The sequence below is a fragment of the Gopherus flavomarginatus genome, chromosome 1, assembly GCF_025201925.1.
Source record: "Gopherus flavomarginatus isolate rGopFla2 chromosome 1, rGopFla2.mat.asm, whole genome shotgun sequence".
In the NCBI taxonomy this organism is placed as follows: Eukaryota; Metazoa; Chordata; order Testudines; family Testudinidae; genus Gopherus; species Gopherus flavomarginatus.
Genome location: NC_066617.1, coordinates 369,569,742 through 369,641,830, shown reverse-complemented (window position 1 = coordinate 369,641,830; position 72,089 = coordinate 369,569,742). Strand labels below are relative to the sequence as shown.

The following is a 72,089-nucleotide window of genomic DNA, read 5'->3' as shown; positions in this document are numbered from 1 at the left end:
TCCCCTCCCTCCTTTGATCTCCGCTTGCAGAGGCAATAAAGTCATTGTTGTTTCAAATTCATGCATTCTTTATTACTTCATCACACAAATGGAGGGATAACTGCCAAGGTAGCCCAGGAAGGGTGGGGGACAAGGGAAGCTCCAGGTGGCGTGGTGGAGGAGGGGTGGAGGGAAGGAAAAGGCTACACTGCACTTCAAAACTTATTGAATGCCAGACTTTTCTTGTGTGGGCAGTCCTCTGTGGTGGAGTGAGGTGGCCAGAGGCTCCCCGCCCCCACATTCTTGGGTGTCTGGGTGAGGAGGCTATGGAACTTGGGGAGGAGGGTGGTTGGTTACACAGGGGCTGCAGCCGGAGTCTGTGCTCCTGCTGCCTTTCCTGCACCTCAACAATATGCTGGAGAATGTCAGTTTGATCTTCTAGTAGCCTCAGCATTGCATCCTGCCTCCTCTCCTCATGCTGCTGCCACATATCATCTTGAACCCGACACATGTCGTCACATTCATTTTGTGCTTTCCTGCACTCTGACAGTGTCTGCCTCCATGCATTCCGTTGGGCTGTTTCAGGGTGGGAGGACTGCATGAGCTCAGAGAACATTTCATTGTGAATGCCTTTTTTTTGCCTTCTAGTCTTCACTAGCCTCTGGGACACAGATGATACAGGAGTGTTGAAACGTTTGCAGCTGTGCGAGGAAAAAAAAGGGAGAGTAGTATTTAAAAAAACACATTTTAGAGAACAATAAGTAGACTCTTTCATGGTGAACCAAGCTGTTAACATTACATGGTTCCAAACAGCAGCGCCCTCATTTCACATACCAAGCACCTGTTGGGTTGGCCATTTAAAAGGAGAGGCTGTAGTTTTCAGGTTAACATGCAGCACAAACCCAACTAACCCATCCACACACACACACATACACCCTATTCTCTGGGATGATTGCGTCACCCTTTCTCCCACCACATGGCGCACAGCAGGGATGATTTCTGTTCAGCCACAGGTCAGCAGCCCAGAAGGAATGTCCACCTCTGAATGTCCTCTTAATAAAATTTCCCTATTTCCACCAGGTGACCATGAACAATATCACTCTCCTGAGGATAACACAGAGAGATAAAGAACAGATGTTGCTTCAATGCCAGCAAACACTGGGACCATACGCTGCCAGGCTTAGTTATGCAATGATTCCACATTACGTCGGGCAGGCTCTGAGGGAGCCCAGACTGTTAGATACATTTTATTTTAAAAAAAGAAAGAAAAAACATCTGGATAATCAGGCTGTTGCTAGATCTTAAAAGAGCATCTGGCAAGGATTAATCGCCAAGAATGGCTTTCCTAGGGTCCAGCTTAAATGTTACAAAAGAAAACAGTGATATCTGTGTTAACACATTGAATCCACAAGCCCAAAATAAAGAGATAAACCTACCTGTGTCAAGCAAAACATTTTCTGTCCTATTTATATATATCTGTAGTTCCAAATGAGCAATTCTAGAGATAAATGATGAATTTTTAAACCTGGCCCAAAATTCTTACAGCATATCTGCTGCTCTGTCTCTCCAGCTGGGAGAACAACCACACAGACACAGAGGGGAAGGTTCCCACCACCCAATTTTTAAAAGATTCTAGTCTTCCCATTGGCTCTTTTGGCCAAGTGCCAACTCACTTCCACTCACCTAAACATTTCAGTGAGACTTCTTAACCCTTTACAGGTAAGGCAAGTAGAATACCACTACTAAAGAGGATTTCTATAGCTAACTGACTGGCTGGGTGGCCATAAAAGGGTGCTCCACCACACACACGCACACACACTTCATTTATCACAAACACTGAATTTCATCTGCCATTTTTTGGCCAACTTGCAAAGTTTTGTGAGATCCCTTTGTAATTCTTTGCAGTCTGCTTTGGACTTCACTATCTTGAGTAATTTTGCATCATCTGCAAATTTTGCCACCTCACTGTACAAGTCGTTTTCCAGATCATTTATGAGTATGTTGAATAGAACTGTTGCCACTACTGACCCCTGGGGGACGCCACTATTTACCTCTCTCCCTTCGGAAAATTGACCATTTAGTCCTACCCACTGTTTCCTATCTTTTAACCAGTTACTGATCCAGGACAGATTCTTCCTTCTTACCCCATGACTGCTTACTTTTCTTAAGAGCCTTTGGTGATGGAACTTGTCAAAGGCTTTCTGAAATCCAAGTACACTATGTGCCATGGATCACCTTTGACCACGTTTGTTCCACCCTCAAAGAATTCTAACAGAATTCTAATTAATTTTATAACGCTATGAATTATTTTCTTGAATGGATCTTTATCTTGGCTGCAACTTGAACAAGTTGCTATTGTGAATATTGGAAGGAACTCAAGGATAGTTGCTCATCAGGAAGAATTTGTATTGTCACAGTAAAACAAGGACATATGGTCCCTTTACCCTCCTATCTCTGGGGGAATCTCATAATTGTTCCACTCTTTGAACTGGGAACAATATCCCATCTATGCTAAATGCTTTTCACCATGCAGGTTTGACTGGACACCTCAGTCTGTTCCCTTCCGGTACTTGTGACCAGCGCTATACAGTCACCCCAGCCTCCTTAAAACAAATGGTTTATTAACAAGCAGAAAAAGGCATTAGGAAAAGTGGTTAAAAATAACAGGGAACTGTCCTTTGTCTACACTCATCTGTCTCTTGTATCACTGCAAGCTAAGTTACACAGGCTTTGCTCTGGAGATAGAAGAACAGAACTGGCTCAATTCACATTCTTTTGAGATGACAAGGAGCTCCTGGTACCCAGCCTCATTTCACTGTGTCCCTGAGAGCATCTTCCCATTTGTTTGCCCATTTCTTGTGGAAGAAGTCTTTGCTGAAACCTCTGTGTGCCTGGGTCGAGTCACTATGGTTCTGAGCCATGGCCATGCTATGGGGCCAAATTGTGAAGCTGACCTTTGTGCTCAGACAGCTTTCTCCCAGACAGATATCTACGGTGAGACCCCCATGTCTGTTTGTCCATTGTTTGACAGTTAGACCCCATGACACTCCAAATCTCACCTCAGACACAAGTCTGGTAACTGTGCTGAACTTCCCAAACATCCCGTGATGTTCCAACACTCCCACATAAATCTGCAATCTATCCCTCACTGTTACTCCTGAGTACCCCGGTATCTGCCACACACACCAAGGGGCTGGATTCATGGGGCTTCCCAGAAGGCAGCTGTCACAGGGGCTGTGATAAGAAGCCTTTTATAGACCAATGTCAGAGGTGTTGCTCTGTGGAACCCTGACATAGCCCTGATCTTTGGATCTCAGACTATCTGAGCACCTGGAATGTATTTATCCTCCTGCCACGGCTGTGAGGCACCATCTGCTGCCTCATCTTTTCAAATCAAGCCCTTCCCCCTACTCCACCACGTCCACCAAGACTCCTACCATTGGCTAGGGAGGAGCCAGGCAATGGTAAGAGATGCCCTGGGAGCCCAGACTGCTATAGGGAGCCCGGACTCTCCAACTTCCTTAGGGGGTGCATCCTGGGGCCAGGGGACACAGGCTGGGGACATATTTTGTGCCCTTCAGCCTAATGCCAAGAAGAGGTGGAGGGTCTGGGGCTCCTTGCAGTGGCTCTGGATCCCTGAGCAGCCCTTACCATGGCCCAGCTCTGGCTTCTCTCCTGAAGAGAGGATGGAGTCTCAGGTAAAGAGGAGGAGCAGGCGTGGGGTATTGTGGGAAGGGATAGGGCAGAGAGAGCGACTCAAATGAGAGGAAGAGGAGCATAAATGCGGGTCACAGAGGGGATGGGGCTTCTGCTTGTGTCCCGCTTTTTCCTTTAAAAAGATGGTTACCTTATAGTGAACGGGCTGGACTGGGCTTGGAGCTAGCTGTGCTTCTGTGAGGGAGCTGAGTTCCATTACTGCCCCTTTCCATTGCTAGGGCAGCACAAACAGAGGGGACAGGGTGGGAATCTGGGTCTGTGTCTCTTGACAGGACTCCTGTGTGTCTGACCCTCATTCACACATCACTTTTGCAATGTATTTATCTTCTCACCACCTCTGTGAGGCAGGGCAGGGCTATTATCCACCTCTACAGAGGCCATACTGGGTCAGACCAAAGGTCCATCTAGCCCAGTATCCTCCTTCAGATAGTGGGCAGTGCCAGGTGCCACAGAGGGAATGAACAGAACAGAGAATCATCAAGTGATCTATCCCTTCTCGCTCATTCCCAGCTTCTAGCAAACAAAGGCCAAGAACACCATCCCTGCCCATCCTGGCTAATAGCCATTGAGGGATATATCCTCTGTGAATTTATCTAGCTCTTTTTTGGACCCTGTTATAGACTTGGCCTTCACAACATCTTGTGGGTTCCAGGACTAGCTGCTCCAAGAAGCAGTCATTTAAGGTGTCAAGAGACTTAATCTGTGCATCCCATCCTGAAGTGATATATACCCAATTCATATGGAGACAATTGAAATCCCCCATTTTTATTATTGATTTTTTAAATTTTAATAACCTTCTAATCTCCATAAATATTTCACAATCGCTACCAACATCCTGGGTAGGTAGTCTGTAACATATCCCTACTGCTATATTCTTATTATTAGAATATGGAATTTCCACCCATAATAATTCTAAGTTTGGTTCATTTACGATTATTACTTCAATTGCCTCTTCCTCACCAGCATGACCTGTTCTGTTCTTTCAATATATTTTGTACCCTGTGATCACTGTGTCCCATTGATTATCCTCATTCCACCAAGTTTCTGTGATGGCTATTATATCAATACCCTCATTTAATATGAGGCACTCTAGTTTATCCATCTAATTATTTAGCTTTCTGCATTACATGATGTTCATGAATGGGATTTTTTTTATTTGATTGTTTCTCAACAGGTCCTACCTGTATTTTATCACCTTCCATCCTCTCCTCCTTACTAAGACATAGAGAATCTCCATTAGTCTATCCTCTCTAAAGGTTGTCACTCTCCAAACGATGTGCTTGTCTGCACCTGTCAGCTTTCCCAAAACCCTTAGTTTAAAAATTCCTCTATGACCTTCTCACTCTTAAGTGCCAGGGATCTGGTTCCATTTTGGCTTAGGTGGAGCCCATCCTTCCTGTATAGGTTCCCTCATTCACAAAAGTTTCCACATTTCCTAATAACACATGCAGCACTACTCTGCCTCTGTGACATTACACTCAGATGGGGGTGGACTCATCAGGTCTGCAGTGCACAGTCATCAGTGGAAGAGCAGTTGCCTAAATGACTGTGCCTGGGCTCCTGTTTTAATCATGTCTCTGACTCGATTCAGTCACATGCCCCTGGTTGAGGGCAGAGGAAAAGGGGGGTGACTGTGTCCCTTAAATAGCTCTTAAACACAGCTGTTGCTGTGCTCATGGATCACGTAGTATCCCGAGTGCTCAGGAAGGGTGAGGACTGGAACTTCAGAACACCTCTCAGCTATTTCCCTGGCTCATGCATGTTTAACCAGAGACGGAATGGTGACAGGTGAGGTATAATGGGAAACAACATTCACGTCCCTTCTCTTTATTGACTCTATCAAGAGGAATTCTAAGGTCAGAGCAGGCACCAATACAGCTCTTTATAAGCAAACATCACACTGGTCCACTGGCTCTCTATGAACACAGACACATTGTAAAAGCTGCTACCTGCAGTGGTCTCCTTCCCCAATGTGCTAGCCTCCCTCACCAGCCCCTCTCCCATTCTTCCAGGCCTTATACCATGTCTGAACCTCTCTTTATAGAGTGGAGTTCACTAGATCTCATCTTCTCGGATGTAATGTCCTGAATAGAATTGGTGCTCGTGGCCCATGTTTTTCATCTCCCATGTCACTGGAGCTGGAGCTAAGTGATGTACTGACCCTTCACTTGAAGAACATCCTGATTATCCTCGCAGAAAGTTGTTGGCTTTTCACAGTGTACACAATTGGGTTCATAAGTGGTGGGACAAAAAGAGAGATGTAGCCCAGGAAAAGGTTGAGCAAAGGAGGAGATGTCTTCCAATATCCATGTATCAGACCCAAGCCAAGCTGTGGTGTGTAAAAGAGCAGGACAGCACAGAGGTGAGAGACACATGTGTTCAGGGCCCTAAGGCACTCCATATGGGACGTAATTTTCAGCACTGTTTTGAGGATCATCACATACGAAAGGAAGATGAACAGTGAATCCAACCCCAACACTGTGACTGTAAGAAAGAAGCCATAGATGTAGTTGATTGTGATGTCCGTACAAGCCATCTTAACAAGATCCTGGTGCAGGCAGTAGCAATGTGAGAGGACATTGACTCGACAATATTGGAACCGTTTAAGGAGAAAGGGCAGTGGGAATATTAAAGACACCCCTCTTAGCACAAACACCAGTCCCATCTTTTGAATTCTTGGCAGGGTTAAGATAGAAGCGTATCTCAGTGGGTTACAGATAGCAACGAATCGATCAAAGGCCATCAACAGGAGTACTGATGATTCAATGAATGCAAGTGAGTGGATGAAGAACAGCTGGGCAAAACAAGCATCCAGACTGATCTCCCTAGAGTTAAACAAGAATATACCCAGTGTTGTCGGCATGGTGGATATCAACAAGGCAAGGTCTGTGATGGCCAACATGGAAAGGAAAATGTACATGGGCTCATGAAAGCTCGGATCTGTTTTTACAATGAACAGAATGACTGAATTTCCTACTGTCGAAATAACATACATTAAGCAGAAGGGGATAGAGATCCAGAGATGGACGTCTTGCTTCCCAGGTATCCCAGTGAGAAGAAATACTGCTGAGTTCAATTTGGTATCATTGACAGCTGACATAATGTACTGGGCAGGTCCGAGGAGTTTTGAAATATCCTTCCTGAAAGGAAAAAAAACAAACAAACCACTAGACTAGATGATATTTAATGAGACATCTTTCTGATCTCACTGCAAGAGATTCCCAGGAGGTCAAGGAAGATAATCTAAAGCATGGTCCTTGATATGCACCATCGATAGGAACATAGGCAGTGCCAAACTAGATCAGATCTGTAGTCCATCAAGCCTCGTATCCTATGCCCAGTACCAGATGGTTCAGAAGAAGGTGAAAGAAGCCCTGAAATAGACATCTATGAGATAACCTGCTCCCAAGGAAAGTTTCTCCCCAAGACTCACTAATTAGACATATATTGTAGTATAAATTAGGCAGTTTTAAAGCCCTTCTACTGTTTTTTCTGTTAAGTCCTCACAACTGGAATTGGATTTTTTGCTTACTCATATAAACATCCAGTCCCTGTTTCAGCTCTTGGGCCCACTGATATCTTGTGGTTGGGAATTCGGCAGCCTACTTGAGTGCTGTGCAATTTTACAATTGTGACCTTTCCACTGACAAGCTTTCTGGCCCTCCATTTTGGAGTGTGGTCCATTGTACCCGTGACACGTGTATAAACACATGGCAAGTGCATAGTGAAAAAGGTCATTGTATTTATCTGTCCTGCATTGAAGCCATTTGTTAATGTATTTCCTTCACAGGTGGAGGGTAAGGAAGGCAAGGGAAGGCAGGCTGCTCTTTGTCTGATGCTGATGCTGGCAGCTTGGTCCACATGGCTGCCTGGCCCCCGTGCTCCAGGTCCGGAAAGGCTGGGGTTGGGCCACATCCTGGGAGCAGGGAGGCTTGGGAACTTGGGTGCTCCAGGCCTGGGGCACTGGTCTGGGGCACAGCCTCTTGCTGCGGTGTGGGGCTGGCTTGGCTCCATGGGGGCTTGGGGGGTCATGGAAGGGGTTTGGGCCTTCGTTGGAAGGGGCGAGATTTGGGGTTTGCCTGCCCAGGTGAGGATTCACCACCATCCATGGTTTCCTTGCCTAATTTTTATATATATTATTTTCTCCACTCCTCAGGTCCTATGTTATGCAACTGTCTCTTTGCAGTACAGGGATAAATTCTTAAGCCCAGTTTCTTAATTCAGTAATAATGACTTCAAGTGCATCACTCCAGATAAACCTGTATAAATTCGACCAGAACCAGGCCCTATTACATTTCTCTACCAAATACTCCCAGTGATCCACTCTGACCTAGAGGAATCCCTCCAAGAGAAGCTGAAATTCTTTGCTTCGCCAATGTTGACTGACTCCAGGGAATTCAATCATCCTACAGGTCTCATTTTATCCTCACAGAACCTGCATCTTCTTCCCATGCAAGTGTCTGTCATCGGGATTTCTTCAGAACTTGAAAAGATCGCAGCGTCTCAGCCCTCCTTCACTCACTTGTCAGCAAAGAAAAGTCTAGTAGCTCCTCTGTCCCTGGGTTAACAGCTGAGTGGTTCTCCTCAGGTTCTGTTCTGTCAGCCTGTAGCCTGTACCCAGAGCGGTAACAGGCATTGGGGTCAATATAGAAAATATTCATTCCCTGAGCTCTCACTCACTAGTACATACCCCAGATGTGTTAGTCAGGCATGGTGAGGGTTTACGGGAAGTGGAATTCAAAGATAAATGAAGGAGTATTCATGGAAATGGAACTTCATTTCCTACAGGAAAGTAATCCATTGCACTCTCTCTCTCTCTCTCTCCCCCTCCCTCTCTCCTGTATTCATAAAATCCATAGCACCCGGGAATGGCACTGGGACAGACATGTAACTGAGCTGCCATAATGAAGGTACATGTTAAACCCACTTCATGGGATGTTTGCTGTAGAGCTATAGTGAGTTAATTATTGGGATGTTGATGTTATGGCTATATTGCGAGAAACCAGTAGGGTTCATAGCAGGCTGCTAGAAAACAAGCAGATAGGGAAGGAACAGCTCAAGAAAACCTGTCGCTCAGTCAGCCCTTCAGGGAGGTTGAAAGACAGAACGGGAGCTGCAAGCTGGGAGGAGCCTATTTCTGGGCTCCAGCTTGATTTGCCAGAGCTGGGAGTCTGTCCAGAGGTGGGTCAGCTGCTGTGAGTAGCTCTTCAGACTGACAGGCACAGACACTTCTGGGGATGTCTGAAGGCCTTGCCCTGCCTGGGTCCTTGTCAGAGTGGGAGAGTTTGGGGTCAAAGATGTGTACAGAGTAGTTTGGTTTAAGAAGCCTGGCTGGTCATGCATCTCACCACCAGTCACTCACAAGTTCCCAAAGGGAAGAACCACAGGACAGAGCCTGAGTGTAGGAGGATTGCGAGATTCTACCCCATGAGAGGGAAGGTTACCTTCCCTGACATCTGGCACTCAGAGACCAGAGAGGGGGATGAGATGCAGTTAGTCCTGTAACTTTTAGTGGTGTCTACAGAGCAGAGATGCTAGAGCCCTGAGCCATTCAGGAAACAGAAATATCCCCTGTCTGACCTGTTACCAAAGAGCAATGCAGCTCTGAATACCAGAGTTCATAACTGATCCACCCAAATAATAAAACCTTTGAAAATACATTTGCTAATTAAATTTCCAGGAGCAAATAAACCATTAACTGATATTCCAAATAAACCATTAACTGTGGTCTCTTGTCATTAAGCCTCTGGCAGGATCGGGCCCAGAGCACACTGCACCTCCAGAAATGGGACCCACGGAGAAAGCCTCAGTCAGGAAAGTGCAGTTTTTTAACACTCCAAGCTCGCTTGGGATGTCAGATTTCTGTGCAGCTTCACTGAACCCCTGAGGAGCATGGGCAGGTGTAGGGGAGGGGTTCCCAAGCTCTTCAGTGCTACCAGCCCTTCACTGAGTCACCCCGACAGCCCAGCTCAGTCCTCTGCCGCTGCACAGAACATCTGCAAATGGAAAAAAACCTTGTAGCCTTTTCCCTTCATTTGCATTGTAAAGATAGTGAAACCTGCCAACGTACCCAATTCCTGCTAGAAGGGGAGCCGCTGACACCAGAGGTCTTCAACCAAAAGGACAAGGAGTCAGTGTAGAAGTAGCACAGGCAGCAGGCAGTATCTGTTCAGACAGGGAGGCAACTGCCTTTATGAAGCATGTTTGAACGTTCCCTTGGGGGCCACTTGGCCATCAGGGAACCTCAGCTGCTTAGCTTAGTGTGCACCAGCTTTAATCCCCTCATGGCAAATGGTAAACTGCAGAAGGCAAAATCACAGAGGACATGTGGTGATCCTACCCAACATGACTGCAGTGCAAGCCCTGCTGCAGGCTCTATTCCTGGAATCTGGGCTTCTCATCATGATTAGTCACCTGGCTACCTTGGGGCTGCTGAGCAGTAACTATGATGCTGTCACAGCTGTGATCTTGTTGAAATAAATAATAATAATCAATAATAGAGGATCAGATTTCTCCCAGACAGCCTCCTGTCCTGCATAGCACACTCAGAGTGCAAGCTACGAAAGGGAGATTCTACAAGGCTGCTTACTTGGAAATTTTCTTGGATCATTCCAGTATGATATAAACTTCCTCTCTGTTATGGTGCTTAAGTGCTGGAATAAATTGCCCAGGGAGGTTGCAGAATCTCTATCCTTGTAATTTTAAGAGCAGGTTAGACAGACACCTGCCAGGAATGGTCTAGATAATAATTAGCTCTTCCATGATCACAGGAGTCTGGACTTGATGACCTTGAAGTCATGCAATTCTCCCTAAACCATAACAGGAGGCCTCAGGATCCAGGAATCCCCAAAGTTAGGTACACATCTCAGCGATCCACTGGTAGCTACACTCTCCCACACACCCATAATCTCTGGATCTCCACAGCTGCTCTAGGACCCTCTCCAGCTCCTGGCTAGCACAGATTCATCAGAGATGTGCTACCTTTTCCTGTCACAGTAGCCACTGCCCACGGGATCTGTTGAAGGGGTCTTGTACAGCGTGGAGGGGGCTGCACAGAGGTGGGAAGGTTGGTTAGAGTAGCTGATGGGCACAATACCCCAGCCATAGACTGGTTGGGAAGTTTTAACCTTTCCATACCCATAGTGCAGCCAGACACTCAGTCTATGCAACCTTCATTTATGTTATGAGGAAGAAGCAGATGAAAAGCCTCCAATTTATCTTGGGGATCCATAATCTCAGTTTTGTAAACAAAGTCCATTGCCCATCTATCCCATGTTGAGTGGATAGTGACCTATATCAATGAGTTTGCATGGAACAGATCCCTGTGCAGTGCAAGATGGTATAAATCTGGGTTTATTCTCCACCAAGGGTGGAAGGCTGGGAAACTGGGAAACTGGCTGTTGTCTCGTGTTTGTCCTTGAATGTCTTCGGAATAAAACACTCAGGTAGCTTAGTTGGGTGTGTGGTGTTACCTGCTCCTGTGTTGGGTAACAATGCTGCCTGGAGAGGCCAGCAGTCGAGTCTGAGAGAGGCCAGCCCAGCTGACTGGTTACGGGGCTCAGTGGTTCCCCAGACTGCACCCCGGAGGGACAACCTGTCACAGAGTTTGTAGAAGAAATTAACAAATTAAACAGAAAAAAGTCACTAGGACCAGATGATATTCACCCAAGAGTTCTGAAGGAACTCAAATATGAAAACTGCAGAACAACTAACTATCACTTAAATCAGCTTCTGATGACTGGCAAATAGCTAATATGATACTGATATTTAAAAAAGGCTCCAGAGATGATTCCAGCAATTACAGGCATGTCATCCTAGCTTCAGTACAAGGCAAACTGATTGAAACTATAGTAAAGAATAGAATTATCAGACATATGAATGGACATGATTTGTTGTGGAAGAATCAGCATGGCTTTTGCAAAGGGAAATTATGTCTCATCAGTCTATTAGAATTAATTGAGCTGGTCAACAAATGTGCACAAGGATGATCTAGGGCATATAGTGTACTTGGACTTTCAGAAAAGCAGTAGACAAGATCCCACAACAAAGGCTCTTAAGAAATGTGAGCAGTCATGGGGTAAGAAGGAAGGTTCTCTCCTGGCTCAGTAACTGGTTAAAAGAGAGGAAGCAAAGAGTAGGAATAAATGGCCACTTTTAGAATTGAGAGAGGTAGCTAAGGATGTCATAGAATATTAGGGTTGGAAGGGACCTGAGGAGGTCATTTAGCCCAACCTGCTGCTCAAAGCAAGACCAATCCCCAGACAGATTTTTGTCCCAGATCCCTAAACGATCTCCTCAAGTAGGGAACTCACAGCCCTGCATTTAGCAGGCTAATGGTCAAACCACTAAGCTATCCCTCCCCCACAGAGGGCTGTATTGAGAGTGCTCTGATTCCACATATTCATAAATGATCTGGAAAATGGAGTAAACAATGAGGTGGCAAAATTTGCAGATGAGATTAAACTATTCAATATACATAACTCCAAAGTAGACTGTGATGAGTTACAAAGGGATCTCAGAAAACTTAGTGACTGGGAGAACACATTTTTTTGTTGACAAAAGCAAATTAATGCATATTGGAAAAATATAATTCCAACTATCACAATGTTTTCAAACTCTGTCTGTGTGATAATTTCCAAGAGTCCTTCTGAATTCTTGTTGCCGTTGCCTCAATCCCTATACCTCTGCAATACTGACTGGCAGACAAGTAGTTGAGGCCATGAATTAAGGAAGAATCAGAAAGAATTTGGACATAGTGAGACTATTCAGTATCAATTCAGTTACAGTTTTACAGCTAAATAAATATTTTGAAAATCTATATGCCCATGTGGATCAGGGCACAAGCCAATCTCTTAGTGTCAGGCTTTAGGGTGACAGTATCATTGCGGTCAAATCACACACACCCCATCAGTCTACTGCTGTTTTCTTACACCTTCTTCTGCAGCACCTGGGGCTGTCACTGTCAGAGAGAGGACACTGGACTAGATGGACTACAGGTCTGATCCACTAGGCCACTCCTACATTGGAAATGAGCGAAGTTTCCCCCATGGAAACAGACATTGTCATGCTGGGTTATAATGTTCATCTTTAATTAATCTCATGGTGATCTGGGGCTCCCACATGAAGCTCAGAGGTTGACTGACACAGCCTTGGCTGAGCTGGAGGCTCTGTGTGTGTGGGGGTTATAATGTTGTGCTCCACAGAATGGGCATGAAGGGCACAAGGGTCCTGGTATTTAAGGATACAGGTTTGAACCTCTGTTACTTCCTGTTTCATTTGGTGAGGCACTTTATGTAACAAGAGAAGCCATACAGGTGCCTGTCTTAGCATTTGCCCCTTGTGTGTGAGATTTCTCACTGGTGAGACACATTCACTGATTACTCCTCAGCCAAGGGAGCAGGTGTGACAGAAGGCACCTCACCCCCTGCAGAGGAAGAACTGTGGGGAACGTGGGGTGTCTCTGAGATTGCAGGATCCAGGTGCAACAGTGCTGCCTCTGGCAGGACATAACTGAAAGTATCAATTCGGGACAAAATGCTTAGAGCGGGGCAGTCAGAGCCAGTTTCCCATTATTGCCACCAGCATCACTCCTTATGGAGATGACTGGTTGTCATGGAGTGTTTGGGAGTTAGGGCCCTGCACCAGCCACTTCCTGCCATTCACCGTGACTCTCAGTCAGCCAGTAAAACAGAAGGTTTATTAGATGACAGGAACAGAGTTTAATATAGAGCTCTTAGGTAAGACAACAGGACTCCCTCAGTCAGGTCCATCTTGGGCCTCTCTCCATTTCCCCAGCCAGCTCCAAACTGAAACTCCCTCCAGCAGTCTACCCCAGACACACAGCAGCTCCTCCTCCAGCCTTTGTCTAGTTTCCCGGGGTGATGTTATTGACATAATCTGTAACTGTGTAGATCTCTGTTGTGACATCTGTTATTTATTTTAAGCAAATATTGTATAAAGGTTGTCGTGTAAGGGGTGTTATATCCCTGGGGGCAGCTGGTTTAGGAAGAAATCACTTGAGGCCAGACAGCAGACAGCTAATAAAACTACCATTTATTTACAGACACAGAGCTTGCCTAACTAGCCGAAGCTGGCTGGGCTATCCCCTAATAATCTAACTCAGTTGCCATGAGAACAAAAACCATGACAACCAAATACACAACATATTCCTCCCCCTCAATAAGAACATCCCCTAAATAAAACACACACTAGACTAGAGAAGGTGGGTAGACTGCCTCCATTCCCGGATAAACCCTGGGGATTATTTTGCCCCATAACCATGGGTTCGTCCTAGCTAAAGATCCAGCCAATGAAGAGGCCTTCTGTCTCTAGGTGGATTACGGCAAACTTCTGGTGTTGTTGCACCCGTAAGCACCATGGGCTCAGGGTCCACAGCATAAACAGGTGAGGAGGTGGTATCAGCTCGTGCTGGGCAAAGGAGTATCTCAGCTGCCGGCAGTAATGGAGGAGAACAGTCAGGAACAGGTGATTGGTGATTCGGTGTCTCACCGGAAGAGATGAAGTCAGACCACTCAACTGCAGATGTGTCCTGAGGACTGGCATGACCTGGCAACAGCTGATCTACATGTCGCCGCCAGGTAAGATTCTCTGCAGTCCGGACTGTGTAGGAAACAGGTCCTGTTTGAGTGATGATAGTAGCAGGGACCCATTTAGCTCTGGAAGTATACTTCGGAGCCAAAACTGGCTGTCCCGGGCTAAAGGTTCAGTCTTTTGCACTGGGTGCCAGTCTGAGGACTTGATATTGCTTCTGATGTTGCACAATTTGTCAGGGTTCAGAAGGTTTCAGCAGATCAAAGCAAGTGCACAGCTGTCGTCCCATCATTAGAAAGGCCGGGGATGCCTGGGTCGTAGCATGAGGTGTGTTTCTGTAGGAAAGTAACAAGGTATCGAGATGCTTTTGAATGGAGTGTTGTCCCCTTGCTGATTTCAAAGCGTGTTGCATTTTCTGCACAATCTTTCAGCTAATCCGTTGGTGGATGGATGATATGGTGCTGACGTGATGTGGTGTATCCCATTTGCCTTCATGAAATTTTGAAACTCCTGAGAGACGAACTGCGGTCCATTGTCTCTCACAAGTTGTTCTGGCAGACTGAAATGACTAAAAAGTCCCCGTAGTTTTTGGATAGTACTCTGCAGTAGTGGACTGTATTATAGAGAGTTCTGGCCATTTAGAATGGGCATCTACTGCCACCAAGAACATGTTGCCTTCAAGGGGGCCAGCGAAGTCAATGTGAATACGTTGCAACGGGTTTTCAGGCCAGTCTCATTGGTGTAGGGGTGCCCACTGGGGTGCATTCCTCACACCCTGACATGACATACAAGCTTTTGCCTTCTTTTCAATAGCACTGTCCAATCCAGGCCACCAAAAATAGCTTTGTTCAATTTCCTTCATGCGCACTATTCCACAGTGACCGGAATGTAGCTGTTCTAACATCTGTGATCTCAGTGGTGATGGAATAATGACACGTCTCCTCCACAACAAACAGAGAGGTTTGTCGAGATTTTCCATGCATCACCAGGTCCATAACTTGGGACAATACTGGGTCAATGCGAGTTGCCTTCTTTATCGGAGTAGCAGTGATGGGTATATTCTCTACCTGTTCAAAGTAGAAGATTTCCTTTTGGGCACTATCTTGATGTTTGACCGGCAAAGGCAACCTTGAGAGGCCATCTGCATTGCCGTGCACAGAGGATTTCCGATATTTGATTTCATATGTGTGTGCTGAAAGTAACAATGCCCAACATTGCATACGACTAGCAGCTAATGGGGCAATGCCTGTGTAGGGTCCGAAAATTGACGTCGCAGGTCGATGGTCTGTGAGAAGAGTAAACTTTCGCCTAAACAAGTACTGATGAAACTTCCGAATTAAAAAAACAATTCCTAATGCCTCATGTTCGATTTGGGCATAGTTAGTTTCTGCTTTGCTTAGAGTGTGTCAAGCAAAAGCAATAGGTCTTTCTTCTCCCAAAGGCATAATGTGTGACACGACTGCTCCCACTCCAAAAGGGGAGGCATCGCAGGCCAATTGTAGGAGTAAGGATGGATCAAAGTGCGTTAGAACTTTAGAATTTAGCAGTGCATCCTTAGCTTTGTTAAATGTAACATCACAGGCTTCAGTCCACTTCCAGGCCTTGTTCTGCCCCAGGAGCTCATGAAGTGGTTTTAGCAGTGTGGCTAACTGTGAGATGAACTTTCCATAATAGTTCAGTAGTCCTAGAAACGAGGGCAGCTGGCTTACATGTCAAGGTGGGGGAGCCTCCACAATAGCTTTAACTTTTGCAGGGGCCTTATGAAGACCCGCAGCATCAATGATGTGTCCCAAATATTCAACAGAGGGCTGGAAGAATTCACATTTGTCTTTGTGAACTCGTAGACCATACTCTTCCAGTCTTTGTAGGGTAGCCTCTAAATTCTTTAAGTGATCCTCTTCATTCCTTCCAGTGACCAGGATATCATCCAGATAGCACTGAACTCCTGACAAGCCACACAAGATCTGGTCCATAGCCCTCTGGAACAGGGCAGGAGCAGACATTATTCCGAAGGGTAGGCAACAGTATCGATAAAACCCCTTATGAGTCACAATAGTCAACAGCTCTTGGGACTTTTCATCGATGTGCATCTGTAAATATGCTTGACTCAGATCAATCTTACTGAACTTTTGTCCCCCAGCCAGGCCTGCGAAGAGGTCATCGAATCGGGGAAGCAGGTATTGCTCTGCACACAACACGGGGCTGACAGTGACTTTAAAATCACCGCAAATCCGGAAAGAGTTATATTTTTTCACTGTTGGAACGATAGGAGTGGTCCATGAGCTATGGGCAACTGGTATTCGGACTCCATTGGTGACCAGGCGTTCCAGGTCTGCTTCAACTTTTGGCCTGATGGCATATGGCACAGTTCGGGCTTTCAGATATTTTGGTGGACTGTCAGGTTTAATGTTCAATGTCACAGTGATTCCCTTCATACTTCCCAAATCATCTCCAAAAACAGCAGCATGTTTCCTTAGTATAGGGGTTAGACTAGTTTCTTCTTTAGTCATCCGGTGCACTTCTGCCCAGTTCAGCTGAATATTCCCAAGCCAAGACCTACCCATTAAGGCTGGGTAGTTACTTCTCACCACAAACAATGGCAATTTAGCAGCCTGTCCATTCAGCTCCACCTTGACATCATGGGCACAGCTTCTCCCGTATACGTCTTCAGAACAGTTTTTGTTGCCTTAAGCGGAAGATGCTGTAGCTTTTCTTTATACCCAGTCTCAGAGACCAGCGAGACGGCTGCACCGGTGTCCAGTTCCATGTGTATATGTTTGCCGTCCAACAACGAGGTTACCCAGTATTCATGTGAGCCCACCGCCAAGGACAAAACATGCAGTGGCACTTCCTCTTGCGATGAGGTGTCACCTTGATCATCCTAGGTCTGCTCTAGGGTATGCAGGGTTCCTCTTTTTGTCATCCAGACCACAGGCCTCTTTTTCTTTTGTTTACAGGCACACTCAATATGTCCTTTTTTGCCACAGTGTCAACACACCCAGTCCTTACATCTGCATTCTGATGTCTGGTGACCCGGCTTACCACAGCGGTAACATTCTTGACTCTGCACAGTTTTGTGGATAGGTTCTTGTGACACTTTTTGCACCCTAGGGGATGCACCGATATATTTCACCTCCCTTGTAGCCAGTTCCATGGAGTCAGCAATATCCACAGCCTTCTGTAATGTAAGCTGATCCTCTGTCAGTAGGCGCTTCCGTATAGCTTCACTGCACAGGCCACACACTAACCTGTTATGCAGGGCATCATTTAACATCTCTTTAAATTCACAGTGTTCTGCTAGCTTTTTTAAAATTGCTACAAATTATACAACTGTTTCATCTTCTTTTTGGTCTCTTTTGTGGAACCGAAATCTTTCAGCAATTACCAGTGGGGTTTTGGGGAAAAATGGGAGCCCAGGATTTCCACGATGTCACTGTAAGATTTAGTCTCAGGCTTACCAGGGTGTAGTAAGCTGCGTAGCAGGGAGTACGTTTTAGCTCCTACAATGCTTAAGAATATTGGCACCTTCTTCTCTTCTGTAATGTCATTTGCAATAACAAAATGCTCAAAACACTCAGTATACACATGCCACTGCTCTATATTCTCATCAAAAGGTTCCAGTGGCCCGGTCAGAGTAGCCATGATTTTTAGTTTCACTTTCACAGTCAGTGCAAACAAGCAGTTTTTGTTTGTTTGTTCTTTACCTTGACTTCTACTTCCTTCTGTTACTGGAGCAGCACCGGAATCCCACCCTCGTCGCCACTTGTTATATCCTCGGGGACAGCCGGTTTAGGAAGAAATCATTTGAGGCCAGACAGCAGACAGCTAACAAAACTACCATTTATTTACAGACACAAAACTCCCTAACCGGCCGAAGCTGGCTGGGCTATCCCCTAATAATCTAACTCATTTGCCATAGGAACAAAAACCATGACAACCAAATACACAACAAGGGCTCTATGGAGAGGTTATGGTTTGCTGGTTATGATTATCCTGTCTATAGGTGTGTATCATTTGTATAGTTGAAGTTATGAAGTTATACTGGCTCTATACTGTCTGTATTTCAATCTTATGCTGTGCTTCTGGGAGACATCCCAGACAAGTTGGTGTCAGCTCTGCCTAGCCTGCTTGATGGCCCATTAAGGACCATCAGCTACACAACTGACCCATTGAGAGAAGGCAGATACACCTTGTGACTCAGCAAAGTATGCAGGGACTTGCCCATGTGACTGCAGGCTCCATTTTGCTGTAATTTTCCACAGTAAGAACAGAGAGGTGTTCTTACACCTGGAAAAGCCTATAAAAGGCTGAAGCCTCATCTCCATCTTGTCTTCAGTCCTGCTTCTTACCTCTGGAGGAACTTTGCTACACTGAAGCTTTGAACCAAGGACTGAAAGACTCATCCCAGCTGCGAAGGTTACTCCAGACACTTGATTTTAACCTGTAGTTTGTTCCATCACTGCTACAAGCCTGAACTAAGAACTTTGCCATTACTGTATGTAACTGATTCCATTTAACCAATTTGAGCTCTCAGCTCTATCTTTTTTCCTCTTATGAATAAACCTTTAGATTTTAGATTCTAAAGGATTGGCAACAGCGTGATTTGTGGGTAAGATCTGATATGTATATTGACATGGGTCTGGGGATTAGTCCTTTGGGATCAAGAGAACTTTTTTTTGTTTTACTGGGTTATTGGTTTTCATAACCATTTATCCCCATAATGAGTGGCACTGGTGGTGATACTAGGAAACTGGAGTGTCTTAGGGAATTGCTTATGTGACTTGTGGTTAGCCAGTGGGGTATGTAGTAAGAGGAGGCCCTGAAACAAACTTTTATGTCAGAGGCCCAGTCTGAGGCCTGAAGCCTGAACCAAAGTACTTCCAGGCATTGCTAAGCAAAAGCTGGCCTGTGAGCCAGAGGCAGGCCCAGCTCACAGAAGTTGGCGAGAAGAGGGTTGTTAGAAGCAGGTGCATCGACATATAAGTGCTAATAAGAGGACCTTGCGCCAAGATGACATCAGGATACTCCACAGATATAACAAGGAACAGGCAAGTGCATCTTAAAGACAGGATCAAAAGGACAGCATGATGGATAGCTCTATCTGTTTGAAACAACATGATCAAAGGGGGAGACAGCACTCTAATGAGCAAAGAGGCTGGACCTCAATACGTCAGGAGGGGTGAGTAATCTGTCCTGTAACTGTATAAAAGTAAGTCCCGGAGTGCGCATCTTTGTCTGGCCTAGGGGGCAGTGGAAAGTCCCGCCACTGACTGAGCCGGTCCATTGTCGGGGACACAAATTCTTAGAATGCCTTGTAGAGTCTACGGGAAACTATTACTGTGCTTCGTTTGACAATAAACCTGGCTCGGGTTCCATTGTACCTTACTACAGTCAGTGATCTTTGGGGGTTCTCTCTGGGTTTGCTGTATCAGCTCTCTGCACAGAGCCGGGATAGCACACAGAGGGAACATGCATGCAGCCAACTGTTATCATCATTGAATAAGAGCAGAGCACCACTTCAGTAGCTATTGACAACAAGGCAAAACCAAAGTCATCTCTGTCTGGCTGGTTTGGTTTCCCTTAGAGGTGGAAAAAAACCAGCCTTGGGCTGTAACTTCCCTGCTTTAAGCACTTTGTCCTGAACTGGCACTCTCAGTTGGGTCCCGCCACAACCAGCATCGTTGCACTCCAACCAGTATGAATTTCTTTCCTGGTTTGCCTCTCCTTCAATGTGGGGAGCACAGTCCTCACTTTTGTAATCAAACCGATGTTCCCCCCTCCCCAGACGCTTCACTTAACGGCATCCTGAGTTTAGATTAAAACTCCAAACGAGTTTATGAATTAAACTGGGGTTTCTCAGGTTTCCACACACAGGTTAGAAATCCCTTTGGCCGGGGTGCAGCACTTCCCCTCAGTCCGGCTTATTTCCTCAGGTGTTTCCCGTCCTCTTGTGTGGAGAGTGAAGAGCCAACGATGATGTCACTCCCTGATTTTAGCTATAGCACAGAGCGGGAACCCTTTCTTTCAAAGCTCTGTACCTTTCTCACAAACTGCTCTGGGAGCCAACTCCCCAAAATGTGACCTCTAAGGAAGGGTGAGCTACGTGGCCTAATCACAAGCCCTTGTGGAGTCACAGCATCTATAACTTATAGGCTGTCAAGAGCATTCCCAGAAACCTTCCTAAGGCCTCTTGTTTTCCCTACTGGCACATTTCCCTGAATAGCCCCTTCCCAACCAGCTGCCTAGACTGAAGGCATCTTGCCTAGTATTCGTTACCAAGGTGTGACTGCAACTGAAAACAGATACGTAGCCAATATTCATGACTTCAGGTACACAAATGATACATGCATGCAAATAGGATAATCATATTCAGAACATCATAGCTTTTCCAATTACAACTTACACATCTTACATGAAATGTGGCATAAATATGCTAGAATCACATCATAATAATATCACTATGAGACATGGGGGGTGCAGTGTCATACAAAGATCGATAGTTCTTTCTGCCGGTGAAATACCTGAAGTTACATAACAACAACAACAGTTGGAAATAAAGCTGAGTAAACATTGTGACACCCAGGCTGCAGCTCTGTGGCTTGCCAGGCAAGGAGACCCTGAGACCAGCACAAATGCACTCAGGGCCAGGAACGTTCCCAGCGCTGGCCTTGGACCAACAATTACAAAGAAAAATTTAATGTCAGCAGTGCTGCACACCTGGTATGTACATCCCGCTCCCTGTCCCCAACACACTCAGCTCTGCATGTCTGTCCTGTATTCCCGCTGCCTGTCCCCATAACCCTCAGTGCTTCCGGATTCTCTGTGCACACACTCTGCTTGCCTCCACTACCCTCAGCACTGCCCACCTGCCCACGTGCACCCCGCTTCCTTCCTCTGTAACTCCCAATGCTGGCTACTTGTCCATTTAGGTCTCCAACCCCCCACAACTTCCAGCCCTGCCACACAGAGCTGCCTCTCACCCAAAACCAAAAACAGGAGCAAGACCTCACAGGGGCAGCTCACAGAAACATCTCCTCAGACTAAGTTAAACTCAGTCTGCCTGCACCCGGGAAAAAGGGAAGATTGCCTGTCCCTGTAGACTCCCTGTGTATCTCCACAACCCTCAGCTCTGCCTCCTTCTCTTTGTACAACTCCCTCCTTACCTCCACAACCTCCAGCACGGCCTGCTTCTCTGTGTACACTTGCCTACCTGCCCCACAACCCCCAGCGCTGATTTCCTGTCCGTGTACGTGCTACTCTGCCACCAAAACCCCAAGTGTTTATCCTCCAGTCCATGTACACCCCATGCCTGTCCCCAGAAATCCCTGCACTCCCTGCTTATCAAAGTACACTGCCTGCCTGCTCCACAACGCCAAGTGATGCCCACCTGTCCATGTACACCCCACTCCCTGCCTCCATAACCCCCAGTACTGGCTCTTTGGCCATGTAGGCCCCCCATCCAAAGAACTTCCAGCTCTGCCACACAGTGATACCCCTCACACAGGTGCCAGATCCCACAGCAGCAGCTCACAGCAACACCTCCTCCGAAGTGGTTAAACTCAGTGCCTGCCTGCAGTGGATAAAGGGGGAGATCAGCTGAATTGCCTTTCCTGGAGTGAAGGGAATACAACAGCTGCATAGCTTGTGCATGGAAGGAGAGAGGGACACACACGGTGGAGGTAGAGAGGATGTGGATACTAAAAATAGCCTGTGTCAGTAACTCTTCCTCAAAACAACAAAAAGCTTTAACATATTGCAGCCTGCTAGAAAGCCAGACACCCCTTCCTTAGGCTGTTTTTCCATGTCAGCAATTGCTGATGTTACCATGAGGCTATATTGGGGCTGCTCAAGGGAGGAGGGATGGGCGAGGTGGGGGATGGTGTCAGACACTATCTGGCACAATGTGGTCTACACCACACTACAGTCTGAGACATCCCTCTTCCCCCCAGGTCCTAGGAGGACTTCTGATGCCACTTTGGTCTGTGCATTAGGCAAGATGTTCATTCCCGATTTTACCCTGTTTTAGAACTTGGAGCCACTGTGCTCTGGATACTGCATGTCCCCACTGCTCTCCACATACTGTGCGTTCCTGAACCTCCCCAAGGTTAGATTTCTAACACTGCGCAATTTCCTCTAAAACTGAAGCATGCTTTCATTTTTACTGCTTTTTGGGCTTGTCGAGCCAGAGATGCAGGGGCACAGAGAGAGCAGATTCCTTTTCCGCCCTAAACATTTTTTTATCCTTGTTGATCTGAACCCATGCACCTCGTAGTCTGAAATTTTTGGAACTCTGCTGTCAGTTCCTCTTTGGTCCAAATGAGCTCACCCTTCCTTAGAGGTCACAGTATGATTCCAGTTCAAGTGTAAAATAGGGAGATTTAGGGTGATCTCCAGGCCTTCTTGGGAGTTTTGCAATTGATCTCAATGAGATCAAGATTGCCACAGTTAGTGATTAACTTTCAGCTCCTAGCTGGGAAAATCACAGCTTTGAGTCCTGCTAAAGAGAATGCTATTTTGTTAGGGTGCTGAAAGATCCCCACATGTAAATGTTGCATTCCTATTTTTTTCTACAGAAGGCCAGTGTCAATCTGGAGTGACCCAGTGAGGACAGATACACACTGCAGAGACTTTGCCGTAGTTACCAATAGGACAGTGAAATGACTAATTTTGAAAACTTGATCGAATCTGAGATTATCCCACATAAACTGAAAAAAGGAAGCTATTGCAACAGATAGCAGGACACAGTAATACAGAAGGAATTGTCCTTAAAAACAAATATTTGTCTAAACTATTTCCAATACATCTGTAGTTCCAATTTTAACAGATAAATCCATTCCTGTTTCTGACACTACTAAACATTTCAAGTCACTGTGCAGGTTAATTCCTGCCCAGATGGTCCCTGACTTGAACCTGGAACTTTTCCTGAGCTCTTAACACTAATTTTAATGCAGAAACAAGTAACTTACCAAATCCTGTTCAACGGAGTGTGCTACTCAGTATACGAATCTCACATACCTGACACTCGGCATGCCAGACAGTGACCTTTATCATTCAACTGAACAGTCCCTGCGGACTCTCCCATTACCCAGGACTCCCAGACAATTCCCTCAGCTCTGTGAGCAGAGGGAAGAACAGAAAATAGACCATGGAGCACTCAGCTTGAGAGCCTCCCCTGAGAGTGGAGAATGATTGGCCGATAATAAGGGCTCAAACTATTAAGGGAATCTGAGTATTGAAACTGCAATGTACTGCCAACTGCACTGTGTGTGGCAATTCTGACAAGATATGGGACCAAAACACATTTTTAATAGATTGTATCAGCTTACAGGCTGCATACCATCCATGCAATTGTAATATCCCATCCATTAGCCTCTGAAAAGTCAATGCCACTCCGTATAGGCCAAATGATGTGATCTTGAACTGATGAAAGCCAAAGGGTGTGAAAAGCTTTCTTCTCCCAGGATTCTGGCATCAAAGGTATTTGCCCGTATCCCTTTGTGAGTCTAAAGTGGATATATATTTGGCGGCTGAATCTCTTCTAGGTGTTCATCAATACCTTGCATTAAGAAAGCAGATTGGGAGAGGCAACCTAGTGCCAGAGGATATGGAAAAATCTAATATACTCAATTAGTTTTTTTTTGCCTCTGTTTTCACGAACAAGGTCAGCTCCCGGACTGCTGCACTGGGCAGCACAGCATGAGGAGGAGGTCAACAGCCCTCTGTGGAGATATAAGTAGTTCAGGACTATTTAGACCAGGCCTGCACAACTCGTAAAGTGGTGAGGGCCACGTTACTCCAAAGAAAAAAGCTGAGGGCAGAAATCCCCCAGTCCCGCAGAAACACCCCCCCCAGCGCAGCCCGGTCCTGCGGAAACAAGCCCTCCTTCCCCAGCGCTGCCACACCAAAACAGCTGTGGGCCAAAAAGGAAGGTTGGGGGTTGAAGGAGGGTGATACTTTATTAAGAATTTTTCAATTAAAACAAACAATTTTTTAAATTTTTTTTATGAATCATGGGAAAAATTAAGAACACCTGTTCCGTTGAAAGAAAACATTTGTACTTTTCATAATTACCTTGCAGCCTTGGGGAGCCCTGCGCCCTTTAAATCCCAGCCCCAGCCTGGCCCTGGGAGTCATGGCTGGGATTCAAAGGGCTCTGGGCTGGCCGGAGTCACGGGAAGCAGTGAGCCCTTTAAATCTCATCCGCGGCCGGGATTCAAAAGGCTCTGGGATGGCTGCAGCCGCAGGAAGAACTGAGCCCTTTAAATCTCAGTCGCAGCCAGGATTCAAAGGGCTCTGGGCTGCCCGCAGCTGCTGGGAGCCCTGAACCCTTTAAATCTCAGCCGCCGTGGGGATTCAAAGGACTCTGGGCTGGCCGCAGCCACCTGGGATCCCTTTAAAACCCAGCCCCAGCCCATCCGCCAGAACCGCGGTGGGGACTCAAAGGGCTCAGGGCTCCCCCCAGTGGTGGGGAGCCCTAAGCCCTTTAAATCTCAGCAGTGGATGGGATTCAAAGGGTTCTGGGCATCCTGCAGCGGTGAGGTCTGAAAGTCCCGCCCCCGCAGGTGTGATTGGGCAGAACTCAACCACTGGCACTGCTGGCTCCTGCCTGCAGGCAGGTGCACCACCGGGAGCTGCCCCACGAAGCGCCACCCACGCCAGTCCTGCTACTTTGGCTGTGATGGTGAGCGAGCACAGTGTTTCCCATGTGTGCGAGGTTTAGAATCCCCCCACGGCCGCACAGTGAGCCTCCGTGGGCCGCATGCGGCCTGCGGTCCTGTCATGGTATAAATCCCCACTCTGAACCTTAGAGTCCAAAAGATGGGGTACCAGCATGAATTCCTCTAAGCTCAATTACCAGCTTAGAACCTGTAGTGTTGCCACCAACCAGGACTTGGAGTGCCTGGTACACTCTGGTTCACCCAAAATCTTCCCTGGGGACACTAAGACCCAGACCCCCTGGATCTTAGCACTAGGAAAGTAAACTCTTTCCCCCACTGTTGCCTCTCCCAGGCTTTCCCTCCCTGGGTTACCCTGGAAGATCACTGTGATTCAACTCCTTGAATCTTAAAGCAAAGAGAGATGCACCTTCCCACCCTCCTCTTTTCCCCTCCCCAAGAGGTAATACAGATTTAAGCTCTATGAATCTAAAACAGAGGACATTCCACCTTTCCCCCTCCCTTCTCTCTCCCTGTCTCCCACCAATTCCCTGGTGAGTACAGACTCAATTCCCTTGAGCCTCAACAAGGGGGAAAAAATCCATCAGGTTTTAAAAAAGAAAAGTTTTTAATAAAAGAAAAAAAAAGTTGTCTCTGTAATTTAGATGGTAAATGTTACAGGGTCTTTCAGCTTATAGACACTAGAGAGAAGCCTTTCCCCCAGCACAAATACAAATTAAAATCCTTCCAGCAAAATACACATTTGCAAATAAAGAAAACAATCAAAAAGACTAAACAGCCTTCTACTGGTACTTACTATTTGAACAGAAAATTAGAGAGCATGTAGGTATGTCTGGTCACTCTCAGAAACCAGAGAAAACAACAGACAAACAAACAACACAAAACAAAGACTTCCCTCCACCGAGATTTGAAAGTATCTTGTTTTCTGATTGGTCCTCTGGTCAGGTGGTCCAGGTTCACTGCTTGTAACTCTTTACAGGTAAAAGAGACATTAACCCTTAACTATGTGTTTATGACAGGGCCATATGTTGTGCAGGCCTGATTTAGACTCTTCATTCACTGAACATTAAGAAAGAGACTAGAAAAACACAGGAAAAAAGCTTCAGAAACACATACCCTCTGCCATCGAAAAACACTGCTCTGAAAAGTGGCATTTTTTCAAACAGCCAAAGAAGTGGTCTATATAGTAGCAAAGTTGTCAAATTTTCACAAGAGGGTGAAAGATGAAAACAGAGTCTATGATGCAAGATCACCAATGTACGTCTTTCCCTGGCTAAGCATGGATTAGCCATGCAAGGACAGGATGAGAGAGAAGCCTGCAAACTGTGGAAACTTGCTGGAATTATGGAATTTGTTCCACAATATGATGAAGCATTCACAAATAATAATAATTAAAATTAAAATTAAAATTAAAATTAATAGTAAAGCTGATACATTATATTTGGTTGTAGCAAAGGCCTTCCAAATGAACTGGACGGCCACAGTATTTTTTCACAAACCAGAGGGCTTGTTTACCTTCTTTTCACAGCCTAGCACTCACCATGCTCGCATGGAGGGTCAGGAGACCCTTTCAGTAAAACCGGGATTCTCTAGCGTGTCCCCTAGCAATGGTTAAGCCGCTCTCCCGAACTGATTTTTGCCACAGCTTATAAAGCGTAAAACCACAAATTATTATATTTGCTTACACATAAATCATAACCTTATTTGGCAATCATATGACATACATTGCAGAAGAGCAATTAACATTATCCTTATATGGTAGGTATAACATATGTAAAATTGCAAGCTCTTATCTTTTACTTCCTTAAGGATGTTTACATGACTGTCAGAAGACCCTGACATCAGTTACCCTACTTGCGGTCTAGCTGACCTGCCTCGTAAGGCCCCTTGGGACTCAGTGTCCGGTGTTCAGTTCCCGATTCTGGCCAGTTGTTGCTATGCTGATACTTGGATTATTTATGCTAACGCAGGCCTTTTAATATGTTACTGTAGGGCAGTGGTGAGCTGGTTCTTAGGGGAATTTTTCCCTTATGCTAGCAGCATGATCATGGTTTGTGTATAACGGAACTGCCTTCTGGGAGTGCAGTTCCGCAGTGGTTATGTTAGCAACTTATTTCTTATGTGTTAGTACTTTAGGCCTATGATTTTATAATTTAGTACAAGCAGATTAGATCTGTTGTAAGGAGGGGGGGGGCAAATTTCCCTGTCAGGAGATATTTATACATAGGATAACATGAAAAAGTGGAAGTATGCACACCAACTGGAAGAGTCCAGTCAATTGAGATGATATTCCTGGGTCATCTACCATAGAAGGGGATTGGGCACACTGACTGTCATAAACATAGAGAAAAGAGTTACATAAAATCCCTCCTGGGTAGTGGACTAAATCGCTTTACCTGTAAGGGGTAAAGAAGCTCAAATAACCTGTTTGGCACCTCACTAAAAGGACCAATAAGGAAAGAAGATACTTTCAATTCTCTGGTGGGGAGGGGAGGTTTTGGTTGTGCTCTTCGTTTGTTTACTCTCCGGATGGAGAGAGAAACTAAGCAACTCCATCTCCTAAACATATCCTTGAAATAATCCATTTAAGAATTGCAGAAATTGTTAGGCAAAGAAACGCATTAGGTTATCTTTTGTTTTAGCTTCTGAATTCTCCCTATGCTAACGGGTAGTTTTATTTCTGTTTTGTAACTTTGAAGGTGAGTCCAGAGGGGAATCCGCTGTGTTTTAAATTTTCTTCTTTCCTTGTAAAGTTACCTTCCATCCTGATTTTGCAGGTGTGATTCTTTTACTTTTTTTCTTTATAATAAAGTTCTTCTTTTAGGAACCTGATTGATTTTAGTGTCCTAAAGATAAAGGATCCAGTCTATAGTTTTATTAAAGCAACTGGCTTGTGTATTATTCTCAAGCCTTTCCAGAAAAGAAGGTGAAGGGTTTCAGTGATATTTTTGGGGGAATATGGATTCCAAGTGACTCTTCCCTGAATGTCAAGTATCAGAGGGGTAGCCGTGTTAGTCTGGATCTGTAAAAGCAGCAAAGAATCCTGTGGCACCTTATAGACTAACAGCTCATGCTCCAAAACATCTGTTAGTCTATAAGGTGCCACAGGATTCTTTGCTGCCTTCCTTGAATTTTTGCCTGAAGCACTTGGTGGTGGCAGTGATACCGTCCAAGGACAAGGAAGGGAATTTGTGCCTTGGAGAACTTTTTAACCTAAGCTGCTAGAAATAAGCTTAGGGGGTCTTTCATACAGGTCACCACATCTGTACCCGAGAGTTCAGAGTAGGGAAGGAACCCTAACACTGACCCACCAGATCCCTTCCAGGATTATGTCCCTGTTGGTCACATTAGCCCATTTTGCATCACACTGGGAGCTCATGTGGACTTTTTTGTCCACTATAACCACCGTTCTGTGCCCTAGCCAATGGATTAGTCCCTCAGTATATTCAAGTGAAAGCATGATTCAGGGTTGTCATATGGAAAAGGAATTGTTCTTGGGTTGTTGTTACAGTGATGTCACAGGAGTTTAATTCCCTGAGTTCCTGGTAATCTCAACATGCTAAGATGCCAGCTGCTCCCTCCTCAGCCACTAATCCCAGAGAGGAACGATAGTTCGGTGCCAGGCACACACAGGTTTCAGCAAAGGGTTCATTCCACAAGAAAGAAGTAAACAGGTGGGAAGATGATCTCAGAGACACAGGGAAATTAGAATGTGTCCCAACAACTAAACGGGGATATGATTGAGGTCTATAAAATCATGACTGGTGTGGAGAACACAAAGAAGAAAGTATTGTTAGTCTTGTTTACTACTTCTCATAACATAAGAACTAGGGGTCACCAAATGAAATTGATAGGCAGCAAGTTTAACACAAATAAAAGGAAGTTCTTCTTCACACAACTCACAGTCAACCGATGGACTTCCTTGCCAGAGGATATTGTGAAGGCCAAGACTATAACAGGGTTAAAAAAAAAGAACTTGACAAATTTATGGAGGATAGGTCCATCAGTGGCTATTAGCCAGGGTGGGCAGGGATGGTTTCCCTAGCATCTGTTTGCCAGAAGCTGGGAATGAATGACAGGAAGCTGCCGTCCCATGCCCTGCGTCTAGAGGCGTGATACTGTGAGTGTCAGGAAGCACCTTTCGTAGGGGGCGGTACATGCAGGCAAGTCCAGGGCCATGTGGAGCTACCTGCACCTCTTCAGCAAATGAGATCTACCCCAGGGAAGCGCCTCACACCCCAACTCTCTGCCCCATCCCTGAGCCCTCTTGCACACCTTTACTCCATCCCAGGGCCGAACCCCAACCTCCTGCCATCTCCTGAATCCTAAGTCTTGCCCAGATTCCCACTCCCACCCCAAGCTCCTGCTCTGAGCCCCCTCCTGCACTCCAAAAGCTTTATCCCCAGAGCCCACACCCACAGTTGGAGCCCTCCCCCTCTCCTGCACCCACCTTCCTACCTCTCCCGCAGCCCCCTCCTCATCTCTGAACCCCTCATCTTTGTGCCCATTCTGGATCCTATGAGGCGTCACAAATTCTAATATCCCTGGGCCCCCAGAAGAGTTAATCCGGCCCTGCTCATATATCACTACAAACTAAATTACTCAGGCTTTGCTCAGGAGACGGAGAGACAGAAACCATCTACCTTACATTCTTCTGGGAAGCCAGTGGGCTCGTGGGACCAGTGATGTAGTTAGAACAGAAAAATTGGGTGGGCTGAGCCTTCAGGAACCCCAATGCCCCCTACAGAGACAGATTAGGATTTTGGCTCAACCAGAAAATTGAGGTACCCTCTCCATCCCTTCTGCAGCTCCTTTCCTGCTGGGGAAATGGTGTCAAAGGCAAAGGGGTTTACACTCGGCACTCCTGTTAGGGAATGGAGTCAGGCCACTCTGTCAAGCAGTGGGAGGCTTATTCTTCTTCCCCCGCCCAGCGATTCTGAGATGCTGGGCTTACCCCACTCCTACGCTCAGCACAATTCCAGAACCCCAACCCGCTCTCCAGGAGTTGAGTGTGGGGAGAGGGGCAATCCCTTGCACCCGGACCTCGCTTCAGCAGAGGAGTGGTGGCTAGGAGGAATGGATCAGGGTGACACCATTGCCCCAGGATGTGTAGCTAGTCCACTACTGGCCCAAACCCGTCCACACAAGGCACACCCCCATCTGGCATAAGAGACCTGGGAATCAGTGCTCCGGACTGGCAGGAGAGGGATACAGCTGGGCACCAGACTGGGATCGGGAGTCCCAGCTGGTGGATTGGGCTTGGATGCTCAGTGGGTTCCCCCTGTCCGCCACCCCTGGCCCACTCATGGCTACACCCCTGCTTCAACCCAGCTTTGTGTCCCTGTGTCTCCGAGAGCATCTTCCCGTCTGTTTGCCCCTTTCTTGTGGAAGCAGCCTGTGCTGAACCCCGTGTGAGCCTAGGCCCTGTCACCATAGTGCTCTGTGCTCAGTGTGTTAGGGGGTCAAGGTGTAAAGCTGACCTTTGCCCTCAGACTGCTTTCTCCCAGCCAGACCATCTAAGATGAGGCTCCTGTGTCTGTTCCTCCACTGTTTGCAATGGCTGCAAACACCGTTCTGGTGACTGTGTGGAAACTCCTGGCATCCTCGTGGCACTCCCACATTCTCCTCTGAAATCCTCCTCCTTATTCCTTGTTCCTCATGGAGAAGGGAAGGGTCTTCCTTTACTGGAAGGATCCAAAGGAAATTTCCATGTGTTTGTAATGCAAGAAAGGGGGCTGCCAGGGAGTAATCAGCCCCATATTATTATTCTATTTTATTTTATTTCAGCAAGATCACAGCTGTGATGGCCCCATTGTTACCACTCATCCACCCTCGAGGTAGCCATGTAACCAATCAGAACAATATGAACAGTGATGACAAGCCTGGATTCTTGGAATAGAGCCTGCAGCAGGGCTGGTGCTGCAGTCCAATTAGGTAGTATCACCCCATGTCCCCTGTGATTTGGCCTCCTGCAGTTTGCCATTGGCCGTGAGAGGGGTTAAAGCTGGTGCACACAAAGCCAAGCAGCTGAGTTTCCCTAATGGCCAAGTGGCCCCCAAGGGAATGTGCAAACATGCTTCATAAATACAGTTGCCTCCCTATCTGAACAGATACTGCCTGCTGCCCTGCAACTTCTTCAGTGACTCCTTGTCCTTTAGGGTGAAGATCTCTGCTGTCAGCAGCTCCTCTTCTAGCAGGAATTGGGTACGTTGGCAGGTTTCACTGTCTTTACAATGTGAAGTGAAGGGTAAAGGCTACAAGCTGTTTAAATCTGAAGATGTTCTGTGCCACCGCAGCAAACTCAACTAAGCTGTCAGAGTGACTCTATAACAGGGGCAGGAGGACAGGCAGCAAAGTGCTTAGTGAGTTATTCAATTCCACAGAAACCTGAGGTAGGAGTATTAAAAGCTTGATGTCCCAAGTCAGGATTTCTCAAGGGATCCCACTTCTACAGATACTGTAGGCTCTGAGCCTGATCCTGCCAGGGGCTCAATGAAAGGAGACCCCAAAGAATTCAGTGACTAGTTCCCAAATTCACTCAGGTTTGTTTCCTCCTGAAAATTTAATCAGCAAATGAATTTTCAAAGATTTTATTCTCTGCCTTGATTGTGAAGGCAGGAATTCAGGGCTGCATTGCTTTGTAGTAACAGGTCAGAGAAAGCATATTTTCCCCTTATAGTTACTATAGTTACAGGGCTACTGGCATCTCCTTCCCCTCTCTGGTCTCGGAGTGCCAAATGTCAGGCCTTGTAGCCTTCCTGCACCTACTGTGGAATCCCACCATTCCCCCACCCTCAACTGTGGATCAACTGTGCTTGTCAAGCAGGTCCAAGTGGGTTCAGCACCTGTGGTTGACATGTGTGTACTAAGGTACAGAGGTGTAAATGTTAGGCCAAAACTATTCATTGTAATAGAGATATTACAAACCAAACCTTCATGCCATACCTGCATATCGAAATCAAGCAGCAGAGTTGTTAGAATCTCTGCAGGAAGGAGCAGGGGTAACTTTACTGCTTAAAGGCTTTGGATTTAGAAAGTGTTTCAGAAGTCCTCCACATACTGTTTGCAATGGGCTTGTACTATTAACTCTTTGTTCAGTGGACATTTGTGTGATACTGTCTCCTGGTAATTGACTAGAAGCTGTTTCTAACATTTATATTCAGAGTCATGCACTCAATAACTCTGCAAGACTTGTGCAAGACTTTCCAAAAAGTCACAAGAGACGCGAACCGCTGGTCTGTGTTTCAGCAAAAAGTTTAGCTGAGGTTCAGGAAAGGGGAGTGGTATAGTAACTGTATGTAATTGTCCCCGGTCACCAATTACATGAGCATGGTTGAAGTAACTTGTACTCCGAAGTGGATATTAGTGCAATGACATGTTTGAAGTATTGACCTGTTTGTGAAGCCAACTCCTCCCCTGCACAGCTGAAAAAACTGTCAGTGTTAGCTTGTAATTTTCCTAATATCTACAGACTGTTGCATGGGGAGAGGATGCAGGTCTCAGGGGTATAAAGAAAAACCTGTAGGATGATCGAAGTCTCTGGATTCCATCAACATTGACCAGGCAAAGCACTTCAGCTTCCCTTGGAGGGTTTCTTGGGGTTCAGAGTATATCACTGGGAGCCTTCGATAAGTTGAGTTAATAGAGCCTGGTTCTGATTGAATTTACACACGAAAGTCTGGCGGGTGGCTGTTGATGTCACTGTCATTAAATTAAGTACCTGACCCTAAAAATTTATCTCATATGCAGCGAAGAGGCAGTTGCATATCCTGAACTGTCAGGAGTGCAGAAAAAAATAGTTCATATAATGAAGCTATAAAACACATTTAAAAATCTCAACAGTGTAGGACAAATAAATACAATGACCATATTCACCATGCACTTGCATGTGTTTATACACATGGCATGATACAAGGGACCACACTCAGAAGTAGGGGGCCAGAAATGGTATCTGTGTGAAGGGTATAACAGAGTTCAAAAAAGAACTACATAAATTCATGGATGATGGATCACTTGATGATGACGTATTCGGCTCATTCGCTGTGGGGCACCTGGCCTAAGCCACTGCTGAAGACAGGATGCTGGGCTAGATGGACCTTTTGTCTCACCCAGCATGGCCACTCTTATATTTTTATGATTTAAGGGCACAATGATAAAATCACACAGCAATCAAGTAGGATATGGAATTCACAGCCACAAGATATCAATGGGGGAAAGATCTTAGCAGGATTCAAAGAGGGACTGAGTAATCTGAAAATCCAGTTAGAGTAGAGGATTGTTTTAAAAAAGTTTTGGAGAAGCTCTAAACCTTCCTGATTTACACCACAAAATATGTCTAACTAGTGGGTGTCAGGGGGAAACTTCCTGGGAGCAGACTATTTCATAGCTGCCTAATTAGGGCTACTTTCACCTTCCTGTGAAGCATCTGGACATGGCCACTGGTTACTGGGGTAGATGGACTACAAGTCTGATCCAGTCTGGCTAATCAGATCTGTGTAAATCCTAGAGTAAGTTTTTGCTTATCTACCTTCATGCTCTGGGAGTCTGTAGATTTGCACAGAGAGCAGAATGGTTTCTTGATAAATATCATCTAATTTCCTCCTTCTTTTCTTTTAGAGAGAATATTTCAGAACTCCTCAGACCTGCCCAGTACAATATGTCAGCTGTCAATGACACAAAATTTAAATCTGTAATATTCCTTCTAACCAGGCTACCAAGTCATGGAGACGCACATCTCTGGATTTCTGTCTCATTCTGCTTCATGTATGTTATTTCAATAGTAGGAAATTCAGTCATTCTGTTCATTATAAAAATAGATTCAAGCCTCCATGAGCCCATGTACATTTTCCTTTCCATGTTGGCTGTCACAGACCTCGGCATATTGATAACTACCATGCCAAGGATACTGGGCATATACTTGTTTAACTCTAGGGAGATCAGCCTCAATGCCTGTTTAGCCCAGCTCTTCTTCATCCATGTGCTTCATTGTATTGAATCCTCCGTGCTGTTGTTGATGGCCTTTGACCGTTTCGTCGCGATCTATAACCCGCTGAGATATACTTCCATCTTAACCCTGCCGAGAATAGCGAAGATGGGACTGGTGGCTGTGCTAAGAGCCACGGTCATAATACTTCCACTCCCCTTTCTCCTGAAACGATTCCACTACTGTCGAGCCAATGTCCTCTCCCATTCCTACTGTGTGCACCGGGAGGTCATGAACATGGCTTGTTCAGACATCACAGTCAATATTATCTATCGATTGTTTACTAAACTCTTCCAGATGGGATTGGACTCGCTGCTCATCTTCCTCTCTTATGTGATGATCCTCAAAACAGTGCTAAGCATTGGGTCCCATGAGGAGTGCCTGAGGGTCCTGAACACATGCTTCTCGCACCTCTGTGCCCTCCTTCTCTTCTACACACCAGAGATCAGCTTGTCTGTGATACAGAGCTTTGAGAAGGGCTCCTTACCGTTACTTCAAATTGTCCTGGGCTACATCTCCCTGCTTCTCCCCCCGCTGATGAACCCAATTGTGTACAGTGTGAAAAGCAAACACCTTCGTGAGAGCATAATCAGAGTGTTCATCAAATGAAGGCTCAGTTCATCACTTAGGTCCAGTGACATGGGAGACGAAAAAAATGGGCCACCTATTGCATCCTGGACCCTTACATCCAATATGGCATGAGTTACTGATCTCCACTCTGAAGAGAGGTTCAGGAACGGTCTAAGGCTGATGAGGGAGGATAGGGATGGTGAGGGGGGACTGGACACTGAGGGAGGGAGACCAAGGCAGGGAGCAGCATTTACAGAGTGACTTTTTGTGGCGAGCCAGGGGATCGGTGGGATTTTGGCCCATAAGGAGCCATATTCATGGTCACTGTTACCTCACAATTCCCGTTGATAATCAATAAAGAGAAGGGATGTGGATGCTGTTTCCCATTACACCTGGTCTGTCACTGTTCCATGTCTGGCTAAACATCCAAGGGCGGGTGCTGCACCAGCTGGGGACAGGAGTTATTCAAGGGGCCCGGTAAATTCATTTTCCCCTGCACTCTCAGTCCAGTGTTTGAGACTGAACGGTGTCAGAGACATGATTAATGCAGGAATGCCAGGAGAAACCATTTAGGCAACCCCTCCATTAATGGCTTTGCACACAGCACACCTGCTCAATCCACTCCTTGCTGAGGCAGAGCAGAACTGCACGTGTGAGGAATGGTCTGACACACAGGAGTCCTGGTAAGAGACTCAGTCCTAGGTTCCCTCCCCTTCTGCTTGTGCTGCCCCAGCAATGCAAAACTGTGGAAACTGGCCTCAGCTCAGGCCCAGCGAGCTCCTATCACGGCCCAGCCCATTCAGTGTAAGGTGAGCAGCTTTACAAAAGGGAAAAGCGGGACATAGGCCAGAAGCCCTGTTCCCTCAGTGACCTCACCCCTGCCCCTCTTCTTTCCCCTTAAGACCCCATTCCCTGCTCCTCCTCTTCCACTCAGACTCCATCCCCTATTCAAGCCAGAAGCCAGAGCTGGGCCATAGAAAGAGCTGATCAGGGAGCCAGAGCCTCTGTGAGGAGCCTCCAGCTGCCCTGGGCAGGAGACTGGGGGGACAAGAGAATGCACCAGTCTATGTCTTTGTCCCTCAGAAATCATCCCCAGAGAAGGTGGAGAATCTGGGAATCCCCACAGCAGCCTGGGCTCCTGGGGTAGATGTAACCGTGCTTTTGTGGATCACCACTGAAAAATACCAAATTGAGGACAAACTTCTGAGAAAAAGGCAGACAGACGCCAAAACTGGTGGTTATTCTCCTATGACATATACCAAGGATGACCACAGTGAGTGGGGTGAGGTGAGGGAGCAGAGAGGGGCACAATAAAGGAACTTTTCTTTGTAGGACTCAACCATATGAGGTAGAAGACACTGCCTCACATGCACTGTTCTGCTCACAACTTTATGTTTAAGAATCCTGCTTGTGGCATTTTCCCTAATTAATATGCGATGACTTCCCTCCTTGAAGAAATATTTACTTTCCTTCACTCAGACTTTGTGCTTGTGAGTGGAGAAGTGTTGGCTTTCAAGGGCACCATGGGGTGGGGTGTAATTTTCCCAGTTTAGTGGATGGGGGGCTCGAGCCGCTTCTCTGTTGTGTTTTGTGAAAAGGAACCCCTAGAGATTGAAGGCTGCCCTGGTTGCTTCTGCCTCCACCTGGCAGAAGGCTGACATCTGTCAAACTCCTGCCCCTTTCCAGCCTCAGTTTCTTCCTCGTCAGTTTGTCCCCATCGGTTCTTGTGCCAACACTGTATTTTAGCTGCAGGAGCTCATCTCCCTCCCTGGTGTTTACTCCCCTGATATATTTATAGAGCAATGGCTCACCCATGATCACAGCCGAGAAGGGAATTAAACATACCTGTCCTGAGTCACAGAGCAGTGCCTAGACCACAGCACCAGGCTTCCAGCCAGCTGAGTGGTGACAGGCCTGGATGAATCTCTGCTGCTCCTGCAGAGCTCCTCTCCCGGCCATGCTGCGGAGAGCAGGGATAGCAAGGAGCCAGTTAGGGAAGTTTGATTCTCCAGCCTGTTCTCCCCCTGCCACAGCAGAGTTTAGAGCAGCCTGGGCACTTGGCTAACCTCTACCTGACTTTAACAACTTCCAAGAGCACAGCACACTCTGGCCATGTCCGTGCTGGTCAGGGCCACCACAGAGTGTCCCCTGGAGGCTTGAGGTGGCCCTACAGGTGCCCTGCTCTTCCCTCAAGGGTTCTTGCAATCACTTACTCTCAAGCTGGAATATTTAAAACAAGAGCTCCCTTTGAGGTGTCACATTTATTCAGTCTTCTCCAAAACACAAGGTCCCCTACCCTCCAACTTGACCAGTCTGTCACCCTTGTTGCTGGTGTCTACATTGCTTCAGGCTTGCTGCAACCCCATTTCCCTTGAGCCCCCCACCCACATCTCTTATCACTAAGCCCTGCCCCTGCTGCTCCACTTCCCCTCAGGCTCCACCTCCCAGCCACGCCAGAGCCAGGCCGTGGTGAGAGCTACTGTGATGTTTTATGATCAAAATGTGACCACATAGATCACTTTCACCACCACTGTTATATATTTGCAACACACTTGTACAAAACGCGGCATGTAAGATGTCTATGAAAAGGTTATGATTTGCTGGTTATGATTGTGCTATCTCCATGCATGTATCATTTTTAGATTTGAAGGCAGGACTATTGTCTCTATACCTGGATTTCAGATGTTTGCTCCTGAGGTAACACCCACAAAGTTGTTAGCCTGCAAATCTTGGAGGGACTATTCAAATTAAGGACTCACAAATAAACACTTAACTGACAATGGACCATGAGAGACGCCCATCTACACTGGATAGACTGTCCCTCAAATGTACTCTCCGGGTATAGGTAATGATTTCCTGCTGTGACTAAGCAAAGTTATGATGGAGATCTGACTGGCCACAGGATTCTAAACCCCAGCTTGTTAGCTGCAATTTTCCAGTAGCTGTGTTGAGGGCTGTGTTAGAAACAGTAGGTTTCCTTGCACATGGCCAAAGCTATAAAAGGTCATAAAAAGAAATGCCTTCATTTTGCATCTTTCCTGCTCAAGCCTCTGGTCTATGAATTTATACTAATGGGAGCATCTAACGAATGCCCTGAGGTCCTTCCAATCATTTTTAAGCAACCAGAGATGTATCAAGCTAGCAGCTTATTTCATCATTGCTACAAATCTGAAAGAATAATTTTTCATTTATTGTACATATTTAACTCTGTAACAGGTTGCTGGCCAGGAGGCCCGGAGCCAGGCCTCTGTTAGTCCAGCTCCAATTAAGAAGTATTAATTGGGGCTGGCTGGGTATGCCGTGCCTAACTGGTGAAACAGAAGCACCTGTGGGCCTTATTGGCAGGGGGCTATAGAAAGCTGGCAGGAAGGCAGTGGGGAGGGGGGAAGCGGTGAAGAGCAAGGGAAAGGAGGAGCCACAGGTTGTGTGTCCCCACTGGCTGGAGAAGCTAACTATCCCACAGGTTGCTGGTTTGCATCTGTCTGTAACTAGAAGGTGGTGGGAGCTGACACTGTTAATAAAAGAACCACTGCTAATTGCACTTGGAGAAGGTCTCTGGCTGATTTCTGTGAGAGCAAGCAAAGGCCTCGTTACAGACTCCTTTAACCAATTATAAGTCTTGCTTTTTTTTTTAATAAATAAAGCTTTAGATTAGAGATAACAAAGCATTTGTATCAGTGTGATTTTTGGGTAAGATCTCAGTTATATATTGACCTGGATGCACAGTTGGTCCTTTGGGATCAAATGAACCTGTTCTTACATTACATTGGTTCCAAAGACCCACACATCTTTCAATCTAGTGTTCTTGATGGGGATATAAGGACTGGAATATCTAAGGAAACTGCTTTTATGACTTCTTGTTAGCCAGTGCGGTGAAACAGAAGTTTATTATGTATTCCTGCTTCCGTATATCTCCTCGGAGAATAACCATGAGTTTTGGGGTCTGTCTTCCCTATTTCTCAGCAGTTTGTCCTGAATTTGGTATCCACAGTTGTGACCCACAGAAGAACGGCTACATCTACCCCAGGAGCTGAGGCTGCTGAGGAGATTCCCAGACTCTCTACCTTCTCTGGGAATGTGTCCTGAGGGGGAGAGACATAGGCTGACACATTCTCTTGTCCCCCCTCACAGCGGCTCCAGCTCACTGATCAGCTCTTTCCATGGCCCAGCTCTGGTTTATGGCCTGGACAGGGGCTGGAGCCTCGGTGGAAGAAGAGGAGCAGGGAGTGGGACCTCTGGGAGGAAGAGAGCGGTAGGGGCGGGGTCACAGAGAGAACCTGTGTCCAGCTGTGTCCAGTTTTTGCCTTTTGAAAAGGTGCTCACCCTACACTGAATGGGCTGGGCTGGGCTAGGACGAAAGGTTCATCTAGCCCAGCATCCTCTCTTCGACAGTAGCTTAGGCCAGGTGCTCCACAGGGAATGAACAGAACAGGTCATCATCAAGTGATCCTTCGTCCATGAATGTACGTAGTTCTCTTTTGAAACTGTTATATCCTTCACATAGACACCTTTCTGGCCCTGCACTTCTGAGTGTGGCCCTTTGTATCGTGGCAAGTGCATGGTGAAAATGATCATTGTATTTATCTGTCCTGCACTGTTGCTATTTTAAAATGTATTTTATTGCTTCATTATATGATTTATTTTTTGTGCGCTCCCTGTCGGTTCAGGATATGCAACTGCCTCTTTCCACCCTATGAGATAAATTTTTAGAGTTAAGTCCTTAATTCAATAACAGTGATATCAGCAGCCTCACGCGTATGTGGAGCACTTCTAACACTTGCCAAAGCCAAAGCCAATAAGCAGTAAAGTTACCCCTGCTCCTTCCTGCAGAGATTCTAACAACTCTGCCACTGGCTTTCAATATACAGGCATGGCATGAAAGTTCTGTTTGTAATATTTGTATTACAATGAATAGTTTTGACATAACATTTACACTTCTGTACCTTAGTACACACATGTCAACCACAGGCAGGGCCGGCTCCAGGCACCAGCTGAGCAAGCTGGTGTTTGGAGCGGGAGATTCCAAGGGGCGGCATTCTGCTCGGAGCGATGCCAGGTCTGCAGCAAGCCTGCCTGCCAGAGCGACGCGGAGCCCTCCCAGCAGGATGCGCTGCGAGAGGGACCACATGGCAAGCGCCCCGCTTAAGGAAGCCCTGGCAGCCCCTTCTCTGTCTCCCCCCCCTACTGGTGGGGGTGTGCACACTTCTGTCCGGGGTCTGCGGGCTGGGAGTCCCCCTGCACCCGCTGCCCCGCAGGTATTTTTTTTCTTTTTTTTTTTATGTTTTTTCTTGCCTTTGCTTTTCCGGCTGGCAGGCAGGTTTGTTTCGCCCCCTGTCATAGTATACTTCCCCAATCTGAACCTTAGAGTCCAAAAAATGGGGTACCAGCATGAATTCCTCTAAGCTTAATTACTAGCTTAGATCTGATAAGCTGCCACCACCCAAAAAATTATAGTGTTTTGGGGCACTCTGGTCCCCCAAAAAACCTTCCCTGGGGACCCCAAGACTCAAATTTTTTGAGTCTTACAACAAAGGGGAATAAACCATTTCCCCCCCTTCTCCTTTCTTCCTCCCAGATCTTTCCCGCCCTGGGTTATCCTGGAGAGATAGACAGATTCAAGCTCCCTGAATCTAAACAAAGGGATTCCACCTTTCCCCCCTCCCTTCTCCCTCCCTGTCTCTCACCAATTTCCTGGTAAGTACAGACTCAATTCCCTTGCGCCTCAACAAGGGGAAAAAATCAAACAGGTCTTAAAAAGCAAAACTTTTAATAAAAAGAAAGAAAAAAAAGTAAAAGTTACAGGGTCTTTCAGCTTATAGACACTAGAGAGAAGCCTCCTCCTATTAAAATACAATTTAAAATACTCCCAGCAAACTACACATTTGCAAATACAGAAAACAATCAAAAGACTAAACTCGCCTTTTCCTATTGCTTACTAAAATTAAACAGAAGAGATTTTTTCAGAAAGATTGGAGGAATCTGCTTACATGTCTGGTCCCTCTCAGAATCCAGAGAGAACAAAGCAAAATCCAAAAAACACAAACAAAGGCTTCCCTCCACCAAGATTTTTAAAGTATCTTGTTTCCTGATTGGTCCTCTGGTCAGGTGTTTTTGGTTTACTGTTTGTTAACCCTTTACAGGTAAAAGAGATATTAACCCTTAACTATCTGTTTATGACACCCCCACCGCCACCCCTTTGCTGCTCCAGCTCAGCGGCAAGTTGGTTTCTCACCCCCTTTGCTGCTCCAGCCACTGCACAGGTTTTCTTCGTTTTGTTTTGGTTTTTTTTTTGCTTGTGGCAGCAAAAAAGCCAGAGTCAGCCCTGACCACAGGTGTTGAACCCACTTGGACCTGCTCGGGAAGCACAGCTGACCCACAGCAGGCTATGGCCGGAAACCGAGTCTGAGGGTGGGAGAATGGAAGGATTCCACCGCATGAGCAGGAAGGCTACAAGGCCTGACATTTGGTGCTCAGAGACCAGAGAGAGAGAAGAGATGCCAGTTGCCCTGTAACTATAGTAACTATAAGGGGAAAATATGCTTTCCCTGACCTGTTACCACAAAGCAATGCAGCTCTGAATTCCTGCCTTCACAATCAAGGCAGAGAATAAAATCCATGAAAATTCATTTGCTGATTAAATTTCCAGGAGCAAATAAACCTGAGTAGATTTGAGAACTTGTCACTGATATTCCGGAGGGTCTCATCTCCCTCAACCCCTTGTAGGATTGGGCCCAGATCACACAGCACCTCTAGAAATGGGACCTCTTGAGAAATCCTGACTTGGAGCATCAGGATTTCAACACTCCTACCTCAGGTTTCTGTGGAACTTGAATAACCCACTGAGCACCTTGCTCCTTGTCCTCCTGCCCCCATTACAGAGTCACTCTGACAGCACAGTTGAGTTTGCTGTGGTGGCACAGAACATCTTCAGATTTAAACTGCTTGCAGCCTTCATGCTTCTCTACACATTGTACAGACAGTGAAACCTGCCAACGTAAATAATTCCTGCTAGAAGGGGAGCAGCTGACACCAGAGGTTTTCACCCTAAAGGAAAAGGAGTCAGCGGAGAGGTTGCACGAGCAGCAGGCAGCATCTATTTAGATAGGGAGGCAAGTGTCTTTATGAAGCATGTTTGCACCCCTTGGGGGCCACTTGGCCCTCAGGGAATCTCAGCTGCTTGGCTTAATGTGCAACAGCTTTAACCCCCATCATGGCCAATGGCAAACTGCAGGAGGCCAAATCACAGGGGACATGGGGTGATGCTACTTAATTGGACTGCAGCACCAGCCCTGCTGCAGGCTCTGTTCCTAGAATCTGGGCTTGTCATCACTGTTCAAATGGTTCTGAATGGTTACATGGCTACCTCGAGGGCGGCTGAGTGGTAGTGATGTTGCCATCACCACTGTAATCTTGCTGAAATAAAATAAAATAGAACAATAATATGGGTCCTGATTACTCCCTGGCAGCCCCTAAATTTCCCTTGGATCCTTCCAGTAGGGAACGTCCACTCCCTTCTCCATAAGGAACAATGAATAAGGAGGAGGATTTTGGAGGGGAGTGTGGGAGTGTCACAAGGATGACGGAGTTTCTGCAGAGTCACCAAACCGGCGTTTGCAGCCATTGCAAAAAATGGAGGAACAGACACAGGATTCTCATCTCAGATGGTCTGGCTGGCAGAGCACAGTCTGAGGGCAAAGGTCAGCTTCACACCTTGACTATGTAACACACTGAGCACACAGCACTGTGGTGACTGGGCCCAAGCTCACATGGGGTTCAGCTTTCACAAGAAAGGAGCAAACAGATGGGAAGATGCTCAGAGACACAGGGAAACAAGGCTGGGTCGAAGCAGGGGTGTAGCCATGGGTTGGTCTGCGGGGCCAGGGCCCACCCACTGAGCATCCAAGCCCAATCCACCAGCTGGGACTCCTGACTCCAACTTGGTGCCCAGCTGTGTCCCTCTCCTGCCGGTCCGGAGTGCTGATTCCCTGGTCTCTTACCCCAGATGGGGTGTGCCTTGTGGGGGCGGGTTTAGGCCAATAGTGGACTAGCCAGTTGTCCTCGGCCAATGGAGTCACCCTGCTTCGTTCAGTCCACCTGCCACTCCTGCAGTGACACAAGATCCGGGTGTGGGGATTTACCCCTCCCCCCCAGTAGCCAGAGAACGGGCCAGGGCACTGGAATAGCACTGCGTGTAGATTAGGAGTGGGGTAAGCCCAGCATCTCAGAATCACTGGGTGGCGATGTGGAGTAAGCCCCCACCCTCTGACCATGTGACCTGACCCCACTCCCCGGCAGGAGAGACGGGCGCAAACCCTTGCACCTTTTACCCCATTTCCACTGCAGGAGGGGGGCTGCAGCAGGGATGGACAGGGGCTCAGGGCTCTGCTGAGCAGGATTTGGGTGAGTTGCCTGTTTCTACATTATAGTTAGTGCTAATGGCTCAGGAAGGATACAGGGCTCAAGGCAAGAACCATCTGGGAAGGAATTCTCCAACACGGCAACTTGAACTCTTTAGTATTGTCTGAAACACCAGAGGATTTACCTGGTAAAATTGGAACTACTAATGTAGTAAAAATTGTTTAGACAAATATTTGTTTTTAAGATCAGTTCCTTGTCTCTGACTGTGTCCTTCTACTTGTCCCAGTAGCATGCCTGTTTGAGTTTATGTGGCTTTTCCTCTGGTTCACTCAAGTTTTCCAATTCAGCAGATTCACTGCTCTGTTAGTAAGTGGAGCCAAAGCCTCTGCAGTGGGTATCTGTGTTACCAGGGGGTTCACAACAAGAATGGGTCACACACCGGCCTGATTCTGCTCTCACATTCTACCTTCAGTGGGTCACTCCAGATTGACACTGGTGTCCCTGAGAACAAAACCAGGACCCGGCTGTTTTGGAATCCACACGTTTCATTCCCTGTCTCAGAATGTCACAAATACTGAGGGTTTATTCAGACACTTTCAGCACCCTAACAGAGTAGCACTCTCTATAGCCCGACCTGAAGCTGTGACGTTCACAACTCAGAGCTGAAAGTTGAACACTGAGGGTGAAATTTTGGTCCCATGGAGATCAACTCTCAACACAGTCAGGAGTTCAACCTGAATTGGCATGTGGAGATTTCAATATATGGCCTGATTTACACCAGCCATGACTCTCCACTGACTTCAGCTCGAGCTGTCCTGGTGCCTCTAAGGACGGGTGAGTTTGTTTGCACTAAAGAAGAACTGACGGAAGAGTTGCTGAAATATCAGACTCCAGGCTTAGAGGTTTAGAACAGTTAGGATAACTCTTTTTTTCAGAGAGGGAAAGGGGTCTGATTTCCCTGTGCCCCTGCACCTCTACATCTGGAGAGAATGAGAAGTCCTAGACGTCAGTAAAAAGAACAGCATGTTTATGACTTCAAGGAAACCAGGCGGTGTTGGAAATCTCAACAGGGGGACTCCAGGGATGCACAGTGTGTGTGTGTGAGTGTGTGTGTGCCCACATGTTGGTGGGTGGGTGAGTGGGGAATGTGCAGCATACAGATCACAATGGCGCGTAGTCCTGAAACTGGGTGAAATAGGGAATGGACATCCTCCCTAATGCACAGACGAGAAGCGTAATGAGACCTGCAGCGGTAGAGGGATGTCTCAGCCTGTAGGAGACTGTCTCTGACACCGTCCCCAATCTGGAACGTCCCTCCTCACATGAGCAGCCGCACTACAGCCTCATGGTAATGTCATGGTGGCATCAGCAATTGCCAACAAAGAAAAGCAGCTTCAGGAAGGGGAGTCTGGGTTTCTAGCAGTCTGCAATACATTAAAGGTTTATGTCATTTTGAGAAAGAGTTATTGACCCTAGCTCCTTTTAGTCTCCATGTCCTCTCTCCCTCCTGCCAGGTCTGTCCCTCTCTCCTTCCCTGCACAGGCTGAGCTGCTGCTGGGGTTTGCTTCCCCCCCAAAAGACAGTTCAGGCGAATCTTCCCCTTTTCCCCAGTGCAGGCAGACACTGAGTTTAACCTCGTCTAAGGAGGTACTTCTATGAGCTGCTGCTGTGGGGTCTGGCACCTTGTTTTGGTTCTGGGTTAGGGGCATTACTGTGTGACTGAGGTGGAAGTTACAGGAGTTGGGGAACCTACATGGACAAGCGACCAGCACTGGGGATTCTGGGATATGGAGTGGGATATAAATGGGCAGGCGGGTAGCACTGAGAGCAATGGGGGCTGGGAACAGGGTGCGCATGGACAGATGGACAACGCTGTGTGTTGTGAGGGTAGAGAGGGAGGTGTACGCAGAGAAGCAGGCAGTGCTAAGATTTGTGGAGGCAGGCAGGGGTGCTGGGTTTGGGGAGCCAGGGAGTGGCAAGTACATGGAGTGATGGGAAGAGCTGCTGCAGTTGAATTTGTCTTTCTAATTGTTGGTCCAAGGCCAGTGCGGAGCTCTTTCCTGGTCCCATGTGCATTTGGTCTGGTCTCAGGGTCTCTTTCCCATGGCAGGCCACAGAACTGTGCCTGGGTGTCACAACCTTTGCTCAGTTTTTGTTTCCAGGTGTTGTCATTGTTGTTGTTCTGTAACTTCAGGCACTTCACCAATGGAAAGAACCATTGATCTTTATGTGAAAATGCACCCCATATTCTTCATAGTGATATAATTATGATATGATTATGGGATAATTATCATGCATTCTTTGTAAGAGAGATCGTATAAGACATCATTGGAAAAATTATGATTTTCTGAATATGATTATCCTATTTGTGTGAACATATCATTTTTGGATATGAATTTATGAATATTGACTATGTATCTGTATTTCAAATGTAGTTACACCTGGGTAATACCCACTAGACAAGATGCTGGTTGGAAAGGGCCTATTCAGGGCCATGAGACGTTAGGGAGAACAATAGGTCTGAGAAGAGACTTACCTTCCACCTGGTGAGCCTTCCTTTAAGAAATAGAAGCTATGACTCTACAGGGGCATATGACCAGCCCACAAAACTCTGGACTCCATCTTGGGGATTCTGTATTTTCCCACAAACTGGTCTGGGAACCAAGTTTTGAAACAAAGGGTTCCTGCCATATGCTAAAGCTATATAAGGCAGGGAGTGACATCATCATGATTCCTTACTCCCCACCCAAGAAGACTCCTGGATACACATGAGGACAAAAGTCTGAACTAGAAGAAGTGTTTGATGCAGGCTAAAGAGATTTCTAGCCTGTGTATGGAGACCTGAGAAACCAAAGCTGCAAAGCAAATGCACATTGTGCCTTGAGAATTTGCCAGATGGCTTGTATCATCAATCAGGTTGATACACTGCTAATTCATACTCAATCTAACTATTGTGTTAAGCTTAGTTTGTGTTATTATTTGCTAGGTAATCTGTTTTGAGCTGTTTGCTATCCCTTATAATCACTTAAAATCTGTTTGTTGTAGTTAATAAACTTGTTTTATGATTTACTCTAAACCCAGTGTGCTGTTAAGTGAAACATCTAGGGGTAAAATCTCAGCTTGGTTACCACAAGTATGCACTGTGCTCCCCATAATGAAGGAAGGGCAAACTGGATAACAAATTCATACTGGTTGGAGTTTGGACCAGGACAGGGTGGTACAGCTCTGGGGTTCTAGGTTAGGGAGCTGGTGGTTATTTTGGCTGTAGCCTCTCTATTGTTGGTTCATGCAATGGCTGGTCAAAAAAGCCTGCATATAACTGCAGTTGGGTGTGTCCCTGCCTGTGTGAATGCTGCTGAAGGTGTAGGACCAGGAGAGGCTCTGCAGCTTGTCATAGCAGCACATTGAGAGAGGGAGCCCAGGCTGGTCAGTTAGAAGGCTCAGTGGTACCCAGGTTTCAGGTGTCACCCTGGGAGGAATCCGTCACACTTTGCTCATCAGCTTCTTCAATCTCCCATCATATTCTGACACCCCCTTTCCATACTCTCCATCCCCATCCCAAACTGCCTTGATTCCAACAGCACACTGGTCAGCAGTGTCTTCTCCATGCTCCCTAGTCATCCCTGGCTCCCGCAATCTCTGAGCCACCCCATGCTCCTCATAGCTCTTCTCCTGCAGGGGTGAGGTGCCTCTCATCAGGACTGCTCCCTTGGCTTGTGGAGGGGGATCAGCGACTGTGTCTCACCAGTGAGAAATCTCGTGAGTGGCAAATGCCAAGGCATGCACCTGTATAGCCTCTCTTGTTACCAGGGCTGGCTCTAACAACCTCCCCGAGTGCCACGCCGCCCAGCTGTAACACCTCCCTCCGAGCGCTGCCCTGACCCGCTGAAAGAAACAGCCCCTGAGCACCGCCCGGCCGAAACAAACAAAAAAACTTCCAGCGCCGCCCTGGTGAACCAAAAACAAAAAAACCCACCCGAGTGCTGCCCCATCACCTGAAGATTGGCTGCCCCTTACGAGGTGCCGCCCCAAGCACGTTCTTGGTCAGCTGGTGCCTGGAGTCGGCCCTGCTTATTACATCCATACACAGCGTGTGGTGTTTCAAGGACTGCTACACAGGAATATCTCACAAACTGAGAAATATGCAAGTTATAAAATGAGAGCAGGCAACTCTGGGACATGTGATAGCCTGGATAGATATGGCTGCCATGTGCAGGAACCACTGGTAGGTGACTGAAACAGTGGGCCACTGGCACACAAACGTTAAACCCAGGATTCTCAGGACTATTTGCTAGCCGGTTATATTGCTCATTCATAGTGATGGTTGCGCTTTCATTCCGCACTGTAGACACTTTATGGGCTCAAGTCATTATTTTTCTCACCTAAAACGTTCATCCATGGAGTGCCTCACATGAACCTCAGCCTTGTGATATACACACCTCTTTTAATATTGACAAGGTTCTGCAGTCATGTGAGAAATTCTCCCCACAGGGCTTAATTGGATGTGGCAGTGGATAGAAAAAAATGGTTAATTACTCTCACCTTTTAAAAAAATATATATGGCTTATTTCCAGTCAGAATTTCTTTAACTTCAGCTTCCAGCCATTGGATCTTGTTAAACCTCTGTATGCTAGTCTGAAAAACCTATTATTAAATATTTGTTCCCCATGTAGGTACTTACAGACTGTTTTCAAGACACTCATAATGATCTGTGTTAAACTAAAAAGACTGAAATTTGTTGTCTGTCATTGGACTCATAAGATTGAGTCTAATCTTCTTATAATTCTTGTGTTATTATGCAAGGATCATATTGGCTCTTTGGGCCACATGGTCAGGTTAATCTAATTCCCCTTTCACGCCCCCAAATCTTGTTCAGAGTCATTACGTTGCCTATTATAGTACCCCAGCATGTATGCATCAGCTGTATTCTTTGTTCCTAGATGTAGATGTCTGAATAGCTATATTGGAATATATGTCATATGTTTTGACTAAATTTGCCAATCAATCCAGATTGCACTGAATCAGTGACTTGTCCTCTTCATTATTTACAATTCCCCAATTTTTGTGTCCTCTGGAAACTTCACTGATATTCAGGCATGTGGATGATTAGGAGCTAAGTTGTAGATGCATATCTCTGTTTACACTTGTCAGTTAACACCTGTAATTTATGTCTGAGACAAAGTTGGTTGCCAGCAAGAAAGTGTCTCACCAAAAGAATCAAGGGAAATAACAGAGGTACAGGCCTGTAGCCCAAAATACCAAGACCCTAGTGCCCATTTTTTTAGCACAAAGTCATAGCCCAGCATGATAATGTCTGTTTCATAAGAACATAAGAATGGCCAGACTGGGTCAGACCAAAAGTCCATCTAGCCCAGCATCCTGTCTACTGAAAGTGGCCAGTGCCAGGTGCCCCATAGGGAATGAACAGAACAGGGAATCATCAAGTGATCCATCCCCTGTTGTTCATTCCCATCTTCTGGCAAACAGAGGCTAGGGACACCATCCCTACCCATTCTGGCTAATAGCCCTTCATAGACCTATCCTCCATGAACTTATCTAGTCATTTTTTTAACCATGTTATAGTCTTGGCAGAAGGTTCCATGGGGGAAACTTGGCTCCCTTACAACATAGGATTTTCATCGTGGATCAGACCTATTTTCTATCTAGTCCAGTGTCCTCTCTTGACAGTGACAGCCCCAGGGGCTGCAGAAGAAGGTGTAAGAAAACAGCAGTAAGTGGATGGAGGGATGACCTATCAGTCCTGATGGTGTCACCCTAATGCCTAACAACTAGAGATCAATTGTGCCCTGAAACATATGGGCATATAGGTTTTCCATAATGTTTATTTATCTGTAAGAACTGTAACTGGATAGTCTCACTACCTCTGTAAATGTCCAAATGCTTCCTGATTATTGCTTAGCTCATGCTGACAACTACTTTTGGAAAGTAATTCCTCATTAGACATGAACTGAAGAAAATATTCTTCTTTAATCTCCTTTGAATTTGCTACTTTTCAATTTAATTGAATGCCCTCTTGAGAGAACAGTCTTCTGTCCGTAAATGCTTCCCAGTAGCCGTACATCCCAAAGCCCTCCTTATAGCACCACTGCCTGAGCCATCTGTTGATCGCCATAATCTTGTCACACCTTTGTTACCCTTCTCTAGGAACCGGCAGAATCCCACTGAAGATCATCTGAGCCTCGATTTCCTTAAGCGTCTTCCCCAGTCTGGCATAGTCTCCCTTGATACATTGCAGAGAGTATCTAGCCGTATCATTCGTTCCCACATGAAGGACAATCAATGGATTCTTCCCTGCTCCCTCTAGTATCCTTTTCAGCCGCAGGTCCACATCCTGTATCTTAGCACCCGGCATACAGCACACCCTTCTGTTCTCCTGATCAGCTCTAGTGACAGGCCTGTCTATTCTTCTCAGTAAGGAGTCTCCAATCATGTAGACCTGCCTTTTTCTGGTGACAGTGCGCTTCTCCTGTCTATCTCCCGCACCCACCGGCTGCAAGTCCTCTCGATTCCTATTCCCCCTTGCAATCCTCCTGGGGCTTATATTTGGTGTTGCCTCCATTGACTCCTCCACTCCTCTTGCAGGACTATCAGCTCTTCTCTTTTTCCTGGCAAAGTTGTTGCTAGTGTGCTAGGCACTAGGTATTTATGCTAATATATTCCAGCTAGTGCAGATATAGCCAGCTCTATACATAACTTTGCCAGTGTCATGTGATGAACAGTGGATTTGTGAATATCTGCTTTAATACCTGGCCTGACTTTGGTTCACACCTCTGGTTCAGTCCTCAGATCTTGCACCAGTCCTCGGATCTTGCACTGCTCCAGGCTCTCGCTCGCTACCACACTGACGAGTCCTAGGAGAATACCTAAAGCCCCTCTCTTCCCACCCCTCAATGTTGATAACCTAGTTGAAAGGACAGGCATGGTATGACCAGGGCCCATCAGGGGCCACTCTGTTAGGGTGAACTACAAAGAATAGAGCAGGCAACCCTCCAGCAAGCTGGTGGATATTCCAATACTTAGATTTACAAAACCAGCAGAAACAAGCTTCTGTTAAACCTCACTGGTTACTCAGAAGCCCTCAACAGAGTTCTATTAAAATAACTACACCTCAGGCCTTCACCTAGGCGCACAAGTGAAATATGATAAGGATTACTGAAAATCTCATTTCATCATAGGAAAGAAAAGGTTCTCTCAATCTCAAAGGATTGGACACATGACCTCCCAGGTTATTGAATATTCCAAATCTTATCCAAATACAGGCTTACAGCCAATTGTTAGTAATTAGACTAAAATGTATTAAAAGAACCAAGAGAGTGTATAGTTAAAAGATCTGTATACGTACAGACGTGAATTAAATTCTTGAAGTTCAGATACATAGGAGAGATGATGAGCTTTGTAGTTGCAAAGAGTTCTTTGAGAAATAGTCCATAGGTTGTAGTCCAAAGTTTATATTTCAGGGCAGCACAGTCAGAACTGGGATCTCTGCCCTTGTGTCTTAGGCTTCCCCTGCATGAAATCTCAGTTAGATCTGAGTTAAACAGCATCAGGACCCAAGGGGCTTTTATACATTTTCTAGCATCCACTTGCCCATACAGTCCTGGGTAAACAATAGGCTTTAGATGTAACCTTCTGTTTTCTAAACACCACTGGGAATCAGTTACACAGATCAACAAAGGGCAATTTATCCATTAGGCAAACTATCATCACAAACTGCAAAGAGACATATAGACAATGATCTTATTTCACCCAAGAGTCACCTAAATGTTAATATTCCCTTTTGCCCTGACAATTTGAGCCTCTGTTAACAGCAAGTCACTTCTTAGGACGAAGCTCTCCAGAGTCTATTTTCTGCTCTTCCCGCTGCTCACAGAGCAGAGGGAATTGCCTGAGAGTCCTGGCCAACATGAGAGTCCTCAGGGACTGTACAGGGGAATCATAAAGGTTGTTGGACAGCACAACAAGTGTCAGACGACCGAGACTCATACGCTGATTCTCAGGGTCCTGTCTTCCTGTCGCAGTAAGGAGATTTCCTCTCTGCAGAGTGGCATTTTGGTGAGTTGCCTGTTTCTGCATTAAAGTTAGTGCTGAGGGCTCAGGGAGGGCTCCAGGTTTCATATCAAGAACCAGGAATTCACTAGCACAAACATCTTAAATTGCTTAATATTGTCAGAAACACCAAAGGATTTACCTGGAATAACTGAAACTAAAAATGTATTAGAAACAGTTTAGACAAATATTTGTTTGTCAGATCAATTTCTTGTCTCTTACTGTGTTCTTCTATCTGTCTCAGTAACTTCCTTTTTCTGACAGGTTTCAGAATAGCAGCCACGTTAGTCTGTATTCGCAAAAAGAACAAGAGTACTTGTAGCACCTTAGAGACTAACACATTTATTTCAGCATAAGTTTTCGTGGGCTAGTGGGCTGTAGCCCATGAAAGCTTATGCTGAAATAAATTTGTTAGTCTCTAAGATGCCACAGGTTCTCCTGCTCTTTTTCCTTTTTTTTGGTCTATGTGTTTTTTCCTCTGGTTCACTCAAGTGTTCCAATTGAGCAACTTCACCGGCCTCTTAGGAAGTGCAGCCAAGACCTCTGCAGTGGGTATCTGTGTTATCAGATTTTGCACAAGAAGAATGTGATATTACACAGGATTCACACAGTGGAAAGATTCTGCTCTCACATTCTGCCCTCGTTGAGTCACTCCAGATTTACACTAATCTCCCTGACAGCAAAATCTGACCCCTGTGTGTTTTGGAATCTCCATCTTTAATGCCTTGTCTCAGAACACCACATAAATTGGGGGTTTCCTTCAGACTTTTTCAGCACCATAGAGAATAGGGTTCTCTGTAGCAGGATGTGAAGCTGGGCGTGATTTTCACAGCTGGGGGCTGAAATTAAACACTAAGGATGAAATATTGGACCATTGAGTTCAATGGCAGAACTCTCAGCACTGCCCAAGTTCACCCTAAATCCCCAAGAAGGACTTAAATGAATGTCCTGATTCACACCGGCCACGAACCTCCAGTGAGTTCAACTGGAGTTGTCCTGTCTCTGATAAAGATTGGGTGAGCTCATTTGAACCAAAGAGGAGCTGACAGGAGAGTTGCTGAAATCCTTAGACGTTCATAGAATCACAGAAGATTAGGGTTGGAAGAGACCTCAGGAGGTATCTAGTCCAACCCCCTGCTCAAGCAGGACCAACCTCACTAGAACAACCTAGCAAGGGCTTTGTCAAGCCGGGCCTTAAAACTCTAAGGATGGAGATTCCACCACCTAGGTAACCCATTCCAGTGCTTCATCACCCTCCCAGTGAAATAGTGCTAGGTACCCTGGTCCCCTAATCATTTTTGTAACTGAACAATTAGGATAACATTTTTTTCCAGGGAGGAAGGGAGGGTCTGCTTTCTCTGTGGCCCTGGGTCTCTGGGTCTAGACAGGATGAGAAGCATTAAAAGGCAGTTAAAAAATAAAAGTTTGTTTCTGGCTTACAGGAAACAAGTGGTGTTGGTAATCTCACTGTGGGAAGCTGAGAGATGCACAATGTTTATGTGTGTTGGGGTGGGGGGGAGAGGGGGCGTGCAGTATGTATATCACAGTGACACAGGGTCCTGAAACTGGACAAAATAGGGACTGGACATCCTGCCTAATGCACAGAGCAAAGAGGCATAATGAGGCCTGGGATAGAGGGTGTCTCAGACTGTAACGGAATGTGGACCACACTACAGCAGATTGTCTCTCACCAATCCCCCAGCTGGACCATCCCTCCTCCCGTGAGCAGACCCACTACAGTCTTGTGGGAAAGTCAGCAATTACCAACATGGAAAAGCTGCCTCAGGAAGGGGTGTCTAGGTTTCTAACAGGCTGCAATATGTTAAAGCTTTGTGTCATTTTGAGAAAGAGTTACTCACACTCCGACATGCATCGGATGAAGTGGGTATTCACCCATGAAAGCTCATGCTCCAATACATCTGTTAGTCTATAAGGTGCCACAGGACTCTTTGCTGCTTTTACTCACACTGGCTCCTTTTAGTCTCCATGTCCTCTCTGCCTCCCACCGCATCTGTCTCTATTTCCTTCCCTGTACAGCCTGAGCTGCTGCTGCGGTTCCCTTCTCTGGAATAGGTCCCTTCACTGAATAGGTTCCTTTTTCCGGATGCAGGCAGACACTGTGTTTAACCTAGTCTGAGGAGATATTTCTGTGAGCTGCCTCTCTCGGATCTGGCACCTGATTATGGTCCCGGCTGAGGGGTATCACTGTGTGGCAGGGCTGGAAGTTGTGGGGTGGGGAACATACATTGACAAGTGGCCAACACTGGAGGTTTTGTGGCAGGGACTGGGATATATACTGCAGTGGGCAATACTGAGTGTTATGGAAGTGAGGAGAAGAGTGTAGATGGACAAGCAAGCAGTGCTGAGGGTTGTGGGGGTAGGTAGGGAGATCTTTACAGAGAAGCAGGCAGAACTGTGGTTTGTTGGGAGAGGCCGAAGGTGTAAAGTTTCACTATCCATGCACATGTCCAAACCCTTCCTCATTCTAGCTTAGCTCATGGCCTCAAATACATCTTGTGGCAAGGAGTTCCTCAGTCTATTTAGGCATTGAGGGAAGAAAACATTCTATTTTTATCAGTTTCGAATTTGCCACATTTTAGTTTAGTTGAATGTCCTCTTGATCTTGTGTTATGAGGCAGGGAGAATATATTCTCCATCTACTGTACCTGTGGGTATTTTCTCATATTTCCTCTTATTCATCTCCTCTGTAATGTAACAATCCCAGTCTTTTCAACATCTCTCTGTATGAGAGTTTCCCCAGGCCCTTGATCATTCTCCTTGCCCTGTAGATAAACCCTCCAGTCTGCAACATCCTGTGTGAGAAGGTGCCCAATACTACACTAAAGAGACTAGATACAGTAAAACATTGACTGACTGATCTCATGGCATTGTATTTTCTGTATGATTTCCCATCCTGCTGCTCCTGAATCCCAGAGATTTGCTTAGTTTCTATCCGTGCTTGCACTGTGAGCAGAGTTTCACAGAGCTCTGTACCATGACACCCAGCTCCTTGTCCTGAGTTCTTATAGTTAAATCAGAACCTCGTACAGTGTTTTAGGATTTTAAGCTTTTTCCTCCAATGACCATACACTTCACAGTTTATTGACATCGAAATTCGTCTGCTATCTTACTCCCCATTTATTTGGATTTTTCAGTTCCCTTAGGAGACTTCTCTGGACTTGACTCTGAGCTAAATAATATGGTGACACCTGTAAATGTTGGCACTGCACTGATCACTTCCAGTTCTAGATGCTAACTATACAATATTTATCATACTATTTTCTATAACCTCCCTTCGCTGTGCTTCTCTCCCTTCACAGGCACCTGGAGCATTTCTGAGCCCAATCGATGCATTGACCACCTCATGGCAGCTTTCAACATCACCTCCTCCCACCCTTCAACGTTCATCCTAATGGGCATCCCAGGCCTGGAAGTTGCCCACGTCTGGATTTCCATCCCATTCTCTATGTTCTACATTACCAGCCTATTGGGAAATTTCACAGTTCTGTTTGTTGTGTACAAAGAGCAGACTCTCCGCAATCCAATGTACCTGCTGATCTGCATGCTGGCACTCACAGACATTGCCACACCTACCTTCATTGTGCCAAAGATATTGTGTATATTTTGGTTCAATTTGAAAGGCATTACTGTGGGGGGCTGCCTTACCCAGATGTTCTTCCTTCACACTGTTTCTCTTATGCACTCTTCCGTCCTAGTGACAATGGCCTTCGATCGTTATGTTGCCATTTGCAAGCCTCTGAGATACGCCACCATACTCACCAACACACAAATAGCTAAGCTAGGGCTAGTGGGTTTGATAAGAGCTGTTCTCTTCATTATGCCTCTGCCCCTGCTCCTGAGCCGGCAGCCATTCTGTGCCAATCGCATTATCCCCCACACGCAATGTGAGCACATGGCTGTGGCAAAGATGTCATGTGGGGATATTACAGTGAACAAGATATACGGCTTGGTGCTATTCTTCGTTGTCAACATGTCAGACCTGACGCTCATTGCCCTGTCCTATGGTCTGATAATCAAGGCTGTTCTCAGACTCTCCTCCAAGAAAGCCCACCAAAAAGCCCTCAACACCTGTACAGCCCACATCTGTGTGATGCTAACGTATTATACTCCCGGCCTCTTTTCCACCCTGACAAACCAGTTTGGTCAGGGCTTCGCTCCCTACATTCACATCATCTTGGCTGACCTCTATCTCCTCATCCCTCCCCTGCTCAACCCGATCATTTATGGGGTCAGAACCAAAGAGCTTCGTGACAAAGTGGGCAAATACATCTGCAGAAAGTGATCACATGGGATCACTGACTTGAAACCTGTGTGACAAAAAGGAGAAAGTATATCCCCTCATTAATCAAGGGTGCTTTGTCTGAGTTTGGCTGAGCTCAGTGCTCTGGGAAAATTTACCTGATTTTCTATGTCCAACACTTCAGGAATAAACCAAAGACTAACAGTAACAAACTAATTCAATACAAAATGTGGACATTCACTAGCATCATGGAATGCAATTAGAAATAACTAATATGATAATATTATTACTGTTTTTTCAGCATGTAAGTTTGAGGATAATTTGGGGCTATATTTAATGCGTCTTATTGTCATTTTTTTGTGTGAAACACCTGCAGCTCTCAATCAGGATTCAAGTATCTGTACTGGTGTTTGATTTGGAATTTGATTGTCACCTTAGAGGTGTGTTGCTAATGTGGAAAAACTCCTGATAGGACCTGTAAGTTTTCTTTTATTTTTTTAAAATATAAAATCTGTACTAGGTATCTAAAGAAAGCTTTTATTTGTTATTTGATGGGTAGGACAATGTGTGAATAAAAAAAGTTTCATGAAGTAGATTGGGCTACCTTTATGTTAGTTTTTAAGTGATTTGGGGCTATTAATGCAGTTCTCAGCACCTCAAGCTGGGCCGGAGACAGAGCAACAGTGCTGAGGCAGAGGCATGGAGCTGGAGCTGGAGCTGGATCCGATCAGAGCCAGGCGATGGAGCAGCACAAACCATCTGTGACAATGGGGAGCCAAGGCTGAGATACAGTGGGGTGTTGCAGGGACATAGCCAGGACAGTGGATGCCAACCATGCCACAAGTAACACATCAGCTATGTGTGATGCACAACCATGGAGAGTAAGGTGCAGTCTCCATGCAGGAAACATCACCTGATAGGAGACACTTGAAGATCAGACTCGGTGGGGGGACATGGACCCAATGGGAGGGTAGATGCTGGGAAGAAGGACTTTGACATTAGAGTGTGTGGGTTCTCTTGTCCCTCTGTAGCAGTTGGTTGCCACTCTCAGTATCTTGTGGATATTCTTCCACTGTGACTAAACAACAAAGGAAAAGAAGAGGCAAAAAGGCATCTGTTAAAAAGTGGAAGTTAAATTCAATTGAGGAAAATAGAAAAGAGCATAAACTCTGGCAAACAAAGTGTAAAAATAGAATTAGGAAAGCCAAAAAAGAATTTGAAGAACAGCTGGCCAAAGAGTCCAAAAGTAACATCAAGTATTGTTTCAAGTACATCCGAAGCAGGAAACCTGCTAAACAGCAATTGAAGCCACTGCATGATTGAGATGCTAAAGGAGCACTTAAAGACAATGACTTCATGGGCAGAGAAACTAAATTAATTCTGTGCATCAGTCTTCATGGCTGAGGATAAGAGGGAGATTCCCAAATCTGAGCCATTCTTTTTAGGTGAAAAGCTCAGGAACTGTCCCAGATTAGGGGTCATTAGAAGAGGTTTTGGAGCAAATGCATAAATTAAAAAGTAATACATTGCCAAGACCAGTTAGTGTGCTAGAAAGGATACTATTCAACATATTCATAAATGATCTGGACAAAGGGAAAACTGTGAGATGGCAAAGTTTGGAGATGATACAAAACTACTCAAGATAGTTAAGTCCAAAGCAAACTGCAAAGATTTACAAAGGGATCCCAGAAAATTGAGTGACAGGGCAATAAAGTGGCAGATGAAATTCAGTGTTGAGAAATGCAAAGTAATGCACATTTGAAAACATGACCTCAACTCTACATATAACATGATAGGGTCTAAATATGGTGTTAACACTCAAGAAAGAGATTTTGGAGTCACTGTAGATAGTTCTGTGAAAACATCCATTCAATGTGCAGCAGCAGTTATAAAAGTGAACAGAATGTTGTGACTCATTAAGAAAGGGATAGATAATGAAACAGAAAATATCATATTTCCTCTGTGTAAATCCATCGTATGCCCACGCCTTGAATATTGCGTGCAGATCCAGTCGCTCATCTCCAAATAGATATATTGGAATTGGAAAAGGTTCAGAAAAGGGCAACATAAATGATTAGGGGTGTGGAACGGCTGCCATATAAGGAGAGATTGATAAGACTGGGAATTTTCACCTTGGAAAAGAGACGACTAAAGGGAAATATGACAGAGGTCTATAAAATCATGACTGGTGTGAAGAAAGTAAATAAGGAAGTGTTATTTATGCCCTCTCATAGCACAAGAATTAGGGGGGTCACCAAATGAGATTAATAAGCAGCAGTTTAAAGCAAACAAAAGGAAGTATTTCTTCCCACAATGCACAGTCAACCTGTGGAAAACCCATCTCCATTTCTTTCAATCTCTATGCCCATTTGAGGAGGTCTATCCCCACCCTCAGGCTTTCTGTTTGTAGCAGTTTCTGTTTCCACCACTTGTACTTAACTTAATTGACACTGCTGGGGCAAGGCCTTGGCAACCCTGTGGGACAAAGTGCTGCACATATCTGTATTGCATGAAAAAGGAGGAAATTTTTCTTTTACGCCCATCTCTGATTTAATCTCATATCCTGCAAACCTCCTTTGTCTTCTGGAAGTCGCTGGGGTTCCTGCTGTTAGTGTGAGGACAATGTGTGAGTGTGACTTACAGGTTTCAGGCCCTTAAACTGGGAGGTAACTGTAGTGAGGATAGGCTCTGCCCTTTCCATCCTCCCCCACGCCCAATGCCTTAGTGGCCTATAAATAGGCTTGGAGAATTCAGTTTTTATAATTGATGGGTAATATCGAGGGTTTATCTTTTAGCTTTTTTGTATTTGTATAATTTTTAATGTTCACAGTTGTGGGAAGTATTGGGGGGAGGGCAGATTATTTTCTTTAATGACAGGAGAATTTGAGATTCAAAGAGTTCAAGCTTTCAAGCTGTTAAAATACAAACATGTGACAAATGTCTCGCAACTTAGTGGTTTTTCAGGTGCTTTTGATATTTCAGGAAACTTGGAAGGAAATAAAATGTCACCAGTACCTAGATATCAATTGTGCTAAACAGGAAACGAAAAGCTGAGGTAATGATTAAAATCAAGAAAGGTGCAGATACAATGAAAAAAACTATTTGTAGACTGTGAATGGCAACGCATGCAGTGGTAACGAGATGGTCACTGTAGAGACCTCAGAGCAGAAATGCATAGGTGAGCCGCTATTCAATATCCAATAATCATTGTGTGCCCCTCCCCCACCACCCCTGCTGTTCAATGGTCCTGTATGAAGTTGTATTAGATAGAGGAAGCCTGCTTGTGACTTTTTACACAATTTTAGGGAACTGGGCCTGAGGCTCTTTTGTATGTTCTGCTTTGTGTGTTACTGTGTGTTCACCTCAGGCCAGACCCACATAGACATCGTACCAGGTGCAGGCTTTATTCTGTAAACAACATAGAACAGGATTACAGCCCAGCAGCCTCCTCGCTGCTTGTCTGCTACAGTCAGTGCTGAGACCCCCCTGCTGGGAGAGCACAGGGTACATTGTACAACACAGCCCCCCTTACAAACCTCTTCTAACTCCCACAGTAACTAACCCCCCTTCCAAAAAACAAGTCCACATTCTCCTTCTGTGTCATTTAAACTCCTCTCAGGGTGTGGTCCATATTGGTCCTACCTGTAAAGAACATAGAACAGGATCATAGAATGAAATGAAAAATATTGGAATGATAAAGGTGATGCTTTAGCTAAATTAGCAGCAAAAGAACTTTTGAGAGTTATGGTAATTACTAGAGTTCAAGCCATGAAACAGGAGATTAAACCTGGGAGAGATAAAGGGGATACCTTATAAACGTCACATTCCCTCAAGGAATAGAGAATATTCTCTTTAACGCAAAACAATTTGGAATATGACCTAACCTGCAAGAGGACGTAGAAAACTTTGTTAAAAACTGCATAAGATGTGCAGCAAATTGAACAGACCATGAAATTCAGGACCCTTGTTGCACCAAAGAATTGTGGGGCTATTAAGTACAATACAGGTTGATTCTATTGATGAATTGCCTAAGATCCAAAAGGGGGATTAGTATTTATTAGTGATAGTAGATACTTTTCTATCTTGGGGGAGGTGTTTCCCACCAAAAATGGTACTGCACACACTATTGCCGAGAAGGTGTCAGAAGAAGTGTTTAGTAGATATAGGTCTCCAAAAATAATTGAATCAGATAATGGGCCACATTTTATAGGACAAGTTATTAAACATTTATTACAAACTTTAGGAATAAAACAACAACTACATGTCCCCTATCATCCTCAATCATCAGTGACAGTGGAAAGGACTAATCGAACTATTAAACAAGCTCTATGCAAAGTAGCGTAAGAAACTGGCAAGGATTGAGACGATAAATTACCAGTGGTGTTGGCAGCCATCCGAAGTTGTGATCGATTTGGTACTGGTTACCACGCTTATCACATTTTCTTTAGAAGGCCTATGAGATTGTGGAACCCTTTATTAAATCCAGAAGAAGAAGGAGAGGTGTCAGTTATTCAATAGGTAAGGGAGTTACCAATAGAATATAAGAAAATGGAATTTAAACTGAATGACACCACTGAAAAAGCAAAGGACTATGTGGAGTGTGCTGGCAGCTTCTGCCCAGGGGCTCAGAGGCCAGCCCCTGGCCCCACCGTCGGCCCCTCTGCAGACACTCAGGTTCCTAGCCTTTGGCCCCAGGTCCCTATCAGCCCCCTCTGCAGCTGCCAGGGTCCCAGCCACTGGGCTCCACTCCTGGCCCTGACTCGTGGCTCTGCAGCCTCCCCCAGCTCTGGTTCCAGCCTGGGCCAATGAGGGGCATGGACGGGAGTAAAGTCAGGGCCAGGAGGGAGCCAGCGGCAAGGAAACTGGCATTCCAGAGGGGCCAGCAGATGGGACCTGGGGAGGACAGCTGGGACCCCGAGCACTTCAGAGGGGCAGGCCGGTGTTGATCTCCCCTGGTCTGGCAAATTCTCCGGTTCAGCACAGGTCAGGTCCTGAGGGTGCCGGACAAGGGAGGTAAAACATATATATGTTTCATATCACTTTTAAACAAAACGTTTATTTGTAGATAATCCAAGCATGACACCCAGATGTACAGAAACTATTTTTCTTAACCTGTATACTATGTACATTTTTTAACATTAGCTTTAATTAAAAAAATTGGTTTATCAAACTGATCAACTGATCAAGAAGTCATCAAGAACACAGGGACTAATGGAAAGACACCTTGCTTCAGAAATCTGCAGTTTCTTCTCGTACTGTTGGAATTATGGTGAAGCCAAGTGCTAGGTTGACAATTAAATAGGTCAGATGATGGTGAGAGAGAGGGAACTTAGCGATGGAGCAGTGCCTGGTGATGGAGTGATAAGACATTAGGTGTGAGGCACTTCTAGCTGTTGCCTGATCTTTAGCTTATGTATTAATATTACTTAAGAATCCCCAGTTATCACTTTTAGGATTTATTAATTTAAAGGTTGATGGTTTCTTGTCCCCAAATCAGGTCCAGTTTTATTTAAATTATTATATAGTTGAGAACCTTGATGTGCACAGTTACAACACTCACACTATACGAACTCTTTATATTTAATATAGTTTATTAATACATTTAGCACAGTCACAAACACCCCAGTTTAACAAGATAGATAGAGAACATACGTCTGCACTTCCATAGACTCACATCATCCCTTGTAAAACAACCTGAAGTGTTATCCATCATCTTCCTCATCACCTTCCCCATCCTCACCAATGTCCATCATTCTAGCACCTTTCCTCCTACTGCCCCTAGGCTGGGATGCCACTTTGATAATATGTTATGCTGACGCCATTATGTTTGATGCATATTCAGTAGGGGATTTCCCCCCTTTTCCTTATTTGTATTTCCTCACCTTACTAATGTTGAAGTGTTTTTTTTTCCCGTATAGGTCAGTATATCATTGATCTCTACTTATTATCAATTATGTCAATTCATTACCATGGCCCTTTTCTGGTTAGGTATCACATTTGTTATTTCTGTCCTAACCACTCATTTCAGTCTGGCCTTAACTGGATATTTTGTTTTTTTCCAAGTTGTGATGTGTCTGTTAGAAAGGAATGAACTTAGGAAAGCCCCTATGCCAATCTGCTTTAGCACATCATATGTGGACCTTATGCTTTAGCCATCACCTTCTATCTAGGTGAAAGGTCCTGAACATTTGTGAGCCACCTTTGCTATCTGGGTGAAAGGAACCAGACATGTGTATGCTAATTTTACCTTAGCTCAACATACAGGATGTAGCCCATAAGTTCCTTCTGTTGCAGCAAAACCACTTTAATATAAATGTATTATAGCCTACTATAATAAAAGAAATAATCAAAACCATAAAGAAATATGAAATTTGGAAGAAAAGATATCTCAATAGTCGAGCAAGCAGGTTAACCCTATAGGCTACATGCCCCATTTTATCGGCGTGATTTGTAAAATGAATCCCATCATACAGGAGGGTCAGGCATTTGTAGGGATAGTTTCATCGTTATTTTCTGCCTCTGAGGGTGAAGGAAGAATATCATAAAAATGGACCCTGGTGTGTTTTTGGAAGGTGTACCATATATACAGGCACCATCATCAGTGTTTGGTACCTATCTAGGTCTTTGAGGTTTTTGCTTATATTCTTTGAATTTACACTAGTTGCATTAAAAATAATTCCTATTGTAATTTCTGGAACAATAATCCATCCTTTTACTTCAACCTCTACATTAGGAATTGTTGAAGACTTATTACTCTTATTCATGAATTGGGTAATAGCTTGTTTGGCTTTATCCATCTTGTTAGTAATTTCTGTGAGGTGCTTCTTCTTAAGAGCCAACAATAACTTTAACTGTAACCCTAGCAGGGGAATATAGACAAGAAAAGTGGGTGTACTTTGGATAGTTAAATCCTGACAGGCTGGATTAAACTGGATGATGATGATGATGTTTTTAAAGGTGGGAATAAGGAAAATTACATGATTCCCTAACAAAGTAGATTGCCTCGGAGTAAAACAAATTTGAGACTGTGAAAGGACATTGCAAGGGACCATACTGCTACCTTTTTGATTGGTTGCCATGCAAAATTGGCTGTTTCCAGCATAGGTCACTCTCTTCATCAGAGCCTTACACTTGGTCCGCCTGACTGGGAATTATAATGATTAATTCTGTAAATCCTCTCCCTATAGGGCACACAGAACGGTGTCTGTCTCAAACACATTACACCTACGGATGTGCTGAGGCCCTTAACCTCTATTTTCAGCTCCCCAAATATTTGGTGTTTTCCATTGGCCTGTTAGTCTGTACTTATCTTATTGTTTAAAGATTATAGGCCTCAAGACTTATGTTAACTTCCTAAATCTAATATCTTGCAGAATAGAGGTCTGTAGGTTTCTTGCATTACTATGAAATCTAATGAAAAGCAAAATATAATGCAAAGCAGTGAATATAATAGAATTGGGCTACAGAACTTCCACAATGGTGAGCTCTGCCAAACTGGGAAAGAAGACCCTTCATTAATGAGAAGATATCCTATCCCCCTCTTGTTACATAGGGTTTAAAGTCAATGGTCCTAGCTGATCACCTTCTGCAGGTGAATTTGCCCACTTTGTCACGAAGCTCTTTGTATTTGACCCCATAAATGATAGGGTGGAGTATGGGAGGGATGAGGATATAGAGGTTGGCCAAGATGGCGTGAATGTGGGGAGCGATACCCTGACCAAACCGGTGAGTCAGGCTGATGAGAAAGCCAGGACCATAAGATGTCAGCATCACACAGATGTGGGCTGTGCAGGTGTTGAAGGCTTTCTGGTAGGATTTTTTGGAGGAGATTCTGAAGACAGCCCTCATGATCAGACCATAGGACAGGGCAATGAGTGTCAGGTCGAACCCGATGACTACAAACACTATAAAAAAACTGTACATCCTATTCACTGTGATGTCCCCACATGATGTCTTTGCCACAGCCATGTGCTCACAGTGTGTCTGGGCTATAATGCGGTTGGCACAGAATGGCTGCCTGCTCAGCAGCAGGGGCAGAGGAAACATGAAGATAACAGATCTGATCAAACCCATGAGTCCTAACTTAGCTATTTGTGCATTGGTGATGATGGTGGCATATCTCAGAGGGTTACATATGGCAACATAGCGATCAAAGGCCATTATCACGAGGATGGCTGACTGCATGAAAGAAACCATGTGAAGGAAGAACATCTGAGTGAGGCAGCCACCCACTGTAATGTCTTTCAAATTTAGCCAAAATGTACACAGTGCCTTGGGCACGATGGAGGTAGACGTGCTGAGGTCTGTAAGCACCAGCATGCAGAGGAGCAGGTACATCGGCTTGTGCAGAGTCTGCTCTTTCCCTACAACAAAAAGAAGAGTAATATTTCCCAAAAGGCTGATAATGTAAGAAATAGAAAAAGGGATGGAAATCCAGATGTGTCCAGCTTCCAGGCCAGGGATACCCATTAAAATGAATGTTGAAGGGTCAGATGAGGTGAAGTTGAAAGTTGCCATGAAGTCATCAATGTGTCAGTCTAATTCAGAAATGCTCAAGGTGCCTGTGAAGGGAGAGAAGCCCAGTGAGGGCGGGTTACACACTTCATACAACAATTGGTATGGTAAGTGTTTTACAGTTATTAACTATCTAGAAAGGAGATGAGCAGTGAAGTGGCAACATTTGCAGGTGGCACCAGATTATGTAGGTCATAGTCAAATCCAGAGAAGTCCCCAGAGGGAGCTTATCAAGCCAGGTGAATGGGCAGCAGGATAGCAGATGGATTGTACTGTCAAAAACTGCAACATGTATGCTCATTCGAGGGAAAAGCTCGAACTCCTCAAATACTTCACAAGGTTCCAATTTTACTGTGTGACAGGGACCTGGGCTTCACGGTACCCAGGTCTGTAAACCCATTCTCAAAATGCACACAGGAACAGAACCTAAGCAGAGACATTGGATTCCAATAAGAGTGGGATGGAGAATCATACAGAAAATACAGTGCTAGGAGATTGATCAGTCAGTCAGTGCTTCACCCTCCTCTAAACTCCTCTGTGTCGTATAGGAGTGCAGAGGCAAGATTAGAAAAGCAAAGGCACAAAATGAATTCAAACTAGCTATGGGAATAAAGGGAAACAAGAAGACTTTTTATCAATACATTAGAAGCAAGAGGAAGACTAAGGACAGGGTGGGCCCACTGCTCAATGAGGAGTGGGTAACAGTAACGGGAGACTTGGAAATGGCAGAGATGCTTAATGACTTCTTTGTTTCGGTCTTCACTGAGAAGTCTGAAGGAATGTCTAGTATAGTGAATGCTTATGGGAAGAGGGTAGGTTTAGAAGAGAAAATAAGAAAAGAGCAAGTAAAAAATCACTTAGAAAAGTTAGATGCCTGCAAGTCACCAGGGCCTGATGAAATGCATCCTAGAATACTCAAGGAGTTAATGGAAGAGGTATCTGAGCCTCTAGCTATTATCTTTGGAAAATCATGGGAGACAGAGGAGATTCCAGAAGACTGGAAGGGGGCAAATATAGTGCCCATCTATAAAAATGGAAATAAAAACAACCCAGGAAACTACAGACCAGTTAGTTTAACTTCTGTGCCAGGGAAGATAATGGAGCAGGTAATCAAAGAAATCATCTGCAAACACTTGGAAGGTGGTAAGGTGATAGGGAATAGCCAGCATGGATTTGTAAAGAACAATTGTGTCAAACTAATCTGATAGCGTTCTTCGATAGGATAACGAGCCTTGTGGATATGGGAGAAGCGGTGGATGTGATATACCTAGATTTTAGTAAGGCATTTGATACAGTCTCGCATGATATTCTTATAGATAAACTAGGAAAGTACAATTTAGATGGGGCTACTATAAGGTGGGTGCATAACTGGCTGGATAACCGTACTCAGAGAGTAGTTGTTAATGGCTCCCAATCCTGCTGGAAAGGTATAACAAGTGGGGTTCCGCAGGGGTCTGTTTTGGGACCGGTTCTGTTCAATATCTTCATCAACGATTTAGATGTTGGCATAGAAAGTACGCTTATTAAGTTTGCGGATGATACCAAACTGGGAGGGATTGCAACTGCTTTGGAGGACAGGGACAAAATTCAAAATGATCTGGACAAGTTGGAGAAATGGTCTGAGGTAAACAGGATGAAGTTCAATAGAGATAAATGCAAAGTGCTCCACTTAGGAAGGAACAATCAGTTTCACACATATAGAATGGGAAGAGACTGTCTAGGAAGGAGTATGGCAGAAAGAGATCTAGGGGTCATAGTGGACCACAAGCTTAATATGAGTCAACAGTGTGATACTGTTGCAAAAAAAGCAAACATGATTCTGGGATGCATTAACAGGTGTGTTGTAAACAAGACACGAGAAGTCATTCTTCCGCTTTACTCTGCGCTGGTTAGGCCTCAACTGGAGTATTGTGTCCAGTTCTGGGCACCGCATTTCAAGAAAGATGTGGAGAAATTGGAGAGGGTCCAGAGAAGAGCAACAAGAATGATTAAAGGTCTTGAGAACATGACCTATGAAGGAAGGCTGAAGGAATTGGGTTTGTTTAGTTTGGAAAAGAGAAGACTGAGAGGAGACATGATAGCAGTTTTCAGGTATCTAAAAGGGTGTCATCAGGAGGAAGGAGAAAACTTGTTCACCTTAGCCTCCAATGATAGAACAAGAAGCAATGGGCTTAAACTGCAGCAAGGGAGATTTAGGTTGGACATTAGGAAAAAGTTCCTAACTGTCAGGGTAGTTAAACACTGGAATAGATTACCTAGGGAAGTTGTGGAATCTCCATCTCTGGAGATATTTAAGAGTAGGTTAGATAAATGTCTATCAGGGATGGTCTAGACAGTATTTGGTCCTGCCATGAGGGCAGGGGACTGGACTCGATGACCTCTCGAGGTCCCTTCCAGTCCTAGAGTCTATGAGATCTTTTTCTCACAGGATATTGCAGAAATAGAGGGATTCAGGCATGTGGAACAACAATGATCAAGGGTCTGGGGAAACTCTTATAGGGAGAGAGATTGAGAGACTGGGATTGTTACTTTACAAAGGATATGAATAAAAAGGGACATGAGAAAAGACTATACAAGACTGACTGGTGTCTCCTAACACAAGATCAAGAGGACATTGGGAATGTACAGACCTCTGCCTAAGAGTCGAGACATTTTGCCTGCAAGCTTGTGCCTGAGCATACAGAAAGCATTTTTACTATTCATGACTCTGTTGAACTTACCCTAAGGAGAGGAATTCTCATGTGACTGTGGTGCCTTGAAAATGTTACACCAGGTGTCTGTTTCAGGAGTCTGAGGTATCCCATGAGGCACTGCATGGATGAATGTTTTAGGTGAGAAAAATAATGATTTGACCAAATTAAATCTCTGCACAGTGGAATGTATGTACAACCTGGCCGTGAATGACTGGCTAGCAAATGGTCACAGAACATCCTGGGTTTAATGTGTGTGTCCCAGTGACCCCCAGTTTTGGGCAGCTGCCAGTGGCTCCTGCATGGGACAGCTGTATTTATCTAGCCCCTCATATGTCCCAGAGTTTCCTGCTCTCATTATATAATGTGCAAACTTCTCACATTATGAGTTGTTTCTGTTCTGCCATTCCCGAAGGCACCCACATTGTGTATGGGTGCACGAAGATCAGTAGCACAGGTGTGTTGGTATTTGCAATTCCATGAGATTTCTCACCAGTGAGAGACAGTCACTGATTACCCCACAGCCAATGGAAAATGTGTGACCCTCCCCTCCACACACACACACTGTGCATTCCCGGACTTTCCTGGTGAGATTTCCAACACTGCCTGGTTTCCTCTATGCCAGAAACATGTTTTTATTTATCAGAGGGGTAGCTGTGTTAGTCTGGATCTGTAAAAGCAGCAAAGAATCCTGTGGCACCTTATAGACTAATAGACGTTTTGGAGCATGAGCTTTCGTGGGTGAATACCCACTTCTTCAGATGCATGTGGTGGAAATATCCAGGAGCAGGTATATATATGCTAGCAAGCAAGCTAGAGATAACGAGGTCAGTTCAATCAGGGAGGATGAGGCCCTGTTCTAGTAGTTGAGGTGTGAAAACCAAGAGAGGAGAAACTGGTTCTGTAGTTGGCAAGCCATTCACAGTCTTTGTTCAATCCTGAGCTGATGGTGTCAAATTTGCAGATGAACTGAAGCTCAGCAGTTTCTCTTTGAAGTTTGGTCCTGAAGTTTTTTAGCTGCAGGATGGCCACCTTAAGGTCTGCTATAGTGTGGCCAGGGAGGTTGAAGTGCTCTCCTACAGGTTTTTGTATATTGCCATTCCTAATGTCTGATTTGTGTCCATTTATCCTTTTCCGTAGACTGTCCAGTTTGGCCGATGTATATAGCAGAGGGGCATTGCTGGCATATGATGGCGTATATTACATTGGTGGACGTGCAGGTGAATGAACCGGTGATGGTGTGGCTGATCTGGTTAGGTCCTGTGATGGTGTCGCTAGTGTAGATATGTGGGCAGAGTTGGCATCGAGGTTTGTTGCATGGATTGGTTCCTGAGCTAGAGTTATTATGGTGCGGTGTGCAGTTACTGGTGAGAATATGTTTCAGGTTGGCAGGTTGTCTGTGGGCAAGGACTGGCCTGCCACCCAAGGCCTGTGAAAGTGTGGGATCATTGTCCAGGATGGGTTGTAGATCCTTGATGATGCGTTGGAGGGGTTTTAGCTGGGGGCTGTGTGTGATGGCCAGTGGAGTCCTGTTGGTTTCTTTCTTGGGTTTGTCTTGCAGTAGGAGGCTTCTGGGTACACGTCTGGCTCTGTTGATCTGTTTCCTTATTTCCTCGTGCGGGTATTGTAGTTTTGAGAATGCTTGGTGGAGATTTTGTAGGTGTTGGTCTCTGTCTGAGGGGTTAGAGCAGATGCGGTTGTACCTCAGTGCTTGGCTGTAGACAATGGATCGTGTGATGTGTCCGGGATGGAAGCTGGAGGCATGAAGGTAGGCATAGCGGTCGGTAGGTTTTCGATATAGGGTGGTGTTAATGTGACCATCACTTATTTGCACCGTGGTGTCAAGAAAGTGGACCTCCCGTGTAGATTGGTCCAGGCTGAGGTTGATTGTGGGGTGGAAGCTGTTGAAATCATGGTGGAATTGTTCCAGAGTCTCCTTCCCATGGGTCCAGATGATAAAGATGTCATCAATGTAACGTAGGTAGAGAAGGGGCGTGAGTGGACGAGAGCTGAGGAAGCGTTGTTCCAGGTCGGCCATAAAGATATTGGCATATTGTGGGGCCATGCGGGTGCCCATAGCAGTGCCACTGATCTGGAGATATATATTGTCATCAAATTTGAAATAGTTGTGTGTAAGTATAAAGGCACAGAGCTCAGAAATCCATCAACCTCATGAAGAAACTTGCACAAATACAGACAGATATCATCTTCCTTTCCAAATGCAAACGGATGGACATCATACCAAATGGACTAAAGGTAAAAAATCCACTGCTATCTACATACTACACAGACCACAGTGATAGATTATGCCATACTCTATCAAAAAAACTGAGGAACCACCTGATCAGCATCCTATACAGCAAACAGGAAAACATCAAAAAAGAGCTCTCCAACCTGGAGACTCTCATTAATAATCAAACTTCTATACAAACGGACTTCACTAGAATAAGACAGGAGATCTACATTACTCACTTCACCTCTCTACAAAGGAAAAAGGACTGTAAGCTGTCTAAACTCCTACCTGCCACATGGGGCCACAACCGTGGTACCCCTAACCCAGCCAGCAATATCGTCAATCTATCCAACTACACACTCAGCCCAGAAGAAAAGTCTGTCCTATCTCGGGGACTCTCTTTCTGCCCTGCCACCCACACCAACATGATACAGTTCTGTGGCGATCTGGAAGCCTACTTTGGCCGTCTCCAACCCAAAGAATACTTCCAGGACAACACTGAACACTGCACTGATACACAGGTGCCCTCCCACCAACAGCACAAGAAGAAGAACTCCACATGGACTCCTCCTGAGGGTCGAAATGACAGTCTGAACCTATACATTGAATGCTTCCGCCGGCGTGCACAGACAGCAATCGTGGAACAACAACATCGCTTGCCTCACAACCTAAGTCGTGCAGAACGCAATGCCATCCACAGCCTGAGAAACCACCCTGACATTATCATCAAAGAGGCTGATAAAGGAGGTGCCGTTGTCAACATGAACAGGTCTGACTACCAAAAGGAGGCCGCCAGACAACTCTCCAATACCAAATTCTACAGGCCACTTCCCTCAGATCCCACTGAGGAATACACTAAGAAACTACAGCATCTACTCAGGACACTCCCTACACTAACACCAGAAGAAATCAACATACCCCTAGAGCCCCGACCAGGGTTATTCTATCTACGACCCAAGATCCACAAACCCGGAAATCCTGGACACCCCATCATCTCGGGCATTGGCACTCTCACTGAAGGACTGTCTGGATATATGGACTCTCTACTCAGACCCTATGCCACCAGCACTCCCAGCTATCCCCGTGACACCACTGATTTCCTGAGGAAACAACAATGCATTGGTCACCTCCCAGAAAACACCATCCTAGCCACCATGGATGTAGAGGCTCTCTACACAAACATCCCACACACAGATGGAATACAAGCTGTCAGGAACACTATTCCTGATGATGCCACAGCACAACTGGCTGCTGAGCTCTGTGCCTTTATCCTCACACACAGCTATTTCAAATTTGATGACAATATATATCTCCAGATCAGTGGCACTGCTATGGGCACCCGCATGGCCCCACAATATGCCAATATCTTTATGGCCGACCTGGAACAACGCTTCCTCAGCTCTCGTCCACTCACGCCCCTTCTCTACCTACGCTACATTGATGACATCTTCATCATCTGGACCCATGGGAAGGAGACTCTGGAACAATTCCACCATGATTTCAACAGCTTCCACCCCACAATCAACCTCAGCCTGGACCAATCTGCACGGGAGGTCCACTTTCTTGACACCACGGTGCAAATAAGTGATGGTCACATTAACACCACCCTATATCGAAAACCTACCGACCGCTATGCCTACCTTCATGCCTCCAGCTTCCATCCCGGACACATCACACGATCCATTGTCTACAGCCAAGCACTGAGGTACAACCGCATCTGCTCTAACCCCTCAGACAGAGACCAACACCTACAAAATCTCCACCAAGCATTCTCAAAACTACAATACCCGCACGAGGAAATAAGGAAACAGATCAACAGAGCCAGACGTGTACCCAGAAGCCTCCTACTGCAAGACAAACCCAAGAAAGAAACCAACAGGACTCCACTGGCCATCACACACAGCCCCCAGCTAAAACCCCTCCAACGCATCATCAAGGATCTATAACCCATCCTGGACAATGATCCCACACTTTCACAGGCCTTGGGTGGCAGGCCAGTCCTTGCCCACAGACAACCTGCCAACCTGAAACATATTCTCACCAGTAACTGCACACCGCACCATAATAACTCTAGCTCAGGAACCAATCCATGCAACAAACCTCGATGCCAACTCTGCCCACATATCTACACTAGCGACACCATCACAGGACCTAACCAGATCAGCCACACCATCACCGGTTCATTCACCTGCACGTCCACCAATGTAATATACGCCATCATATGCCAGCAATGCCCCTCTGCTATGTACATCGGCCAAACTGGACAGTCTACGGAAAAGGATAAATGGACACAAATCAGACATTAGGAATGGCAATATACAAAAACCTGTAGGAGAGCACTTCAACCTCCCTGGCCACACTATAGCAGACCTTAAGGTGGCCATCCTGCAGCTAAAAAACTTCAGGACCAGACTTCAAAGAGAAACTGCTGAGCTTCAGTTCATCTGCAAATTTGACACCATCAGCTCAGGATTGAACAAAGACTGTGAATGGCTTGCCAACTACAGAACCAGTTTCTCCTCTCTTGGTTTTCACACCTCAACTACTAGAACAGGGCCTCATCCTCCCTGATTGAACTGACCTCGTTATCTCTAGCTTGCTTGCTAGCATATATATACCTGCTCCTGGATATTTCCACCACATGCATCTGAAGAAGTGGGTATTCACCCACGAAAGCTCATGCTCCAAAACGTCTGTTAGTCTATAAGGTGCCACAGGATTCTTTGATGTTTTTATTTGTACTGCGTTGTGGCGCTTCTTGTCCTGTCCAGACCCAGAGATGCCAGGGGACAGAGAGAGAAGACCCCTTTCCTCCCTGAAAAAAATGTTATCATGATTGCTTTGAACCTTTTTTCCATTGATTTCAATGGGACCAGATTCACTCTTGGTGTTTAATGTTTGGCGCCGAGCTGTGAGAATCATGGCTTCGGATCCTGCTATTCTGTCATGGTGCTGAAAGTGCCTGAAGGAAACCCCCAGTTTACTTGGTGTTCTGAGACCAAGCATGAAAGACGGGGATTGCAAAACACATGGGGCCTGATTTTCCTCTCAGGGAAGCGAGTGCCAATTTGCAGTGATCCTGTGCAGGCAGAATATCGGAGCAGAAACTTGCCAGTGTGTGACCCTTTCTTGCTGTGAACTCTCTGGTAACACAAATACCCATTGCAGAGGCTTTGGCCGTGTTACCTAATAGTGCAGTGAAGTTGCTGAATTTGAAAAACCCACACAGCCCCCAAAAGGAAGCTATTGAGACAGTTAGAAGGACACAGGATGAGACAAGGAACTGCTCTTGAAAACAAATATTTGTCTAAGCTATTTCCAATACATGTGTAGTTCCAATTTTACCAAGTAAATCCACTGGTGTTTCTGACAATACTAAACAGTTCAAGTCACTGTGCTAGTGAATTCCTTCCCAGATCATTCTTGACTTGAACCCTGGAGCCCATAGCACTAACTTTAATGTAGAACCAGACAACTCACCACAGTCCCG

The 72,089-nt window shown here is 45.6% G+C and overlaps 4 protein-coding genes across 4 annotated transcripts; 2 read left to right on the top strand and 2 right to left on the bottom strand.

Moving 5' to 3' along the window:
• Nucleotides 1–5,860: 5,860 nt before the first annotated feature.
• Nucleotides 5,861–6,796, bottom strand: LOC127058298 (olfactory receptor 51G2-like). Its single transcript, XM_050968096.1, has one exon. The coding sequence runs from the start codon at nt 6,794–6,796 to the stop codon at nt 5,861–5,863; it is 936 nt and encodes a 311-aa protein (XP_050824053.1).
• Nucleotides 6,797–33,579: 26,783 nt separating this feature from the next.
• On the top strand, nt 33,580–34,515 carry LOC127058547 (olfactory receptor 51G2-like). Its single transcript, XM_050968726.1, has one exon. The coding sequence runs from the start codon at nt 33,580–33,582 to the stop codon at nt 34,513–34,515; it is 936 nt and encodes a 311-aa protein (XP_050824683.1).
• Nucleotides 34,516–54,265: 19,750 nt separating this feature from the next.
• LOC127056336 (olfactory receptor 52E2-like) lies at nt 54,266–55,204 on the top strand. The gene has a single exon (XM_050964103.1). The coding sequence runs from the start codon at nt 54,266–54,268 to the stop codon at nt 55,202–55,204; it is 939 nt and encodes a 312-aa protein (XP_050820060.1).
• A 7,536-nt stretch (nt 55,205–62,740) lies between these two features.
• Nucleotides 62,741–63,679, bottom strand: LOC127044096 (olfactory receptor 52D1-like). The gene has a single exon (XM_050938570.1). It carries the CDS (start codon nt 63,677–63,679, stop codon nt 62,741–62,743), a length of 939 nt encoding a protein of 312 aa, XP_050794527.1.
• Nucleotides 63,680–72,089: the final 8,410 nt, after the last annotated feature.

What these genes read in the sequence shown, in the direction of transcription:
- LOC127058298 (XM_050968096.1), bottom strand. Translation starts at nt 6,796, where the DNA reads ATGTCAGCTGTCAATGATACCAAATTGAACTCAGCAGTATTTCTTCTC.
- LOC127058547 (XM_050968726.1), top strand. Translation starts at nt 33,580, where the DNA reads ATGTCAGCTGTCAATGACACAAAATTTAAATCTGTAATATTCCTTCTA.
- LOC127056336 (XM_050964103.1), top strand. Translation starts at nt 54,266, where the DNA reads ATGGCAGCTTTCAACATCACCTCCTCCCACCCTTCAACGTTCATCCTA.
- LOC127044096 (XM_050938570.1), bottom strand. Translation starts at nt 63,679, where the DNA reads ATGGCAACTTTCAACTTCACCTCATCTGACCCTTCAACATTCATTTTA.